Source organism: Lycium ferocissimum, chromosome 10, assembly GCF_029784015.1.
Source record: "Lycium ferocissimum isolate CSIRO_LF1 chromosome 10, AGI_CSIRO_Lferr_CH_V1, whole genome shotgun sequence".
Lineage (NCBI taxonomy): Eukaryota > Viridiplantae > Streptophyta > Magnoliopsida > Solanales > Solanaceae > Lycium > Lycium ferocissimum.
In genome coordinates this window covers 43,725,539-43,797,627 of record NC_081351.1, presented here as the reverse complement: position 1 = coordinate 43,797,627, position 72,089 = coordinate 43,725,539, and the positions used below count along the sequence as shown (strand labels likewise).

The following is a 72,089-nucleotide window of genomic DNA, read 5'->3' as shown; positions in this document are numbered from 1 at the left end:
TAGAAGGTCTACTAGACAGCATGTTCCTTCTTCCCGTTATTCACCTAATGAGTATGTATTACTCACTGATGGGGGAGAACCTGAATGTTATGAGGAGGCCATGGAAGATGAGCACAAGGATCAATGGATCGAAGCCATGCAAGATGAGATGAAATCGCATGAGAACCATACTTATGAGTTGGTGAAATTGCCTAAGGGCATGAGAGCTTTGAAGAACAAATGGGTGTTCAAAGTTAAAGCGAAGAACACAGCTTGAAGCCCAAGACACAAAGCTAGATTGGTTGTTAAGGGATTTGGTCAAAGGAAAGGTATTGACTTTTGACGAAATATTTTCTCTGTCGTGAAAATGTCCTCCATTCGGACAGCTTCTTGGTTTGACTGCTAGTCTTGATTTGGAGATTGAAAGGCATGGATGAAGACCTTTCTTCACGGTGACTTAGAAGAGGAGATTTATATGGAACAACTTTGAGGGCTTCGGGGCAAAAGGTAAAGAAAATTTTGTATGCAAACTTAAGAAGAGTCTATATGGATTGAAGCAAGCTCCCGGACAAGGTACAAGAAGTTTGAGTTCGTGATGGGGAGCAAGGCTACAAAGACTTCTTGTATCAACGTGTGTTTGTACAAAGATTTTCGATGATGACTTTATCATCCTTCGCTATATGTGGATGATATGTTGATTGTAGGCAAGAATGCTTCCGAGATCGACGAGTTGAAGAAACGAGTTGAATAAGTCTTTTGCCATGAAAGACTTGGGTCATGCTAAGCGATTTTGGGCATGAATATTACTCGTTCAAGAGATGAAAAGAAGCTTTATTTGTCACGTAAAAAGTACATAGAACGTGTCCGGAGCGCTGAACATGAAGAATGCTAAGAGGGTTAGCACACCTCTTCCTGGTCATTTGAAATTGAGCAAAAAGATGTGTCCTACAACAACAGAGGAAAAAGAGAGAATGGCCAAGATTCCTTATTCCTCTGCCGTCGGAAGTTTAATGTATGCAATGGTATGCACTCGACCAGATATTGCTCGTACGGTCGGTGTTGTTAGCGGTATTTCTCGAAAATCCGGAAAGAGCATTGGGAAGTCGTTTGAAGTGATACTCGTGTATCTAAGAGGAAGCTCGGACAATGCTTGTGTTTTGGAGGATCAAATCCAATTTTGAAGGGCTATCACGTATTCATATATGTGTGTGACCTTGATGTAAAATCCACTACGGATATTTGTTTACTTTTTCGGGGGGAGCTATATCATGGCGATCGAAGTTGCAGAAGTGTGTTGCCTACAATCGAAGCGGAGTATATTGCGGCTACGGGGTAAAGAGATGATATGGCTCAAGAGATTTCTTTAGGACCTTAGATTGTAGCAGAATAAGTATGTGGGCTATTGTGACAGTCAGAGTGCAATAGACTTGAGCAAGAACTCCATGTACCATGCGAGAACAAAACACATCGACGTCAGATATCATTGGATTCGTGATCAGGTAGAGAACGAATTGTTCCAGGTCAAGAAGATTCACACGAGTGAAAATCCTGCAGATATGTTGACCAAGGTGGTATCGAGAGACAAGTTCGAACTGTGCAAAGAACTTGTCGGCATGCACTCAAATTAGAAGCCAGTATACCCTCCTTCAGGTGAATGGGACTGGAGGGGGAGATTTGTGGGGTCCAGTCCCCAATTTTCTTTTGTTCACATACGTGATGTAAGCGCTTACCTCATCATAGTTGTGATGTAAGCGCTTACCTCATCATAGGAAATTCATTCCTATAAATAGGCAGCTTATGGTTCATTTGAAAGACACACCAAACACCAAAATCATTTGCTATACACCAAAGTGAGAGCAAAGTGAGGTATTCCATAGTGACCGAAAGAAAAAAGTCGTCAAGAAAAATAGAGTGTGAGCATCAGTAAGGTGGGAAAATCAAAAGAGTGTTTTCTTTTGTGGGTGTAGTGGTCTTAGGAGTATTTATACTCGTTACTACATTAATGGTAAAATTCTTACTATAGTGATATCGGTCTTTCCTCTTGGCCGTGGTTTTTCCCTTATTCAAGGGTTTCCACGTAAAATCTTGGTGTCATTATTCTTGCATTTTATTCTTGTTGATTTAACCATAACTTAGTGTTCCGCGTTTATCACTAATACCGTGAATATTATTTTGCGGGTCTATTATATTCCCAACAGTATGCAATGCTGTGACGCCACCCTCTAGCATGTTACATGCCCTTAATCCATTAGTCTTCTTTCCTATTTTTTTTTGACCTCCTCGTCATCCCTCGGTGCCTCCACAAAGCAAGCATCCGCTCCAGCCTATATCGTACATTCAATGCCATGGGAAAGTGGTAAGAAGAATCAGGCTGTATTCCATAATGGTAATTATTCGTGCATCTTCACTTTTAGCTTATTAGTACTCTTTGCAATTGAGCCAATTCGTAATGCAATTTCGAAACCCAAATCCTAAAAAATAAAAATGATCTTTTTTTTTTTTTTTTACCATGGATAGACTACATCTGCACGTGCAGTAAAAATCCTAGGTGCCAATTTCAAGAATTATTGTACCAAACTATTGATTGTACATATTGTATTTAAGCAAGCTTTATATACACCTATGTTTAAGCCCGGCAAAAAATGTGCAAGCAAAATAGTAAGTAATTGAAATAATAGATACAAAAGCAACATGTAAATATAACTAAAAATGATCAAAACAGAGAAAAGTAAAGAATTAATAAATGAGAATATTGCCGGTCCTGTAGGCTAATTCAAGAAAGGTAATATTTGGGCTAAAAGTCTCAAGTGACTTTGCAGGTGTAGTTAGGTCATTCTTATTAGCAGCAATTGTTGAAACCTTCGGGTATCAACGACTCAACATAACTTTCGAAAACCTCAAGGACCCTTTCGATGAAATTACATCTCATTTACCATCATAACTTTCAAGAAATAACTCACATTACATATTAAACATTATAGTTCTGGTTTTGTAATGCTCCTCTGCCCTGCAAGCTGAAACATTTTTTCAGCTTTCTTATCACTTTTCAGTAAAGTACATTGATTTTCTGCAAACTCTCATGCATTCTCCCGTGATCTCAAATACTCTAAAGAAATTTTGCACTCATTTCTACTTCATCCAACATTGATAACACAGATTTTCAAGATAACCTGCTACTGAGCAAAAACCTAAGTTGCTCGGACTCGGATGCGGGTATCCGAGACGGGTACTGATCTGAGTGTCGGATTCGGCAAAATCTAAATTTTAAGATTCGGGGGTGCGGATCGGGGTGCAGGGATTCAGCTAAGAAAATTCAAAATTATAAAAAGTAGAGCTATAAATGTTGAGAGAAAAACACGAATCAGCAAAAAAGAGACAAAAGTACTATAATATTGAAGGTATGTCATTTCCCTTATCTTAAATCTGTTTTATCTTTAATTTTGAGAAATCAAAATCTCAATTTTCCCCCAAATTTGTCGATAGACTCCGGTCAAAGTATCCGAACTTGGTTGACCGTATCACGGACGTATCTCGCTCCCGACCCGTGTCGAGATTGGATCGGCACCAAAAAGGAGAGTCCACGCAACTTAGGCAAAAACTAATGCTAGATTATCAAATATAATAGAAAGGAATATAGTTGAATAGCTTCACTTATACATCTCTCAAGAATAGTTGCAGTTGCTATTGGTTTTATCGTACATTAGTTTGCCATGAGATATCTACTGCAAGAGATCGAGCTGGTTGAAGATTACACCAGGCCCAATTATGAATAAATAAATAATTGAAATTGTCAACAGCTGTAACAATCCAAGCCATTTCTTGTGTTAAACTGTTAAAGCACTTAGAAAATAATTATATTAGTTAGCTTTTGTTTCCATGTTTTGATATCTTTTAAAAGGACAAGTGGTTTTGGAAAACTGGAGTACCATGGTAAAACAAGTTCATAGGCAGGAGCTGCTCACAAGCGCTACGGCAAAAGGTCATTAGAAGTTCTTAAAATCCTCTGTATTATATTTGTTGCAAGACAGAGAAAGTATGAGGTATAGGAGTTTTCTAATGCTTCGTTTGCTCAAATTTCACCAATAAACCAAAAGAACGTGGTTGTTACTTCCTCATAAATACAACTGAGTCTTCATATTTTCTAAAAGCCTACTCTGACCATGAAAGTAAACAGGATTTTTTTGTGGCAAACAAAAATAATTTGATAAACTTAAGTTATTGTTTGATGATGTGCCACATTTTTCTCAGTAGGGGCAAAAAAATAAAGAAAAAGAGAAGGAGAAATAAGCATCCATGTAGATTTGAAGTACCTAGAAAAATAAAATTGAATATGATAAGACAATCTTACTATTCCGTGATATGATTCAAGCAAAATATTCATTTTACTTCAATCTTATGTTTTTTCTAATTGTGAAAAGATTTAACATGAATACCCAATGTCAGCAAGGTAACACAGCGTGCAACCCATACCTCCATGTAAAGACTAACACAAGAAATGGCTTCTGAGAGACCATATTTTGCTGAGGTAGCACGTGCATCAGTCCTAGCGACAAGAAAAAAGTCGGAATCACCAGTAGCATCCCTTGCAGATGCTATTTTTGCAGCATGCTCCTCTGCAGGTATAACCTGAAAGAGACATGAAACAAGACAGAGTTCCTAAGAGAATTGACATAAAAGATGAACAAAAAGCACATCTGGAAAAAAGAAATTAACAGAGACAAATGTACAGTTTGGCTGTAGACATAGTAACTGATTAAAAAAAGGAGAGCAAGAAGGACTACCTGTTTGCCTCGCATGTGTCCTAAATAAAGAGACAGAAAAGATGGACAGTAAGTTCAATGCTATTGAAGCCAAGACATGTAAATTATATTTCCTCAGCTCAGAACAAAAAACATCTCAAGCAGAAGCAGTATTACCACACTTCTTCGGCCATGCTTGATCCTGGAACGAAAACAGAACACATGAACTAGTCCTTTAACGTCTAAGGTTTTAATGTCTTCTGCCAATTTAAGATCATACCTCTAAGAAGCCGCCAGCGGCACCAGCAGCAATTAAATCCTTGATAGTTCTTTGAACATTGAGAGCACTGCCACCGCCTGTATCTGCAAGGTGAAATAATCGAAAGCTGAAGGACTTGGTAATTATATAAACCACATGTTGTGCCAATTCTGATTGAATGGCCCTATGGAGAATAAGAGCTTTGGAAATAATATATATGAGACATTTGGGTTGTAGTTCCTCTGCGAAACTTTTTCCATTTTCAAAATTCTAGAGTCTTGTTTTGTCTTTTCAATTCCAGTTTTCACTTAGACAGGACTTATTCACTGTCTGAAACATAAATCCGTTTGCAACGAGTGAATCCAAATGATAAAAGATCCCCAATACAGTGCACGAACAAACAAACAGAGGTAGTTATGGAATAAACCAATCCAGGATGAAACTAATTGAAGGGTTCAGTGAATCTAGATAAGAAGAATCATAGACAACAGAGATCCACCAGTAGCAAAATAGTGAATAAAATAAGGATTTCCAAAAGTATGAGAAATTGGTACATGCAGCATTGATTTGGTTGAGTTCTCTGAAATAACTCATGCCATTGAGCTCAAGGGAGAAAGAGGAATGTTATCAATAAAGACCATATGAAAGACGCAGTTAGGACTGGGCATATTGTTTAAAAGTTCTAGAAATATAACAGCTACTCAAAAACTGGCCAAATTAATCTATTCTAGAGCAGTAATTAGTTTATCAATTTAGTACGCAAAGTACACTAAATATTGCTTTGATCTTTTCACATGGAGTATTGAGAATAAATGGTAAATCAATAGTAGCTTTTGCAACTCTTTTGTTCTTAATTGCACCCTCGGTCAGTTCTTTGAAGCAGCCCTATGTATCCTATGATAAACTTTAATAAAAGGCTCAACAATACAAATCTATCGAGTTATGACTATATATTAAGTCTGCAAACAAGGCTAGTTTGATAAATCATTTCCTCAAGTCACGTTACTGAATCGTGAAATTTAAGTTGAAGATGGATAATGTATTTCCCCGGACCCCACTTGTGGGAATACACTGGGTATGTTGTTGTTTATGGATGATGATGTATTACTCATATGGCTTTTGAGTTAATTCACAATTGTATTCTTGTGTTGTCTTAGCCTCATTTGGCCAACTTAACTTGTTGAAACTGCATTTCCAGAACATTTTTATTCACCTTTGATTAAATGCTCAAATGACCTGAATTTTATGTAATTGTATCCAACATTTATCAAGCAAAGCCAAATAAATGATACACTAAATCATGGCCAAGATTGCTTACGTGTTCCCGGTACAAAATATCATTTTCACAGCTCTAAGTGCAATTTCTCTATCGGCAACTTAAGCGAAACTGCATTAAATACTTGTCAAGAAATAACAAGCTCAAAAACGGGGAAATATGTTAACTTTTGAAAAGGGAATTAAACAGGGTATACCTGCATCAGCAATGATTGGAATCAATGGAGCAGCACATACTGAACGTCCTGTTTCTGCCATTTCAGGCGGTTTGCAATATGAAATCATGTGCTCAAATTTATCAATTAATTTCCCAACAATCCAAATCTTAAGATAATTAAGTCTCACATTAATCCAGTAAATTAAAAGAAGGATAAGATACTAACGTTCAGAACAAGCTCCAAATAGTACACAGGAAAAATCACCGAAAAATGGTATTCCCTGTCCCTAAATGCTTTTATATACTCCCTCTGTCCCAATTTATGTTATACAGTTCGCATTTTGAGAGTGAGACTGAGTGAAAATCCGAACTGTATCACATAAAGTGAGACTGAGGGAGTATTGCTTTCCAAGAGTCAAATTCAGTAAAATTTGACCTCAAATTTCTAAAATATTTGGAACGAAACATTTTCAACTCAGTTCATATTAATGATGCTAAGACTAGTTTGTGTGGAGTAAACTAATCCAATGGATATCTGCTAACTCTTTCTATATATCTTCTAAGGATATAATCTCTTCAAAGCATGAATTACATGAATTATCTACAACTGGTCATTGTTTCTCTGGGAAATTAAAGTGATGAATGATATGTTAAAAGGTACTAACGCGAGCAAGGTGATTAGTTATCGACGGATTAGTTATGCAGAGTTTAATTATTTCATCTCCCATCCTGTATAAAATAATAAAAAAATTACTCATAACTTATACCTATTTCACTAATAATGTGAAATTATAAAAATGATAGTCAAATGTCGTATTTGGTGTGCTGAATTTTATACAAAGCAACTATACCAAACATTAGCTATATTTTTTTTCCTGAGCAGCAACCAAGAAATAGTTTTTGACGTAAATCAATATCCCTTGTTCATCAATCAAACGGTGGATGCGCGTCTGCGTTTTTATCCCCATCATCGTGGCCCTCCGATTAACTGACTTGCAATGCAAAGTACGTGAACTAAACGACGTCGTAATTGGGAACTGTGGATGCAAAGAAATAGTTTGTTGACGTCATCATCACTAGTGGCGGATTCAGGATTTTCACTCAGAGTGTTCGGAAAAATAATTGAACCTAAATATACATTGTAATATATGTTCAGGGTGTTCAAAAGTTAATATATGTATATAAACACATAAAATTTACCCTAAATATATACTGTAATACATCCGCCCCTGGTCATCACCGCCATTTTTAGGATTTATTTGATTGTGAAAATTACTACGATGAATGTAAGAGGTTTTTCCGAGTTTATATACGAGTATGGGATGTGATACAAACGCTCTTGTTTAGAGCGTGGGATTTATGCTGGGTAATCTCTTTTGTTGCTTCGGCGTTTGCGAATTTTAGTCCTTATCTTTAAGACCTTATTTGAGATAGAATATTGTATATTATTTACTCAATTAAAGAAAATAATAGTAATTCGACAGACTGTGACACTTGGGGGTCGTTTGGCAAAGTTAGTTTATTCATGCATTAAATTTAGCATAAAGTATATCATGTTTGGTAGCTGGTTAGGAGGTAAGTTATTTATATACTCCTTCCGTTTCAATTTATGTGAATTTATTTGATTGGACACGGAGTTTAAGAAAATAGAGAAGACTTTTAAACTTATGGTGTTAGATGAATCACATATATTTTGTGTGGTTATAAATCATTGCATAAAGGTTAATTGTTTCCAAATATAGAAAGAGGTCATTCTTTTTTACACGGACTAATAAAGAAATGGGTTCACATAAATTGAAACAGAGGCAGTATAAAATTAATATAGTGTTTGGTTTATAATTTGGAAACCCGTATAACTAATATATTTATAAGTTCTGAAAAAATTTATGTATTACTTTATGCGGGGTAGAAAGAAGAATAACTAAACCCTGCATAAAATAATATATAAATTCTCTCATAACTAATTCATATATTATTAATGCTTGCATAACTCTAACCAGCTACCAAATAACAGACAAGCATGCATGAAAGAAAACAAATTACGGTGATTTTTTCTTTAAAACACGTGAAATAACTAGAAAAAATTCAGAAATTTGTCTCAACCAAATCTCATGGACGCAAAGTTTTTTTGTTTTTTTTCTAAATTGATTACTCCAGAGGTGTTAATTCAAATTTTCTAAGACTGAACTTCTTTTCTTAGAAATGATATTTGGTCGAAAACTAAATTAATTTCCCAACACTTTACTACTATATATAAGGGACAATAAAAGAGCTTTTGTAGTCCTTATAAAACTTTTCCAAAAATTATCAAACTTTTCAATTAATTACTTCTAGGTCCTGATCTTATTTTTTAAAGTCAAATTTATTTTTTATTCTTATGGTCTACTTTTTAAAAGTTGTCGAATAGTCTGCCTTATTTACCTGTTTTCTATCTAGTATCTGGTACCCGCATTAGAGCTCGCCTAATCCAGATTTGCGTCGCATAGGGCCCAATCGGAGGAAGCGCTCCCTACCAAGGATTTTTTCATACCCAAGCTCAAACCCGAGACCCCTGGTTAAGGGAGGGACAACCCCATCCGCTGCACTTTATTTTCCCTGTTGCTCTCTTCTATTCATCTTATCTATTAACATAAAAAATAGTCATTTTTTCGCTAGATATTCTTGCTTCTTGTTGCTCTTTGTTTTCTTCTTTTTCATTTGTTGCTTATTATAGATTTTTACATGTAAGCATTTCTTTTGCTTTATATTTGTATTATGAAATTTGAGAATTTCTGAAAATTCTTTTACTCATATGTAGGCATTTCTTTTACTTTATATTTATAATACTTTAATAAGCTCATATGGGTTTACCAAGAATAGTACAAAAATGATTTTCAGATAGTTTTAAAAATTATTAAATGATGCCATATAATGTTGAAAATGAAGAAAATATTACCAGTCAAGATCGGGTTGTCTTTAAAATCTCTGGTTATCTTTAAAATCTCTAGTTTGGTTAACTAAAATTAATCTTTTAAACACAAAATGAGTTTGACGTAGGGTGAAATTAGAGTGTCAGCTACCGATTCGATCGGATTCAGTAGCACTTTGGTTCAAATTCTGTATTTGTCTTAAAAGTTCATGAAATATGTATAAATTATTAATTTAAAACTAAATAACTTAAAAAATTAGGATTCGAAACTCATATATTTCAAATTATGGCTCCGCATTTAATTTGAAGTAAATAATTTCATCAAAATGATAATTAAGGTACTAAAGGAGCGAAATGAAATTTTTGCTTTTATATTTTGAAAATATACTTATTTGAAGTTTAATTATTACCAACATAAATTATATTTCTTTAATTAAAATATTACTTTTTATATTTGGAGTTGGGCCCGGACTTAGCACAGGCCTCGTGAAACTAGTTTTAGAAACAAAGAACACAGTAATTTCTGAGAGATTTCTTAAGCCAGAGAATTATGCGCTAAATGATATAAATATTAGAAGTCTATTTTCAACTAAGAAAAGGAAATAGAACAGTGGCACCCCTTTCAAAAATTCATTAGTCTAAAAGAATATGTTTTGGAAAACAAGTAAACGGTTTATTTGCTGTGATTTGGCTCTCAAAATGGTCTTAGAATAATAATAATTTGGAGTTGTCACCCAATTAGAAAAATATGACATTTTGAGTAAATATGTTAGCTACACAATTGCAATCCCTCTTTTGACTATACAGAGTGGATTAAACAAAAAAACTCTTTTGAAAATACAGAGTGGGTTAAGAAAATACTTTTGAAAATCTTAGACTCCAAAGTATGTGCGAACGTGAAATTGGTTTTGGTGATTCCATCTATTGAGAGGAAGGTGTGAGATACTACCCAAATTATACATGAAATGCAATTACTCCTCCAACTTTGATGATTATATAAATTATAATTTACATATGATAAAGTACGGAAAACGAAAATTGATTAATATTCACTATAATGTAGCCTTTCAAACTACATAGGACAAAAAAAAGTATATATCTTGTACTGACTTTGCATTTTGTAAATTGTTTATATGCTCAAATGATCCGAATTTTGGTGCACTGAAAGAAACAAGCATGATGAACGATTAACGTATAATCATCATATTGACAATTAACACAAGTATTGTTATTTGAAACCTAATTAAATATCCATGTTTTATCTTAGTTATAACTTATATGACCCATTTTTTTAACATTTGCACGCCAACAGCAGAGAGGTTCGATTTCCGCTATATATACATGATGTACTGCAAAACAATTGATTTAAACATTCCCCCAAAAAAAATTAAAAAATTAGGCAACTTCTATTGAAATACTTAACATTAATCCCGTTTGACACGATTATCGTACAAAATAGTGCAGTTGTCCGCGCTTCGTTCAGGGATGAAGAAACATCATCATTGATATGATATTTTTAAATTTTATTTATTGAAAAAGGACGATGAAAATTTTCATGTAACCTCGATCGATGTTTTACTAATTTGAATTATTATTTTCCTTTTCTCTTTTGAGTTATAAGTTTGACTTCCCTGTACATTATATCCAAGTTTATGATGAGTAATAAAAAAAAGTAAGTAAACGATAAACATTACTTGATCACATTCTATATGACATAACAAGTTGGACGGCTTGTATATATTTCTTCATAAAACTCTTTCTTCAAGAGACTAAATAGTCTTGTCCATGTGTATCATATATTCCTATCGATATTAAGTTCACATCATTCTCTAGTTTACTTCGTTTCTTTTCCTCTTTTCTCTTTCCCTTTCAATTGAAGGTACGAAAACATTTTCAAACTACTTATAATGTAGATATCTTGTCAAGAAGAAATAGTACAATTGGATTACGTACTATACACACTTTTTCTTTATTATATGATTTAGTTGTATAATTTGCAAGCTAGTATATAAATTATCTGTGAGATGAAGAAGAATGAAGGAAGAAGCTAGGAACAAATTAAAGAGAAAAGGAGAGATGTATTTAGAGGTAATGTAGATGAAACAATGGTAAATTTGTTCATACAATGACAATTATATATAGAAAAAAGTTTAACAAATCATCATTGGTGTAGAAGTTTTATTGTATAATGGTATTATATATGTGTTTGAATAAGAAAAACGTCGAGTGTGATATAACAAAATTGTATTATAGGGATGTTAGCATAATTTAATTTACCAAAATAATAAATAAATACCTGATAAGATAGCTAGGTTGTCAAAGCAATACTGAAAATTCGTTTTAATAACTTTGAAAGATACTAATATGTATATTAGGAATTAATCTTACGGCATTTGCTTATTTCCATCAGTTTACATTTATGCAACATATATTATTAGAAAAGAAGGAATTAAGTTAGGGTTTTGTGTGACATCATTATTATATAAAATGAACTCGAGAAAAATCCCTTGTTCGTAAAATACCTCAGGCCTCAGGGTGATTTTGATTGGTAAACAAGTTATACTTCTCAATTGTAATATGAGAGTTATAACACAAGAACTAAATAATGACGAGATTATTTAATAGATATAATTTCTTGATAAATATTTGGTTCATTGCACCTAAAACGAGATATAAAGGGAGATAATATAAAACACATATTTGACTTACACATGATAAACTCAAATAATTTTATTCTCAATTTTTAACATATGTTTTCGAGAAGTACTTTGGAGAAGGACATTTTTGTATTTCAAAATTGTTATTCCATAACTAGAGAGGTATCAGGATTCTTTGTACCGAAATAAAGTTTAATCAAATAAAGGGCAGCCGGGTGCACTAAATTTCCGCTATGCACAGGATCCAGGGAAGGGCCGTACGAAGAGTTTATTATACGCGACTTTTACCTGCGTTTTACGCAAGAGGTTTGTTGTCACGACTTGAACACCGTGACTTCACAGTCACGTGGCATCAACTTTCACTGATTCTTTCAAAAAAACTTCTAAAGTTTAATTGATTACGGGATAACATAATTTTACATTTTATTCGAGGATTATTATTCCCTATTCTCGTAATTAACAAAACGACCCCTTAGAGCACATAGTTTAGTGGTCTGGTAAACAGAAATCTCCGTAGAAATTGAGAAAATCCTGCCATCAGCACACATAATTAAAGTGAATAAACAAACGAAAAAGGTAGTTAGATGACTTAACTTTCATTAGTCTCAATTAAATAAATCTGATTAAGAATCAACTCTATTCAAAGCACAGGACGAGAAAGTAAGACATATATCCCAAATCTTAAAATTGGAGTGCACCTAAGATACATGGGTTTGTCGTCGTTAGTTTGCCTGTAAACATTCGTTAATGAATCATTATCTCCTTTATTTGAATACGGTTCCGATTTCCTACGTAGAAATACATGTAACAAATAGTCCTCTATCAAACTAGTATGTTGTAACTTTCAGGGCCTGTTCCAAATAGCTATCAATAATATATTTATGTAGCTGCTCCTTAAATGTTGCGATTTTAACATCTGCTTGACACTGATATACAATATCCTTAGCACATATCTCACATCAAATTAGTTTCCCTCTTTTTTACTTAAGAGATTAGCAACCGATTCTTACCTGCACGAAATTGATACTTGCACTTTCTACAGAAAAGGAAAAAATAAGAAAATTTGAAGAGAAAGAAACGCAAAGATAATCTTTCCATGTCACGTAACAAATGGGAAAAAGAAAAGCAATACATTGACAAAATTAAGAAATATTACTATGACTCCCTTTTTTTAGGAAGAAAGAGTTTAAGTTCTATGTATTGATTTTGTAAAAAAATATCTGTACTATTAGGTCATTTATTGGTAATTAAAGGTAAATTTCTTGATAAGCATTAACAGCTAATCTCATAAAATTAATAACTTACCTCTCATCACAAGTTAAAATTCACTAATACTATAAACAGTTCTTACACTATCCGTGTATATTACTTAAATCCTCAAAAAGAATATATACAGATGTAACATGCATGCATAAACCAAAGGTCTTTCAACATAATAGTATATTATATTCATATCAAAGTTTATTACATATATTATGCTACAAGTGTTCAAAATCCATCTCCCTAAGAAATTAGGATGATTAAGTAAAACCTAAGAGTACTTTTTTACCTTAGAGGTTAAAGAAACAGCTAGCTAATTAAGCTATCACTTGAACAACAACTATAGGCAGTGACTAACATGATAAGGAAATTAACTAGGAAGCATATCGAATACTTATATTTTAATTGAAGATGAAACTTATCAAAAAGAATTGTTAAAACATTAAACAAAGAATAAGGGAAAAAAAGATAATCAAGAAGAAATCCCCACACCAAGAAAATCTATGAAGGGAATATCCTTCTTTTCCCTTGCTTCTTCTACATATTGTTGTTGTTGTCGTCGTTGTTGTTCAATGCTTGCCCTGAACATATTCCCGAATGAAAATGTACTATCGCTAATATTCACTACTCTCTCCGTTATGTCATCAGATCCATTTCTATCAGCATAACTAAAAGGGTTTTGAATTATACTCCCTTTATAAGTATTAGCTCCTCCTCCATGGCTTGAAAAGCTTAAATTATCTTGACATAAAGATTTTTGGTCTAGTGAGCTTTCTCTAAACAAATGGTTCCTATTTCTTCCACAAAATTCAGGTGTAGATGAATATGTGGACATTGAGAAAACCCTATCTTTGTTGGGGTTTTGAAATTCAAAGAAGTTGATTTTGGAGCCATAATTACCTTCTCGTGTTTTCGGATTATCATTATTATTGTTGCAGATGTTGTTGTAGTTCTTTCTTCGAAAACCATAGGAGAGTGATTTAGAATCACTTAGAAAGTTATCATGATGTTGCTGTTGATATAGGCTTCTTTTGCCACAAATCTTGGATTGTTCCCTTTGCTTTCTTGCCATTAGGACATGCCAATGATTCTTCACAGCATTGTCAGTTCTACCAGGAAATAATCTTGAAATTAATGCCCATTTGTTGCCATGTATTCTATGAGCTGCAACTAGTCTTTGTTCTTCATCTTCTGTAAATGGCCTTCTATTAATTCTTGGATCAAGTTGGTTGAACCATCTCAATCTACAACTTTTCCCTACAGATTTAAGAGAAAAAAAGAATTGATTTTTCTTAGTAACTGATGATTTTCAGAAAGAAAAAAGAACCAAATTAAATGTGTGACTTAAAGACTTATAGAACAAGATCGTTTAATTTGCATTTAATATGCTTTTAAAACAGTTGAGAAGATACTATCAATGGAAGCTGATAAGACTTCATGTGTGTATGCATGATGCCAAAAGTTTCCATTTTAGCCAAGTTTAAATTTTAATTAAGTTATAAGATAAACAGCAATAAAGGTTATCCATCTATAAAAATAGTTTGTGAAGTAGTTCATAAGCCATCTTTAAACAAACAAATGAAGAGCAAAATAATAGCAACACCAATAAATGAAAATCTTTACTAACTTTTAATGGACTTGAGAAGTATTTGATGCTAAATATCGCATATTAGCCAACTTTTGACAATAAAGAAAATTCTCAAAATGTTCTTTAATTTTTTGAAAGAAAAGGGGGTGATATCAAAGTTCAAATTATGCTTCCCTTCTTTCAACAAAAATTAACCCTAATTTTGAAACTGTAGCACCATAATAATCAAAACATCTCTTTTTCAGATTCTTTTTTTTTTTTTTCTTACTTCATGATACTCAAATTTAGATCATTAAAATCAAAATTCTTACTAATTACGATTCGAGCAAAGAAAAAGTAAGCCTATTTATTTCAGATGGTCGAGTCAACACATTATTTTTCGCTTCTATATATGTTTATAATCCAAACTCAATAAGTAAATAAATAATATTTCATAGATGGATATAAACCTGATCTTCCTTGAAGTTTTTCAGCAATAGAGTTCCAATTTTGAGGACCATATTGTTCTACAAGCTGCCGTAGCCTTTCATCTTCGGCCGGTCGCCAGTGGCCACGTGGACAGCTACTTCTTGTATCATCACCTGAACCACCACCTTCCGCCATGTATTTGGTTGAACAAGCTGCTGGAAAAGTTGTTGCTAGCAAAATTAGTAACCTTGATCAAATTAAAGAAAATTAATGGAATAAAAGTATAAAGATGTTATATATATAGTTATAGTTATATGTCAAAGAAAGAGTAAAAGAAAGTGGGTTGGTTTAGAGATATATAGATGACTGATGGGCAGTCACTTTTGTTGGTTTTACACGACAAATTGGGAAGTGAGGGGAGAGAAAAACTTTTGTATACTTGTTGAAAAATACGTATTCCTTTTTTTCTATTGGTCCTTCATCATCTTAATTCAAATTCTCACACGTTTTAGATTCATAGATTTCTAGTTTTTTACCTCAACAAGGAAGTGACTCTGAATATATTGTCTGGCACTATATCTCTGATGACCGGCTCAATCTCACTTATTATGTTTATTATGATTATGATAGTCTCAAAAATTTCACGAAATAGGGAAAATAATAAATTTTAATAGAGAGAGAGTGAGAAAATCCTTTTTTGGAACATATAAGCTATAATTCATAAATGAGATATAAGCATACTGAGACAGATCTTAATGTTAGAAGGGCGGGGTAAGGAACTTCTGGAAATGGAATTAATTAATTAGTAAGTTATTTTGGTTGTGGAATATTAAATTCTTTTCAAGTACAAAAGAATTTATTTCCGGAAACCATCTCTCTACTTCCAAAGTAGTGGTAAGGTCCATGTACTTCTATCTTCTGCAGACCACACTTTGTGGGATTAAACTGGGTATGTTGTTGTAGAAAAGAAGTTATTTAGTTAAAGAATTTTAATTGTATATATCGATGATACAAAAAATATTTACACAATTATGTCACTTATTAGTACGTAATTAATTTGTTGCCACAGGTTAAAATCCACTGACAGTGTAAAACTTACTTTTTAGAGCTCTGGTGTATATAAATTAATTAATCCTTAGTCAAATTGGTTTTACTCTTGTTTGCTAATGAAGAGTTTAGTATGCATTAAATGCCTTGCTATTTCATTAGTTTGTACACAAACAAAAAGGGGGAAAGGATTTAATAAAAAATGAAGAAAAAGGAAAGTTGGGGAGTCGGTTATGGAGGTTGTTGAGGGGTGTAAATTCATTTCATTTGCGTTAAAGATACAATTATATTAGTCCTTTCAAATAGAGAATGGCAATAATGACTACCGTTAAGAATTTAAAATTTTCCGTTAATAAAGATTTTAGCTAGGTATGATTAGGCTTTGCTCCACTAATTGGGTTTTCAATATTTCGGTATGTTGCTTGTACTTATTAATTAGATCGATGTGATATAAGAGACTGACCTTAGTAATCGGCTATTATTAGATCAATTAGTAAATAATTGTGATAAAACTATAACATTAACAATAATAATAATAATAATAATAATAATAATAATAATAAATATTACTATTAAATAAAATAAAGGGCTATTTTTAAGCAGGAAGAAACCAGATAGAGAAAAGAAAAAAAAATAGCAAAGTGGTCACGTTATCACTCTACAGTACTGGATTAAGTATTTTAATAAATTTCACAAAAATATGTTATATATTTGTCAATGACAAGTTTTTTAAAGAGACAACATTGTGAGGATGGGTTCAAGTATTGAAGATAAATATTGGGAACACATACAGAGAATATTTTAATGATCGCAGATTACCCATTTATACTTATGTTTATTATAGTCCATGTAATACTGATTTATAGAAAAACAAGATGTAACGTGTTGGTGGCAATTCATAGTTGATTATATACTAAGATGAAGAAACTATAGACAAAATATTTGAATGAAATAAATCTTTAACAGTAATATACGATATAGGCAAAGTTAATTTGTGTGAAATAGGTATATATAAGAAACAATTTCTTATTCTTTTTTATAATCATTCAACAGTAAAAAAAAGGGTCTATCCATGAAATTTCGTTTACGCAGTATCGTTAAAGTATAACAATAGTAGTTACAACGTCAATTGCATGTCAAGCTATTACAATATTTCAAAAATAAAATCAACTTATCAAGATAAATAAAATTAAAGAACGAGTTTATGTTATTGCCACCCCTAGTGTTTAAGTAAAGATTAAGTCATAAAACAATACTAAAAATAAGAATTAGCGATGGACAAATTATGTAACTAAACAACAAAATCCGAATCCATCGCTAATCTTATTTAGCGACAGATTATCAAAAGTTTCTGTTAGTTACGAGCCATTTCATGATGGATTAGCGACGAAGTTCATAACTAATTCTAGCTTCTTTTGTAGTGAAAGTTTATTGCTTATATGCTTAACCACAATATTACGTTGTCTTCATATTGTACTAATTTATATGTCCAAAAACATGTATTAATAATGAAACAATAATCTTCGCGCGCGTAAGCTACATAATATTTCAAATCTATGCATAAAACTAAGGAGTATATGTTTATCATATCAAAGTTCATAATTCATTTCTTAAGAAACAACTCTAGGAATTACTTTGTTAGGAAAATATATAGTTCAAACATTCTGATGTTTAAGAAAGACTAGCAGTTGAGAAAAGACATAATTTAATTTACTCACCCACCCAAATAGGCAAAATATAAATTGGACTTCTACTACATGTCTTCCAATCCATGCAAATGGAATCACAAAGTTGAAAGCTTTTTAATCAATCAATTAATTAAAAAATTGATTTCTTAACTGACTCATTAATCTATACCCCACGAAACTAAACACTTCTCTTTGGAGTCAATTAAATTAATTAAATAGCGTATCCATTCACATCGAAAGTTTATCAATCAAACAAGACATCTCCAACGGTGGGTGTTAAATCAATATCTAAAACCTTGGTCCTTAATACGCATGTCTATCAACAACAACAAAATCCAATCATGTCTAACTTTTTGGATTTTTAAATAACTAAGTTAAATTCTGTTTGGTTAATTAGTTGATTGTTGGAATTATATATGGATATAGCAGGTCTTTCGACTTCCATTTTTCCTTATCAGTCTACAACGGCTGCCCTGTACTCCCTCCGTTCCAACTTATGTGATATAGTTTAACTAGACACGAAACTTAAGAAAGAAATGAACACTTTTGAAACTTGTGGTCTAAAACAAGTCATAAATATTTGTGTTGCTGTAAATTATTTCATTAAGCGTAAAAGGAGAAGTTCTAATTATTTCTAAATATAGAAATGTATCATTCTTTTTTGACAGACTAAAAAGAAAAGTGTATCACTTAAATCGGAACAGAGTTTATTTATCTTCTTTCTCCTCATATATTGTCACAGCCCAAATATGTATGGTCAAGATTGACACATTATGTGGCTAGTTTTACGGATAGAGTAACCTCATTTTTCATCTTGAAGTGTTTATAGTATACTGAATTTTTTTCCTTACGAACATTTCGTGCGGGAATAGACTAGTAATTGGAGGTCTATGGCCGATTAATATTGTCACTCACTATCTATAGCAACTCTTTATGCCATTTTGACTTGATGGATTATGGGGTTCTGGATGACCCTTCTTTTCTTTGGATTTCCTCTGCACCCTCCCATGACATTGTAATTACTCCATCACGACGCCCTTCTCTCGAGGTTGACTACATAAATGGTCATCAAAATATCAAAGTGATATGACTTCTATTTCCCCCAATACACTAGTCTGGCATCAAGAAAAGATGTAGAGTGTTACTTATGGATTCATTCGAACACAACAGTTAACTCATTCTCGTACGTGGTAAAAAGTTTACAAAATAAGTACAATTTTTTTTTTCAACCTAGAAAATTAAATGAGTTATGATAGAATTTCGAACTCGGACACATAAAGTTCAAATTTTGAATCTGCACGACATCGTGATACCACGGATATATTGTAGACAACATAATTAAATAAGGGAAACTTATACAAATGACTACACTTTTTTTTTTTTTAGGCATAACTACACTTTTGCTAATTACATTTCGTAGCTACAGTAACATGTATTCAAATTCGGTTGTATTTCGTTGTATTCCAATTCCAATTCGGTTGTATTTACACTGTATTCAAGTTATCGTATTTAAATTCGATTGTATTCAAACAACATAAATGAAAAAAATAGGGATATTCATCTGTAGTCAAATTCATTGTATATAAAAAGAATTCAGATGTATTCAATTCGGCTGTATTCATTCATAACTACTTTTACATTGTATTCAACTTATTGTATTTAAATTTGGTTGTATTCATACAACATAAATGCAAGAAAATACAAGGATATTCAGCTGTATTCAAAATTTACTGTATTCATTTGTATACAAAAAAATCTCTCCTTCGAAATACAGGAGAAAAATACATAAGAAACATTTTATGGTACACTAGATCTCTGACACTTTAGATCTCTGACGAACAATACAAAATACACTAATGTATACAACAATACAGTGTATTTTTCGGTCAAATCTGGAAAACACAGTGTATTTTACGTCAGATCTAGGCCACCGACCTACTCATCTTCCGGTCAGTGTGGCGGCAGCGGTTAGAACTCGCCCGAAAAGATGGAGAGGTAGATGACGACTCTGCCATTGATGAAGAAGATGACGTCATTTCCATTTAAATCAACAAAGATCCATACAAAAATCAAACGAACTGTTAACAATCCAAAAACTTAGGGTTAGATTTGACGGTAATGGCGGCGGCGGTGGTTAGACTCGCTGGAGAAGATGGAGAGGAAGACTGAACTAGACGTTAGAGAGAGAGAGAGAGAGAGAGAGAGAGAGAGAGAGGGGGGAGAGAGAGTTGCGGACGTTAGAGAGAGGAGGAGGAGAGAGTTATGTATTTCACCTTAATAGCTAATTAATGTCATTAACATACAACTTTTAGTTATGGGGAGTAATTAATGCAAACTATAGCTACTAAATATAATTATCTACTACTAGTTTGCCACGCCATGTAGATTGCCCTAATAAAATAAACTGGACCGGGTCCTTGTCAATTGGAGCCCAGGATCAGCCAAGCCCAGTTCTCCATCAGCCCAACTAAAGGATTCGAGCCAGTTTATTTAATTTTCTTTTTCACTTATTTTGTATATTGGAGTTGTAAATAAAGCGGATATTGAAATCAGTTTCTCATTTTATTTTTTTTTCATTTTCATCGACTCTATCCCTTTCTCTATTCTCTCTCGGAATTAGGGTTGTCCATGAATGGTACCTTCATTTCTGCTTGATTTCTAATGTTTACACGTGTTTTTAATATTGATGATAATGTTAATTTTGAGTGTCAATAGATAAAATAAAAAAGGGCAAGGCACAACATAAGAAAATACTAATACTGGTAGAAGATTAGTGGACTCTGTTTACATAGTTCACATTTGTTTGAATTGCAAATAATTCCACACGACCAAACAGATTAGTTATGCTTTCTATTAATTGGTGTCTTCTATGTGACTTATTTAATTCGTTAAGAGCACTACTTCATTGACATATGTTTGCGACCTCATTAGCAATTTTCATACTTTAATTAATTAATTCCATACTCATTAATGTTTGTATGTGTAATTAATTTTCATGTATGTTTTGGTAGAGTTGTGCGGAAGCCATGAAAGGAAAGGTTTAAAATAGCTTTCAATCAATAAGTTTAAAGCATTTCAGTTACTTGTGCAAATAAATAAAAAATGATTACCTCTTCCCAAAATGTCTTTATAATGAAAACCATAATATAGCTTTTTCCATACCTTCTCAAGAAACCCCATATTAGCTACATATCAACCAACCCTGAAACTCCTCAACCATACCAACTTTGACTATTACTGTTCAACCTTTTCCCTCTCTCATTATATTCTACTAAGTATTAGAGAGTGTATTAGAGAGTCATAATTAAATTATACTGACGATATAATAAAATTCTTAAATCATTAATGCAATTTAACTTATTATAATTATATACTAGGTTAGTTGATTACTATTTATTTCACTGTACTAACCAATAATGTTATATAAAGTAAATATTTCATATACCAGCATGCATGTAACTTGAATTTTAGAACAATAGGTAGCGTGCCTCTATTTCTTTTTGTAATTAATGTTCACGTATGCATATATTATAATCCTTCTACGACATGCTTTAATTTTATCAATCGTATCACTTCGATTAAATGCAATTTGTTACAGGGTGGTTGTTTATGATGTTAGCTTCATTAAATTCGCTGTTTTGGTCTTACAATATATGGGTACTCAAGCCCCTCCCCCCCTACAACAATCACATTTGCAGGCCCTACCCACAAAAGAAGAAAATTAAAAAGAAATAACTGTGCCTGTTAATTAGTCTAATCTTCTGGAGCAGATCGATAAATATCTTGGTAACTTCTAGAATCATTATGCTGTTCAAATTTTTTTGTCATTCGTCTTAAATTTTACACAAGAATCTCAGACGAGTTAGTTGACCGATAGTGTATATATATAGACTGAAATATACTTGCAGCCTAAAAGAACAAATATCTTCTGTTGAAAATTGTTTCTATGATAGTATTTATTTAATGATGCTTCCATACTTGAAAAAAACCTGAGGTAACTTGTGTTTCTTCCTCACACCTTTATTTATGCTATTTCTAAGGGTTTAACTTATATATGCTAGGAAACGTAAAAGATTTTTTATACTATATATCAAGTCGTCTAAAAGATAATTACATGTAACTATACATAATAAGTGAGATATACGCGAAAATAAAATAGATAATTTGCTACAACAAGTTCAAATACACCGACAATGTAAAATATTCTGGTCTCCGATATCCAACTTGGGGCCCAACTAATCCGAATTCGCATCAAAAAGTCTCACTCGGGGTGGGGAGGGAAGGGGGGGGGGTGTAGGGGAGTTGTAGTAAAGCACTCCCTAACAAAGGCGACTCGACACTGCAACTCGAACCTATCCTTTTGGTGAAGAATGGAGGAGTATTTACCATTTCACCACAACATGTAGTTATAATCATATTTTATCTTTATGCTAGTGTATATAAGTTAAATATTAATTATTTCTGTAAGTTCTCTTTACCAACTGGATTGAGTAAGAACATTAAGTTTTACCACCAATGTTGTGGCAGAATGGATAGGATATCTCCATGCTTAATCAGAATTATCGGCCGGTTTGATCGAGGGATTGAAAAAATCATGTCATGCTCCCTTCCCCTTTAATGAGCCTTACAATGCGTGAACCCGGATTAATCGAGATCCAAAACAGGTATATATATATATATATATCGGACACCGAGTATAAAACGAAAAATAGTTAAAAGAAAAGGACGTTAAGCTTCTGTTTCACAAACAAATGTGTCAATGCAGTAAGTAGTCTCAAAAGCAAAAATAAAACGCTTTGGAAGCCAATCTTAGGATTATAATAGCGTGTCATTGGACACGATCTTTGAAGTGAAGTGACGGATAAGAATGTGTATATATAGTAGGCCTTTTCTTGTTTCATTTCGTTCTGGTCAAATAATTAAAACTAACCCTAATTAATCCCTTCTTAATTATTGTATTCCAAATTCGGGGCAAGTACAGGTAGTTCAATGGTTTCGTAATTCAAGACTTTGATTACTTCTCACTTTCAACTAAATAAAAATAAGAAACTTTAACGAGTTAGCCCACTTCTCCAAATTGAGGCATATATAAAGCAAAGTGGAACAAGAAAATGATACTTCAGCTGCCAATGGTTTCCAATAAAAGGAGTCATAATCATTCTTTGAATAACGCCCTTAATATGCATGATCTCATGTCATCTAAAAGAGAAAAAGATGATTAATTTATTCCACCAAGCTACTTTAAGTTGACAAGAAAGAACATAATAATAATCTTGGGAATTATGTTATAACCACCAATAATGGTCTTATCTTAAACCAACTTAATTTATGTAGCTTTGACTAGCTTAACCGTGTGCTTCATTCGTTATGCTAATAAAAGGAAACAATTCTTATAATCACAGCCGGATTCAAGAGTTGAATATTATGGGTTCGGGTACGGAATTCCACCACAACCATTTGAATTATTACTGGGTTCAAACTCTATTATTTTTACTTAGCTAGTAAATTTTTTAATACATATGCAGAGTCTGAGGGCCAAAGCTATTGGCTTCAGATGAACCCATACGTCCTTTTGACTACCTCTGTCCCCTCTTATAATCAATAGATTTTAGGGAAATCAGTGTCATTGTTTAACGCTAGCTACCTGAAAAGTTTGTTTACGGATTAGAAAACTTCTATCTCAGTGAAAAAAGCTGTTACATACCACATTTTCAAATTTCATCACACGACTTAACGCGCTACCACCATGTTTCCATGGCTTAAAGTTTTCTATAGATATTTGGAATAGAGGAGATTTGTTATTTCTAATAGTCGAAGCCAAATATTGATATGGTAAGTTAATTATCACGCCTTTGAAACGTGAGAACGTGGGGTAATTTAAAATATTTGTTAGGTTGGTGTATTATGTTATTCATAAACTTAAAAATGAATGTAAATTTAATTTTGGATACTGGTGAAAGGTAAACAACAAATTGTTAAATTATGCAAAGTGGTGTTTAGATTGTCATACTGTGAATCACATTGTACGCAAAGCAAACTGGCCCAACTAAAACAGGCTTAAAATAGGAAATTAATGGGCCGGATCCATTTAATCTGATAATCAGTCGGACGTGAGCTAGACCATGGGCCTTTTGGTGTGATTCTCTAAACTATTTCCGATAGTATTGAAATAAGATGTGTTAGGCTGTTAGCAATTGAAAATTGTGGGCATTTGTATTAGAATGTTGTTGCATATCAAATTTGGCGTTGATTTGGACCGATTATGAAGCAAAAACACATTGGTAAGTTTTACACAGCAAGTTATGGCGACATATTAGAATTTGTAGTCAATCCAAATCAGGATTTATAGTCATGATTCTGGCGATCCGTCAGGTTTGACCGTAAATCCTGGTGATCCGTCAGGATTTGTGGTAAGGCAAGTTTTGCCATCAATTTGAAATTCGTCAAAATTTGTGGCGAAATTCAAGCGATTCGTCACAATTAGCCATAAATCCTAAATCCATGGCTATTCATTAGAATTTTGCTACTTAATGTTGGCTGCTATTAATTTATTTTTGCAGATTTTTTTCTTAATGAGGTCAAAATTTAAATGATCGCACTAAAGATCCTATTTGTGCAAATCACCTATCATCGTGGGTACACTATAAGTCTATAAGGTCACCTCTCACGAACCGTATCACACTGACCCAAAATTTAATGGGCTAAAATAGTATCGACTTGTTGCAAAGGTGTCCAAAAAATATGTGGGTTTCTATTTAACAAAATTGTCACTTCGGGAGGGAGGGGGCATGAAATTACACACAATGACCTTGAAAAAAGTGGTCTTGAACTTTTAATTCTCATTTATTTCATGGGCAAACTTTCACGGTCAAAAGTTAAAATTTTATTCACGAGGGAAATAGGATCAAAAGTTCAAGATCACCCAGAATAAAGTAAGGCACATACTAGCTTACTCTAGCAACTTTTTTTGTCCTCACAAAGCTTCTTCTGTATAGATATACTTGTATTCGGTTTCTCAAATGAGCTATTTTTATTTTCTCCATCTGAAGCAAAGTCGCTGATTTTTAGCATTACCGAATTAGTGAAAAAAAAAAAATTTAATACCTTTAGTGCAATAAAATAATTGAGTGACTTGAAATTAATCCAGAGAATCAGTTCATGAAAAAAATCGTGAGGGTCAGCTCTTCCTTGTCAGAAGCACTCCAAGAATATTAGTGGTTTCAAAATATGTTGTATCCATCGTCCAAATGTGTAGATGATTTATCAATTCAATCGGTCACTAATGCTATAGTTAGCCATTATCTAATCCCCTTCTATACGATGTTGTCTCACTTATTATTTATTTTAACCCGTTTTACTCGAATATAACACTATGCTATCATCTCGAGAGGAAAAATTTACGTACAAGTAATATACACTTTGTATAATTTCTTGCATAGTTAATTGAAAAAAGGTTAACCATCTCCACGTAAGATGAATCATGATAATATCAGACTTTTTTCTTTAAATCATGCGGTAGGTTTGGACTTGTCCCTCGTTATACGAAGAATGTCAATTTGACGTTAGTCTCCCCACCTTTTATTTTAAACTTATGACATTTGTTCAATCATATTTGATTAGGCCATTCATGAACAATTACCAAAACATAAAATATGCTTATGAATGGAAAATTACGGAGGTTTAATTAACCGTTGGAATATAATTGCCGCAAAATGATTGTGACGATTCTTTAAAAATAGCCTCGTGAGAGCATATTACAAGGGTTAACAATCGTCGCAATTTATAATTATAACCTCATAATTTATTTTTTTATAACGATCGAATTAGGTAGACCTGCTCGAAATTTGGTCATTATAATTTGATGCATATTTCTTATTATAAATTAATAATCTGTTACGCCACTAGTCAAAAGGATAAGTATTAAAAGTAGACTCAAAATCATTCGAAAAATAAGTCATAATAGATATTCCTAAAATATGAATGGTTGACCAATTATATACATCCAAAGCGTAGAGTTTTAACCTCCCTATAATGGCTATTGTAGGAGGAAGCCGTGTATACTGCAATATTTGATTAGGAGAATGAGTCTCAACCACCCCACTTGGGTTGTTGAGTGGTTCAGAGAACATCTATTAATCATTTGATGCATGAAAGTGACTTTCTAAATTTGGTTATACTTTTTGACCAAAACTTTGGAAAATTAAACACCTACGTACAGAAGAGGAAATGGTAGGTATCCCCCACGTTAATTTGCAGTGACTTTTTTGAAAATTTTAGCAAAAAGTCGCATCCTCCTATAACATTTAACATCTTAAAATCTAAATAGATATATTTCTCTTGTTGGATCTTTTTCAAAATAGTAGTTAAACTTTTGTAGTCGTGAAAATCCGTTATTGCTGCAATTGTGGTAGTGTAGCAATTAACGGCTTCACATATAAGGTTCAGCTCTCTCATATTTTGTCGTGAGAAAATGTTTAGAATGTACATCTGAGTAATTTAACTTCAAGTTTATAAATTAAAGTAAAGTAACAAGATATATCACTTAACTATGATTAAGTGATTAACCCTTACATAACATACAAATGTCTAGTATTCGAATGCAGGTAAGTTTTTTTCACCGGTGAATCCTCTTTTTCATCTAATCTAACAGTTGCATTACATTTTCTTTTTATAGTGGTCAAATATATCATGAATTCGATACGTGGACAACTCAGAAGATGATGCTTGGCAGATCAAGTCTAGTCAGAACTAGCTCAGCAAAGTTAGTTCTGGTCAGGGTTTAAGATTATGCATGGGTGACATCCTCCGGACATGTTCCTAGTCTATTGTAAGCCCAGTGCACCAGGGACGATTTGTCTTGCCTCGGAGTAAGGCGAACGATAAATCTTTGATGACCGGTCATGATAAGATGCACATATTATATATTAATCGATTTCGCATTATTCTGGATCCACTTCGGCAGTTATGTATCCACGTACATAACGGACTCAATGAGCAAATAGTGATCATTAATTATGAGCAACTGAACAGGGAAAAAAACGTTACTTAGGGTTAGATTATAAATACACCTATTTCCCCTACTTGAAACCCATCTCATTTTCATCATCTCCACTGTATAAACATATAATTTGTAGCAACAAGCAAGTCCTTACTTTTCCGATTAATTTGTCTGACAGTTCCGCCGGAGATAAACTCAATAAGATCTTTTCTTACTCTTTTGCTCATTACTTTAATTTACAATTCCTTATTATTTACCTGTTATATTACCTTCACAAGAAAGTTCCTAGCATCAAGAAGTTAGTATTTTATCACTATAATCTACGTGCCCTTGACCTCCAAATATAAATTCGATTGTTATTCTAAGTCACAGATTTACGGATAAACACTTTTTAATTTCAGAATTCCTCAATTCATATAACATGTTGTAACTGTTGGGTTTAAGTGTTAAGGTGAATGGTAAATGGAGGGATGGAAAAATGGAGGGAAATGAAATTGAATTAAAAAAAAAAAAAAAATTGCAAGTAAACTTTGTCCCTCATTAGCGGGGGAAAGCAAAACTTGTGTGCACTTTAATTATATTCTATGTGTGCTTTCTGCCGCATGTTGTGTTTGTCATTCATCGGGGTTTGTTGTATCGCTATATAAGTGAGTTTAATTTGTTCTATTCTGGGAGGATATATTTCGTAACCTCGGGTACATTGAGCGGAATAGTTTCATTAAGGACACACGGTGAATTCCGTGGGCTCCAAATTATTTTTCATTCTTTCCAAATTCTGTTTCAAATTATTTTTCGAATACAAATTAATAACAGTAACTTTGTACTATTCTTTTTTGCAACAGAAAACAGAATTATTCATGAGAATGAAAGACTCATTTAATTGATTCGTGTTTTTAATTCATCCTAATTGTTCCAACAACCAATTAAGAAGTTAAAACAAAAATCAACTAAGTATAAATATTGATCATCAACTCAAGTCTTGATTCTAAAATCCTGTGGCATGGATTATTTTCTAATATTTACTCACATGATAGTGGTACAGGTACTAACTCTTTTAATTGTTGTATTCGAACAATATTGTTTTCTTTTATACCCAAGTTGATCTCACCAGTCAAGTTGTAAAGGTAGACCAATTGTAAGAAAACTAATATATTCATAGGTGGCTATGCTTGTCGAGGTACATATAATTCCTGTACTAGCAAGATTCACTAATAAAAGTGTAAAGAAACCTTCCATGCTTAGTAATGGAAGTTCATGCAAAACATAAATGTAGAGTAGCAGTTATTCAAAGAAGGAGAAGATAGAATTTTATATTGAACTTGTGATTGTAATCAACATATTACAATGTATATATAGTGTATACACACTCAACTAGAAGGATCATTAATCCCTTAACCGTGTAGATCAATAACTAACTTGACACTAACTAACCATCTAACTACTTAACTGCATTTAACTAACTTTGATAGCTGGAAATGAGTGAGCTGCCCATGTGCAGTATTTGTTTTCCTTCAACACTCCCCCTAAAGTTAGGTGAGGTGAAAAATGTCAAGCACACCTAACTTGGACTTCCAATACTCATGTTGAACCTTAGGTAATCCTTTAATTAATATGTCTGCAGGTTGTTCTGTTGTAGAAATGTACTGAGGTGAAACAAGAACTTGTTAAAATTTTCTCTTATGAAATGACAATCAATCTCTATGTGATTGGTTCTCTCATGAAAAACTGGATTTGCTGCAATTTGTAGTGCAGATTTACTGTCACTAAAGATGGATACTGGTTGAGATATTTCTATACCAATTTCTTTTAGTAATCCACGTAGCCAAGTTAACTTTGCTACTCTAATGGCAAGACTCCTATACTCAGATTCTGCAGAACTCCTTGATACTACAGTTTGTTTCTTAGACTTCTATGATAAAGTGAATTGCCATACTTAACCATGAAGCCTGTTACTGATTCCTGGTAATGGGACAGGCTGCCCAGTCTGCATCACAAAATGCAGTGATCTCACTCTTTGACTGACTAGATAGTAGTAATCCTTGCCCTGGTTGGTTCTTGAAATACTTCACCACTCTTAAGGCAGCTTCCACATGAGACTTCTTAGGTGTTTGCACAAAATTGACTCAGTGTTTGGACTCCAAATGATATATCTAGCCTAGTCACTGTTAAGTACAATAGTTTCCCTATAAGTCTTTGGTATGCACACTGATCTGCTGGATGATCTTCTTCTTGGTTGCATTTGCCTTGCATATCTTCACTCTTGTCCTTTATGCTGTCATCATACAGTTTTGATGTTAGTTTACATTGACATCTAGTTTTACATTGACATCAATTGGTGTAACCACCGGTTTAGCAGCAGCAGCTAAGCCTGCTTCAGAAATTAACTCCATGGCACATTTCTTCTGATGCATAGTAATCCCTTGGCTTGATCTTGCAAATTCAATTCCTAGAAATTATTTTAACTCTCCTAAATTCTTCATTTTGAAAGCATTTTGAAGAGCAGTCTTAGTTTCTTGTATCAGTTCTCAGCTATTTCCAATGATAAGCATGTCATCTACATACACAAGAATGAGAATGGTTCCTTGTTTTGAGTTTCTGATGAAGAGAGAGTGATCATGCTGACTTTGCTTGAATTGAAACTTAATGAGAGCTTCTGATAACTTAGCATTCCACTGCCTAGGGGCCTGCTTCAATCCATACAAAGATTTTATCAGTCTGCATACTAATATCTCCCCTCTGACTGGTAAATCCTTGTAGCATATCCATGTAGATTTCATCATGTAAGTCTCCTTGTAGAAATACATTGTACACATCCATTTGATGGATATGCCAATTCTTTACAACAGCTAGTGGCAAAATAGTTCTAACTGTCACCATTTTCACCACAGGTGAGAAAGTTTTGTGGATGTCAATCCTTTCTTTTTTACTGTATCCCTTTTCTATTAGTCTAGCTTTGTATCTTTCTATTTCTCTATTTGCCTTGTACTTTATCTTATATATCCACTTGAAACCAATAAGTGTTTTCCCTATATGTAATGGCACCACTTCCCATGTTCGTTATTTTCTAGAGCAGCAATTTCCTCCTTCATTGCTTGAATCCACTTAGGATCCTTGTTGGCTTCACTATAAGTTGCAGGTTCTGTTATTGCTGAGACTGCAGCTGTGTAAGCTTTATACTTAGAAGAAAGCTTATCATAACTGATTTACTGGTTCATATTGTATGGAACTTCCTTGTGAATATTTAGTGAAACAAAATCTCTCATCCAAATTGGTGGTTGTTTTGTCCTTGCAGATTGTCTAGTTGGAGTTGGTACCGGTGCTTGTTGTACAGGTATTTCCTCTAGTTGCTGATCTGCTAGTTGATTTTCTATATGTTGTTGTATTGGTGGTTGTTGAATGTATATTTGTTCTAGTTGCTGATATTCTATTGAGTTGTCTGTATTTTGAGATGGTAATCCTTCAGGTTCAGGAGTTTGAGTGTATTTGTTGGTACATGGACTTGTGAATTCAACTGACTAGTTGGTTGCATTAACCAATCTACATTAATCCGATCATTTGTATCGTGTAGGAACAACACAAGCGCATCTTATCAATCCTATTTTAAAATGCGAAGACCTCTTCTTTGAAGATCACATCCCTGCTCACAAAATAAGAATTATCAGCCAAGTCATACGAAATGTACCCCCTTCTGCACTTCTGAATAGCCCATGTGTACAATAGATTTTGCTCTTGACATTAGCCTATCAGTCTGAGTTAGGTCCTTAGCAAAGCATAGACAACCTAGAACTCTTAAGTGTTTTATTGAAGGTGGCTTATTATATAGTTTCTCATATGGAGATTTGTTATGCAAAATATGACTAGGCAATTTATTTATTATATAAACTGCAGCAAGTATGCAGTGTCCCCAAAATTTTATAGGAATATCAGATTGGAGTCTAATAACTCTTGTGACCTCTAAGATATATGTCTGTGTTTCCTCTCAGCAACACCATTTTGCTGAAGGGTGTACACACAAGTCCTTTGATGGATTATCCCCATTTGTTTGAATATGTTATTGCAGATATTATTCAGGAAGACTGTGCCATTATCAGTCCTTATTATCTTTATTGACTTGTTGAACTGATTCTTAACATAAGCAAAGAAATGTTGTAATGAGATAAATACATCAGTCTTTTGTTTGAGTAAGAATATCCAAGTAATTCTTGAAAAATCATCTACTATTGTGAGAAAATATCTGTTTCCATCAAAAGTACAAGTCTTATAAGGACCCCAAAGATCTATATGTATCAGATCAAAGCAGCTATTACTTCTAATAGTACTATGCTGAAAAGGAACTCTAGTTTGCTTAGCACATGGACAAACTGAACATTTATTCAAATTTTCTCTAATTTGTTGTAAACTACAGAAAATAGTCTGTTTAACACTGTAGAGGAACTGTGTCCTAGTCTCATATGCCAAAGATTGATGTTACCCAAATGGTTTTCCTGGTCATTCTTCTGAACAACAAAGCATGCATTCTTCTCCAATTTATTCCATTGATGTAACAAGAAGTACAAACCATCTTCTATCTTACCAATCTCCTTCACTTTTCCAGTGAAGAGATCCTGAAAAACACAAAAGTCAGGAAAGAAGGAAGCATAACACTGCAATTTCGTTGTTAGTTTAGACACAGAAAGTAAATTGAATTTAAACTTTGGTACATGAAACACATTTGATACGGTGCTTCTGTCTGAAATTGAGCTTTTCCCTACATAAGTGACTAATGAAAGATCACCAGTAGGGAGTTGCACCTTTTTTGGAAATTGAGGCACTTTTATAGAATCTTTGTTTAATAAGCCAAGATCTGAAGCCATGTGATTTGTGGCTCCAGTATTTATAATCCAATATGTATTACTAGAATCTAAAGAATTTAAGCATTTTTCCAAATCTGCAGAATAGTCATTGGATTCTAATAAACTTAAACATTGGTCCAAACCTGTAGAATTACCATTAGCATTTGCAGAGAATGAGTTGTTATTGTTTGAAGTAGAAGGACCACTGATTTGTTGCATATTTGTTTGATTCAGCACCTGAACAATTTGTTCATACTAGTTTCTAGTAAAAGGAACTTGTTATCCTCCTTGCACTTGTAAGCCATTATATCCAAGATTAGTTTGACCACCACAACCAAACTGATTTTGTACCATCTCATCAGTATTTTGCCCATATGTAAAGTTAGGTTGATTGTTGCACTTTTGTATGATTAGCATATTTTGATTCTCATCTTCATGGCCAACCTCACCAAGTACATTATATGCAGCACCATGACCTTTGTATCCACCACCTGACACACCTTTCTTTCTTGACTTAAAATCAATAGGATAGCCTACTAGTTTATAGCAAGCGTCTTTAGTGTGTCCTTTACACTTACAGAAATAACACACTAGAGTAAAGTTCTGATTATTATTTTGATGATAGGACTGATTTTCACCTTGATTATTAGCTTTCTTGAACCTGTACTAGTTGCTAGGACCAAAGACCATTGTTTCTAGGATATAAGGCAACTTCATAATTTGCATTAGTAGCAGAATTTGCTCCTAACACACCTGTATTATTTACTCCTAACACACCTACATTAGCAGCAACTTTCTTTTGACTTTCATCACTAATTACCATGGAATAAGCTTTGTTCACAGAGGGTAAAGGGCAAATCATCAAGATTTGGCTCCTAGATTGACTATAAGAATCATTCAACCCCATCAAAAATTGAAATAGTTTCAACTTCTGTAAATGTAAGACAAACTCCCTAGACTTATCACAGTTACATCCAGGAGCAGGTACCAAGGCCTCTAACTCCTCCCATAGATCCTTAAGTCTTAATAAATATCTGACAGATACTGACGAGCAGACACGCCTTGAGTCAAAGTGGCAATCTCTTTGTGCAGATTGAAAGTTCTTGGTCCATCCACCTTGCTAAACCTTTCAGCCAGATATTGCCAAATTGTTTGTGCTCTTGTTGCATACATGATACCCCCTAGCAAGTTCTTGGAAACTGAATTCATTACCCAAGATAAAGCAATTGCATTAACACTCTCCCAATGGTTCCCCATTTATTCAGGAAAATTTTCTTTACTACAAGAACCATCAACTAAGCCTAATTTGTTTCTTCCAAGAAGAGCAATTCTCATGGACCTTAGCCAGATAGAGTAATTTTCCATACCAGTTAATTGAGAGGATATGATCTGAATACCACTTACATCAGATGGATTCAAGAATAAAGGATGGTTATAGTCAATTCTAACAGCTTGATTTCCATTATTCTGATTCTGGTTTGGAACTTGATTCCCTACTGCGGGATTTGCATTGTTGTTTGGCACATTGTTGTTTTGAATCCCACTATCTACTTGAATTCCATTGCCTTGAATATTAACATTGTTGTTCATCATTGTTCTTGGTTGAACACTCACAGAATCTTGACTTTGATATTAGCAGAAGCAAAACAGAAATAAACTTTTGAATGCAATTGAGATCTGGGTATCCAGAACTTCTTTTTGATTGTGATTGACTCAAGATCATATAGGAAAAACGTCCTGCTCTGATACCATGTTGTGAAATGAAGATCAAAGTGTAAAGAAACCTTCCATGCTTAGTAATGGAAGTTCATGCAAAACGGAAATCTGGAGTAGCAGTTATTCAAAGAAGGAGAAGATAGAATTTTATATTCAACTCGTGATTGTGATCAGCTCATAACAATGTATATATAGTGTATACACACTCAACTAGAAGGATCATTAACCCCTTAACCGTGTAGATCAATAACTAACTTTACACTAACTATCTAACTACTTAACTGCCTTTAACTAACTTTGACAGCTGGAAATGAGTGAGCTGTCCATATGCAGTATTTCTTTTCCTTCAACAATATTATTAAAGCATAACCATATCATCAGTCATTTCTTGGACAATATTATTACTTCACTTAAGCATCATAGTTTATGTTTATAGCCTAGGACATGCTGATATATATGAGTAATTAATAAATTGTGGTTGGCAAAAAGAGACAAATATACGAGATTGAAGAATAATATCTTGGTTTTTCTTGTCTAGCTAGGTAGGATATTAGACTAAGATTAATACCGCAATCCTTACATCTCAAAAGGTATTATACATGTTCTTAATCTCTGTGGTCGCTAGTTAAAGTTTTATGGTAAATTAAAGTTATGCAATGGTCTTCGTTAACTTGTATTGTTGATAACTTAAAAATGTTATTTAGATGTTTTGAGCTATATGTCCCATATATAAAATTTAACTTAAATATACTTGGCCTTATAGTGACGGGAAACAAAATTTCATTTTACTTGCTTAAGCTTACTAATTTGTTGGTGTTAAGGTCGAAGGATTAGGAATTTGTCCGAATCTCTTACAAACTATTGACGACAATAACAAAGATAATAAAAAAAAATCTAGTACTAACAACAAAGAAAGAGATAGAAAAACTTATGGTGAGAAATTTGACCATAGAGCCAACCAAAAATATGCAGAACAAGATAATTAAAGATTTGTAGAGAAGTCTTGGATGATTTAGAGTTGGAGTTTCTATAGAGCATGTCGAGGAAGTTCAACCAATTGATGATTATGTAAAGGATTACAGAAAATTCAAATCAAGATAGAGAAGTATTTTCTTTTTCTTATTTACAATCGAGAAATGTTTTGGCACAACAGAAGAAGGAAATTGTAGTTCAAATTTGCTGTGGGGCATAACTATAGTAACAAGAAACTATGGGCGTTCACTATCTATCACATAAAATAGCAGCATCATTAATCCAATACAATCCATATATCGCTTGAGAAAATGTTTGCTCACATTTGATATTTGTACGAAATTATATTAACTCATCATGATTAACTGATAAAATGAACAAATAACTATAATTAATTTGTAAAAATTTATGTGTAAACCCATAATATATAATTATATGTTTATTGATTTTATACATTGAATACGGATTTTTCTGTTATTATAATACTTAAACTATTTTTGCTCCCTAACATCATGTTTCATCCCTTTGACAAGATATCATTTTGATATCCTATTTCTGGAAGAGTCACTATTTGACTCGTTATCCAAAATTGCTGAGTAATCAAGTTTTATCCGAGTGCGACATTTGCTTCGATATCCATTATCAGAATCACACGTATAAGTAAAATAACTTTGTTACTTTCTCTGATTAATAATATGTCAATTTGCACTTTGAAAACCTACTTTGTGGATAAGGTAAGGTAAATGGATGACCATGACTTCTAATGCTTTAAAATTAGAATGTTCTTGTGGGGTAAAATACCACAAAAGATTCGTTTCACACTTTGGTTCAAACACTACTTATGAGGGTAACATTGTCAATTTCTTGAGAAAGGGAAATTTCCTTCAAGCTTAATGCATCAACAGTTTGCATTTGGTCCCTACCATGTTTAACCACTTCCTTCCTAAGTCCATCAAATGTCTATTTTGCCCTTTTTAGTTTCTCTTTGAGGGTAATATTGTCCCCACACCAAGAATAAAAATAAACAATATATCCCCCGTTCTAAAAGATAATAATACAAATACTTCTGTTGTCTCATTTTTAATGATGATAATTAGAACATAAGATGTTACTTTAAATTATATAGTATTAGATATGAGAGTACTTGAGTCTGCATCTGTTTTTTTTTTTTTTTTTTAAAATCCTATCCGATTGTCCATTATCACGGAATTTCATTAATTCGGATTTGTCTTGCATAAGTACCATTCTAAAAAAGCGCTTCTAATCAAATATTTTTCCATGCCTAGGACTCAAAACTGAAACCTCTGATTAAAGGAGAAGCAACCCCACCTACTGCACCACATTCTTTGGAGAGTCTGCATCTGTTGTTGGTAACTGTTGTTATTTATTTGCTTGTATAAAATTCTGGTTCGTTGCTGACTTGAAGTATTCTTACTTAGAAAAGTTTGATTGAAGTATCACAAACAAGTTTAAAATTTCAATGGTTACAAGAATTATTTTTTAAAATTAAATAGATTAACATGAAATACGTTATTGATAAAATTGTATAAAAATATTAAGATCGCCTTAAAATGGGACAAAATGCTTATTTTACTGTTTATTTACACCAAATTAAGTTGATGACTGGATAATATTTAATGAAAATTAAATTTAAAAATTGAAGTAAAAGCTGAAAAATGATATCTACCATTTAACTTTAAAATTTACAGAGCATATATCACTAAATTTAACTATGCGACAAAAATCAATATATTAGCACTACCTCCGGTTCAAATAAGTGTTTACTTAGCTTTTTATAATTACGAAAATACTAACTCCTAAGCAAAAATATATAATATGACTAAACTACTCTTATAGTTTTTTATTACATAAAAACTTGCTTATCTGATTCTTTCTTAATTATGTTAGTGAATACTTATTTTGAACCAATCTAAAAAGACTAAGTGGACACTTATTTGAACAGGAGGAAATAATTGATAATTTCTCTATTCCAATTTATGTGACACTCTTTCCTTTTTAGTCTGTCTCAAACAGAATGTCATATTTCTATATTTAGAAATAATTTAACATTAAAGTTACCCTTAATAATAAGATGATTTACAATCAAACAAATACCGAAGTTTTATTTTGAACCATAAATTTTAAAAAAAAATATTTTTTTCTTAAATATTATGCCCAACTAAATTGTGCCACGTAAATTGAGACGGAAGGAGTATGTCTTGAATTCGTCAATTCGCAGTAAACATGACATGCATTCAAACGTCACCAACCACAATGAAAACGATAATGAAACAAAAAGAAGAAAAAGAAAAAAATGAAAACATCATCTCGTACACGCGTTCACTATGCTTATCTCACATGTAACAATGAAATATAGTCCCTTAGATTTTCATTCAATGGTGATGATTAATTTGTCGTGTGGGGACAAATTGAAAAACAGGCATGGATCACACTGACAGTTTACCCATTGTATTTAACACACACACACACAATCAACTTGTTCTTGTAGATAGTCAGACAAGTTGGTATTTTACATGCAGACAAAGAAAAATATTAATACTACTATAGTAGAAAGCAAGAGGAACCAGAAAAAGTAAAAGGGTTTGAATTTCTTGGTATTTTTGGAAGCTTCTCTACAAGTATATAAAATAATTAAAAGGGTGTAAGTGTTCTCATTCCTTTTTCTTGAATTCCAATAGTTTCAATTCTCTTTAAAGTCTTGAAAGTTTGATCTTTTCATAAAGGTTGAATTTTTAGCACCAAAGATTAAATTGTTTTTGGTTTTTAGTTGAAAGTTTCTTCTATGTATCTCATGGAAATTGTTTAATCTTTGTGCTTGCTGGATTTGTACCTACTCAAGATATTTTTATTGGTAATATACCATAAAAGGGTATTTATCTGTTCACTTGCTCTTTTTGTTTATTTCTTCTCTCTACCATAGTCAAAGTCTTAAAGGGTTTGCTTTTCTTTTACTCTAAGCCAAATCTGAAAATTCATCTTTGTCTGTTCACATATGAAATTTGCAGATTGCTGTTGTTGATTTTTCTCTCTAAAGCCAATAATTTAAGTTCAACTAGACAGGTAAATTTGGCTTGGTTTCTTTGAATTATACTGTTTTGGTGTTTCTCTTGTTTTCTGATGTTTGCTTAGTTTTTTGTTCTGAATTTGGTAGCTGGAATCTGAATATTTTCTTGATATAAGTTTCTTTTAAAGTGAATTTCCTTATCTTTTAACAAACTTTGTAGAACCATCTGAATATTTTCTTGATATAAGTTTCTTTTAAAGTGAATTTCCTTATCTGTTAACAAACTGTGTAGAACAATCTGTTTATGGATCATGTTGCTGTCCTTAATTGCTCTTCAGAAGTTAGAGTTCACACTTCTCCAGTATGTTTTTTTGTGATTACCATATTCATTCTCAGGACTAAGGAGGAGGATAGATCTGTAGAAATCAAAGTGTTTTGGAATATTTATTTTATTCTTGTTGAGGTATTATGTTCTTTTTGGTATTTTGTTGATTCTCTAATAGGCTAAAGCCCTTCTTGCTTCCAATTTTTTAATATATACCTTGTCTCAAAAGCAAGAACTGGTTATATTAAATTTCCTCTTCTTCGTCTTTTCAAGTGTTGAAGGAGCATGAGTGGTAAATAAGGAAAACTCCCAACTACACACAAGTAAGACCTAAATTTTGCAGGAGTCTCGCACAAAATATAGTAGTATGCTCCATTTTGGATGATTGAAAGTCCTAGACTGTTGCATAGATAGCAGTGGTATTTCTTCAGAATTCTTTTTAAGCTTGAAACGTTTTAGTGATTTTAGGAGTTGATACTGTTTGTCACAGAGACGACTTGCTATCATTGATGAGTAGCTTTTAATTCCATTGGTCTCATAGATATGGTTCCTGAAACTAAAAAGCTCGAAGTATTTTGAATAGTTGTGGAGAGGAGAGTACATTTTCTTTAACTAAAATCATTTTATGCTGCTGAATCTTCTGTTTCCTGCTGCATTCTATCTCATATGCTGGATCATTTGTCCCCTGAGTTGATATTCAGTGCAATAAGGGATCATATAAGCAACAATGCATATATCTTCTATTATTTCACCACCTAACTATATTCAGATTCTCCCATTAGTTGTCTTTTAATATTGTCTTCTTTTACATTACTGGTTTGTTTTGTCTAATCGGACTGTGTGTCTATTTGATGTTTCAGAAGCAGAGAGAATATTTACGGGGATCACGCACCAGTTTCTGGTTGAATCGAGTAGCAGTTTTTGTAAGGAAAAACTTCAAGCAGCTTTGTTTTGAGAATAAGTATAATAAGTGAACCATGTCTTTAGTTAGATCTGTAAGATCAATTGGAAACGGGAAGCTCTATTTTCCAAATGGTCACAACGATAACTCTGGCTTGTCAACATCCTCCATGTACACCAAAAATGCACGTGGGATTATGTGTGCAACCGAGTCTAGCAGCACAGACAGTTATGATCCTAAGTATCTGCTCGACTCTCCTTCACCTTCGGAAGAACTTGTAAACACATCAAGAGATTACAATGTGTGTCAGGTTAGTTATGATTCTGGAGACTTTGTCAATCGAAGTCCAGATTCGTTACAGTATGATGATGGAAGGGTGGCAATGAAGCTTCAAGAACTTGAGAGGGTACTTTTTGATGATAAGGAAGTTGAAGGAGATGATGTATTTGCTCGTATGGACATAGATGGTGAATGGTTTAGCCAACTTAATGACTCTCCCAAGGAATCAACATCTGCAGATTCTAATATCAGTAGCAGTAGTAGCTACAAGGAAATATCCGTCACTGCTCCTCAAACTCCAAAGCAGATGCTTTTTAGTTGTGCTGCTGCTATTCAAGACGGGAACATTGAACAAGCGTCATTTATGATTAATGAGCTCAGGCAGATGGTTTCCATCCAGGGAGATCCTCTTGAAAGAACTGCAGCTTATCTGGTAGAAGCTCTTGCAGCTCGAATGGCGACATCTGGCAAAGGTCTTTATAAAGCTCTAAAATGCAAAGAAGCCCCGTCTTCCGAAAGACTCTCTGCTATGCAAGTCCTCTTTGAAGTATGTCCATACTTTAGGTTTGGTTTTATGGCAGCAAACGGTGCGATCCTAGAGGCTTTTAAAGATGAGAAAAGAGTTCACATCGTAGATTTTGACATTAACCAAGGAAGTCAATATTACACTTTATTGCAGACATTGGCTAGTATGCCCGGTAAGCCACCTCATTTGAGGTTAACTGGGGTAGATGACCCTGAATCTGTCCAGCGTGCTATTGGAGGCCTTGACGTTATCGGTCTAAGGCTTGCTGAGCTAGCAAAAGATTTTAACATCTCTTTTGAATTCCAAGCAGTGCCTTCGAACACTGCATTAGTCACCCCGGAAATGTTAAATCGCCGACCTGGCGAAGCTGTTATAGTGAACTTTGCCTTCCAGCTTCATCACATGCCCGATGAAAGTGTATCAACAGTAAACCAAAGAGACCAACTTCTTCGGATGGTGAAGAGCTTAAAACCTAAGCTGGTAACAGTGGTTGAGCAAGACATGAACACTAACACCGCACCGTTTCTACAAAGGTTTGCAGAAGTCTACAACTACTATTCTGCTGTATTTGAGTCTCTCGATGCTACTCTTTCAAGGGATAGCCAAGAGAGGGTTAACGTGGAACGGCAATGTCTTGCACGTGATATCATAAACATTGTTGCATGTGAGGGATTGGAGCGAATAGAGCGTTATGAAGTTGCAGGAAAGTGGAGAGCTAGGATGATGATGGCTGGTTTCACTCCATGCCCAATTAGCCGAAATGTCTACGAATCGATCCAGGATCTTATCAAGCAATATAGTGATAGGTACAAAGTAAAGGAGGAGGCTGCTGCACTCCATTTCGGGTGGGAAGACAAGACCTTGACTGTTGCTTCGGCTTGGAAATAGTAACAAACAAGCTGTGCATTGGATCAACTTGTAGCGAAATCCGACTTTGTGATAATATTTCAGTGTTTATGATCAGAATGCATGACATTGTATACTTTGATGCTATTGAAGATACAAATTAACTTATGTGCTAACATAGGTTGATGCGAATTTAGGAGATAAAACTGTTCTTTTTTTTTGTCTTTCCTTATGTCATTTTCAATTTCAGCTTGCTGTTCCTGGCTCTTCATTTTTATTTTTCTGTCCAGACAATTTAGCAGGATCTTAGTAAGTCCAATAGTTGCAGCAATTTTCTTCCTTTTCACCTTTTTATTTATTGGCATCTATATAGTTATCACTATTTTCTTTATCTTTATATATTTGATTTACTTTTCACTTCTATTTTATTTTGGTGTGATGATGACATAATTTGGGTTTAAATGGAAAAGTGCGGATTATATACCCGATTTCAACTTATTTGGGATTGAGGGCGCAGTTTGTTGCACAAAGTTGGTGTATGAAGATTCTGTTAATCAGGAGCAATTTCTCGTGATTGCTTAAGCAGCATAAACATTCAAAAGCTTTTGAGCCAGTAAATGTTTAAAGGTCGAGCTTGTTTAGTTGAAGCTAATGCTATGTTAATACCTTGTTCAAGAGAAATTGAGGACTTCCTTTTAGTTAGTGGCTCGGTTAAGCTGAAACTAATACTATGTTATTAGTTCCTAGTCAGGACAAACTGACATTCTATTAGGTACCTGGCTCCACGAAGGTATTTGTAACTTTATTTGTTTGGATCAAAGTATGAAGGGCTCAATTGGTGTCTAAGATATCTGCTTATGGCTATACAGCGTGCGCGTTAAATTAGTTAAAGTGCGTACAAACTTTATCAGAGCACACTGTAGGATAAACAGTTACCAGTTCAAATATGAACCTAGTAGCTCTTTTTCTTCTTTCCCTAGTATCAATTTGAGTCGAGACTTTAGCAGCACTTCTTGGTGAAGCACTACTTATGTCTTCACCTCAATCATCAATTAGCCGTCCATAAGAGAAAACCCAAACAGTAACAATAAAAAATGAGTCAAGTTCTAAAATATTTGCATATATAGCCTAGAAATAGTCAAGTGACATAAAAAAGTATAATAAGTTGGCCATACAAATCACACAGAAAAGTGTAATAACTTGGCCATACAACTCTAATATGTGGTTGTTCCTCGTTAACGGCCACAGGGACAATGAAAGGCAACAAGACACCTTACATATACACTTTTACACATTATGAACTAACTTTACATAAAGAAAATTCCCCTCATAGGAAAATATCTCATTTTGCAGATTCCTATTCTATTTCTACACTGATAAACCGGGCTATAAAGGTGCTTGCAATAAGAGTTAATATAAATAGTCTGATAGTTAAAAAAAATAAAAAAAAATCAGTGTTTGACACCTACAAAGCACAAACCAACTTCAGCTTGCGCCTGCAACTCTTCCAAGACTTTAACAATTTTCTCACGGGACATCGAGGCATCAGTCTGCTCCGACAAGATCTTCCTCACTCTGCATGCACAAAAAGGAAAAAGGATATAGTTGGCAAATTATGCTAAGCAATAACATATTATCAGCGTACTTCGATTTCTTTTACTATATGTTGTTTCTTGCACTTCGGTTATTGTATTATTTAGCTGTTGTTACTGTTCCTTTCTTTCATAATGCTATGTAGTGCTTTCCTAATTATGTCAGGGCTTCTTCACTTTCGTATTTTTTTGTGTCCAAACTGCTTTGAAATAATTTCCTTTTCTTTACTTGAACCGAGGGTCTATCGGAAACAACCTCTACCTCCACAAGGTAGTATAAAGTCTACGTACACACTACCCTCCCAAGACCCCTTGTGGGATTACACTGCGTTCATTGTTGTTGTTGTAATAACATATTATCAGCCAAAAACTACACAAAGACTGGCAACTAGAAGACAGGAAATCAGATACTTCCTGGATCTCCATGAGACTGGCAGCAACTTATTCAAGAATCTAATGTAAAATTTGAATCACTCGGAATTAGACTGGACAAACTTCCAACCTCCTCAAATACCAATAGACGATCAGTAGCGAAAAGCACTAATAGAAGGGCATGCTGAGGAACACTTATTTATAGATACACTTTAACTATACATGGTCACTGGTAGAACTAACAGGTTTAATACTTCAAAACTTTATTAAAAAAAATAACAGCTTTAAGTACCATAAGGGATTCTAAAAGAGTAAAAATTTGTTTCCAATAATAATAATCTTGGCATATGTAAAAACTTTATCCAATCCAGCATTGGTCTTTATATCGGGTTAAAAAAATAATGAAAGGACTACAATTAAAAACTAAATAAAGATTTTCATTTCTCAAAAAACCAAAAATTTCACAGGAAAGTTGAATGAAGTAATACTTAAAATATGAGATAAATAATAAGTCCTGCATTCTATTTCAACCATGAAAATTGTATTTAAAATTTTTCAAATATTTTTTAACAATTACGCTATCTAATACATGTATGCAGTATGCAGTATGCAGTATGCAGTAACTACTAAATATTGAAAGCCTGCTAAAGACATGGAATATGACCTTGTGTTCATGAAATCAGCAAAGTGAATAAAACGAAGCAATTTTTCACATGAGTTGATGCCAAACTACGATAAGCTAACTCCTATACTGCTATACGTAAATCACTCTCAATTTTTGTCAATAAATATCATTTAGCCATCAGATATTATGAGGGATGTTCCAAAATTTAGACAAGACCAACCATCACGAAGGCCAATGATATAGAGGCTAAAGCTAATCTTGACCCTAAAACCCAGTAAATGACTACCATTAGGTTTAGTTCAAATTCAGAGAGAGGACCAGGAGTTTGTGCATTTATTATTCCTTGGAAACAAACAATCCAGCTTAAAAAAGATTTTACCTTTGAACTATTGCAGTGTCTCCATGGCCAGTGCAAATAATAAGCATAGTATTTACAGGAAGATTGGAGTAAATGCTCTTGACTCTGCGATTCATACGGCTTAAGATATCCTTCAGTTCAGGAGTGACATCAAATTTGATGCTTTTTCTGTTATTAGACTGTTTCTCACACGTCAGCAATGCTATCATTTCCGCTAACTTCTTATTTAGCTTCTCAGAGTCATCTGCTTGCTTCCTCAAATATGCATATAGCTCTGCAAATTGCGTCCAGATAAACTGAACTTTATCATTTCTGACCTATCAAGACAAGCAATCCAGTATAGTGAGCTGTCGGATTCTTAATCAGTCTGCTTTTTAACAATGCAAATTAGATTCTTTTGACTCACCTCTTTAATGGCTTTTGAAAGAGCTTCATCATCAGATGATACTGGAATTGTATGGGACAATTCACCACCATATCTCCTCACTACGGATATATTATCAATTATTGAGGATCCTTTGCCAGAGTCACTCAGAACTGAAAGAAGCTTCCGCCGCAATAATTGTTGAGATGGAGGTATGCCAAAATCAGGCCCTAGTTCAGGAAGTTACAGCCCAATGAAGTCTAGGATGCATTGATCCAAAAGCAAAAAGGAAAAGATTTGGTGATGGGCTGTCTGAAGCAACATAAATAGCATAAAAAGAGCTCCATTTCGACAACAAAAGAAAAAAAAAGAAAATGAAGGTAAACACAGATTGGAAAAAGGAAGCACAAGAATGGCTTGCTTGTATATCTGCCTTTTATAATGTACTCACAAAGTTCAAACTATGTGTTAACCTCCAATTTACATAGAAGCCTCATTTTTTATATCATTGGGTGCAATTAGTCTAAGAGCACTAACTATTATGCTAACTGTCGACTGATATGCTGGGGGACCATTTAGGTCACAAATGTATTTAGCATGCATCAATGCATCCACGTTATAGCGAGGCTTAGGGCAGCATTAAGTTTCTATATCCAAGATGCAATATAGGTACTACCAATTAGTTCAGATTATGTTTTAGGGCTACATACTTTCCCCCCAAACTTGCACCAATTTCCCATTTACAAACCCTATAAACTGATATCTCTTTATAAACCAAACTCGAAAATTCCGTAGCTAATAACCCTCCCCCCAAAATTTTTAGACATGGCAAGCGCATTTTTTCCCAACATTTCTAATGCGTGAAGAGGTTAAATTTTTTATTTTTTTATTTTTTTTTTTTTGAAAAAAAGTGAGACAAATTGGACAGTCAGATTTAATCAAATGATCTAACATTTTTCATCTTATTTTTTATTCATTTTCTTTCGTTCCCTTAATTTAGTTTTCCTTTTTTACCAGCCAACATCCACCCCTCCTACTCTACCGCCGCCGCCGCAGCCGCCGCCCCCCCATGAGAAAACACATCCTCCTCTCTCCCCATTTTTCTCTAAAGAACACCAATTGAAAAATACACAGGATTCTGCTATCTTCTCTCTTGTCCTTGAAGCCATGGATTGTGTTATGACAGAAATTCTTTATGTTTATATCAAGATTCACGATGGAAAGAGGAAAGAGGAGTCCTAGGGCTTGGAAGGTTGACCCGCTAGCACTGATGTGGGTTATTTGGAAAGAGCGAAATAGGAGAGAGTTCGAAGGCGTGGAACTAGATATTGTAAAGTTGCAAAATAGTCTTTTGTATCTAGTTTGCTTTTGGTGTTCCCATGAGACTCCTGTTTGTATAGAAGATTGGGTCTCCTCTTTTGAGAATCATGTTTTGATGTAGGTTCTCTCTTTTTGGTATACGGCTTGTATACGGGGTCTTTTTCCCCAATTGTTAATAAAATTATTACCTTATCAAAAAAACAAAAAAAAAAAAAAAAAAAAAAAAAAGATTCACGATGGAATTGCTCAGGTTTAATTAAGGATTAATTTAGTTGGGAAGGTTGAAGCCGGCCAGCCACTATGGCTCTTAAAATCAATATCCAATCTGAAGAGTTCTCTAAATTTCGAGTACTGTAGAGATAATAGGGGTGAGGAATGCAGAGGTTTGTTCAATAGTGGAGTAAATTCCAGATGAAGATATCACAGAACTTGAGGACATCATCAATGGGTATTTGATAAATCCCAAAAGGGCAACACCCATGAATGAGACTAGAGCCATTTTGATGCATGAGAGTCTCGGAGAAAAGAGGGACTCTAAAAGCAAGTTAAGGACAATAATTACTGTTCGCTGGGCGACTTCTCATTAAGACCTGGTGCAGAAGGAAGAAAACGGTGGTTCTTCTGCTGCAGTACAATCTGCACCGAGAAATAATCCTTTTGCAACTTCAGTGGTGCGAGCTAGTGATGGGGCTGTTGTAGGAGATCAAAGAGAAGGGAGTTTTGGGATCCGTAATGGTGGTCAAATAATGGTCCAGCAGTGGGATGGCAACTTGGAGCCGGGTGGAGGATGAAGAGATGACCAGAAAAGAGGTGGGCTTTTTTGGCGAATTTATACCGCTAGACACATTGAATATAAAAATCCTCAACAGGGATAAGTACAACCAAAGGGGTCTAGGCGTTCCTTAGTAAGCCTAATGAGGTCATGAACCGCTACTAATTAACAAGCATGAAGAAAATAAGAGCTAGAGAGAACTAGTTATTCTATGATCATCACAAAGCTTATAATTCACTCTATGATGATATTATAAATGAGGATGCTAAAGTAATTCAAAATTATAAAAGCTAACTCAACCTCAAGCTTCCTTCTACAAATGTATGAACTAAAAATGATAGTTTCCCTTCTAAAGTATTTTCCTCTTGTTGGCTTCTTCAAATCTGTCCAACACTTGAGAGTTCATAACTTCTGCTTAGATTTATTGGATCTTGTTGAAGTTGTTGACACTTACATATGATTCTGCTTTTTCAGTCTCATCGGTAGGTGCTTGGGTACAAACTTCTCAGTCACCTTACCATCCCAACTATTCTTTCTTTCATGCTTCTAATTTTATTTGCGTTGTTCTCTAGGAGAAATATTTGCATCCCTACTTGTATTTGCAGAATAATGATCCAACATATCCTCTTTCTCACCTTGCACAAAGATGTCCTCAATCTTGTAGGTTAGCAAATGTCTTTGGGGGGACAATACTACTACCACCAACGTGTAGTTGTTTGTTAGTAGTAATAGTTGTAAGAGAAGTCAACTTTTCAACATTAGAACTCACCAAAGCTCCTTGTCACTAACGGAAAAATTTTCACCATTAGAACCTGTTGTCGTCCAAGATGTAATGGAGTTGAAGCACTGGCAATGCCACTATGCTAAGACACAAAAGCTAGTGCTTTGGGGCTCAATTTGCTATGAGGTGTGACATGCTCATCCTCTTCTTCCACCATGTTGGCCCATCGACTCTCAATTGTAACAACTTTTTGCCCGCTAGAAGAGTTACCTGTTTGAGAAGGACTTTCTTGGACAGAAGTATTTAAAGAGACTAGAGGGTTTGGAATGTGGTTCACCATTCCAACAATTTCACTTGTAAATGGACTATAAATACCACTTCCCTTATTTAAGAGATTAAGAATCAATTCTTTCCCTTCTTGCAAGTTAGGAGTGGTAGACATTCCAGGAATTTGACCAATGAGTCCATATTAACTAATACCGAACTCTCACTTTGAGTCAATGGATTCTTACCCTTAGTTTGTATCCCATCTTCCACCATGTCAACAACTCGAAAGGATTGTATGTCAAGATTTGTTGAGAATCTACCGATTCAATAATTTTCATTCCAGATGATTTTCGATGTGTAACTAATGACCAACCTTTGTCGACTAACTCACCATCCTTCGATGCATTACACTGAGTTGACATCTGCATAATATTTTGATGTTGTCCAACAGTAGCACTATCTTGCGGCGCAACAACCACAGCTTTTGGATCAGCTCTATTATTTTCTGATTCAACTCTTAACACGATCATCAACCATAGACAAAGTTTGCTCAATATCACCACTTTTAGAGCACTACCGAGATTTTTCCTCACGCACCGCACCTACCTTCTCAGATTTCTCAGTCGCAACATTAGCCACGCCCATGTCGTTACAGGCTGCTGCTACATTATTTTTGGTAGCTGTAGCAGGACTTCACTCTTCCATAACACCTTTGTTATCATTTGTCAGTTGTTGCGCATTATTGACATGTAACGTGTCGATCAAATTAGTTGCCTCAACTCGATCATGACCACTAGTAGATACAACCAATGCATTAACACCAGCAGGAATAAATTCATCTAATCCTTTCCCTACCAGAGCAGCCGCTTTTTGTAATCCTTTTTCATCTAATATTGCCCTCAAATCACCTTGAAAATTTTCACCACTTTTGGCTTCATCTTCCACTCAACTATCATCTTCCCTCCTAGTTTTCTTTGCCATCAACAACAAGTAGCTTTATCTTTTTTTTTTTTTGGTAAAGAACAGCAAGTAGCTTTATCATGTCCTTGACGTTTACAAAAGGTGCAATACAGAGGAAGATTATAAAAAACAAGTTATTGGTAATGCAGACTTTCATTAAATATAGTCTTATGGGTTTAGAATGTTTGTCGAGGAGATCAAGAATGACTTTTACCCTAGCTGTACTAGGTCTTGTCTTGTCTTCTGTTTCTTTATCTATGGCAATTGGTTTACCTACTGCTGAAGCAATTGACAATAAAGGTTTCTTAGCAAACAGATTTGCTGGCAAATGCTCGTGAGGTTTCTTCCTTCAGATAGAAGCTTTGTGTCCATAGGAAAAGTGCGAAACTGATGTTGTTCTCCATTATGCAGCAAATATTCAACTTGTTTTGATAAAACATGCACGAACTCTTCATATGAATCCAAGCGAATCAAAAGATGTAGAGTAGCTAGCGAACCGATCAACCATCTTCCTTTGATCGTAAGTTGTTTAGGGATCAAATCTTTAAAAGGTTCTAATGTTCAAAAAAAAAAAATGTTAGTGACAAGGAGATTCTTGATGCATTGGTGAGTTCTAATGTTGAGACGTTGACTTCTCTTACAGTTATTAACACTAACAAACAACTACAAGCTGGTGGTAGTAGTACAGGCCCCCCAAATACATTTGCTAACCTACAAGATGAGGACATCTTGAGGAAGGTGAGGAAGAGGATATGTTGGATCATTGTTTTGCAAATGCAGCTAGAGATACAGATATTTCTCCTAGGCAACAATTCAACAACAAAAAGAAGCATGGAAGAAAGAATAGTTGGGATGGTAAGGTGACTGAGGAGTTTGTTAAGGTGACCGAGGAGTTTGTTCCCAGGCACCTACTGATGCGACTGGCAAAGCAGAATCATTTGACAGTGTCAGTAACTTCAACAAGATCCAATAAATCCAAGAAGAAGTGATGAATTATCAGGTGTTGTAGGACAGATTTGAAGAAGACGAGGAAAATACTTCAGGTTACTTTAGAAGGGCAATCTATCCTTTTTAGTTCATACAGTTGTGAAAAAGGAAGTTTGAGGTTGATAATTCAACTTTCTTCTTGGCTTTTAAAATTTTGCATTACTTAAATATCCTCATTTGTAATATCATCATAGAGTGTATCATAAACAATATGATGATCATAGAATATCTAGTTCTCTCAGCTCTTATATTCTTCATCCTTGTTAATTAGTAGAGGTTCGTATTGGTAAGGTAAGGCCAAGCACCCCTTGCTTGTACTTATCCCTGTTGAGGATTTTCTATTTTTATTATTAATAAATGACCGCTAAAAATTCGGCAAAAAAAGAATAAAGCAAGTTGAGGAAATTATATATTAAACTATGTTTTAGTCATGTTAATAGGTTTTCTTGAGGTCCTCTGTTTTCCAGGAGTCTTAGTCTTGTCAAGAGACTTTTATATCTTAGAAGGTTATCTGCTACTCCCTCCGTCCCAAAAAGATTATCTTCCTTTCCTTTTTAGTCTATCCCAAAAAAATTGTCACCTTTCTATATTTAGAAACAATTTAACTTTATGAGATGATTTACAGCCACACAAATATCTAAGGCTTGTTTTGGACCACACATTTCAAAAGTCTTCCTTTATTTCTTAAAATCTGTGTCAAATCAAACTAAGACAATCTTTTTGGGACGGAGGGAGTAGTAGAAAATGTCAAGAACTTCTAGTAATTTTGTTTTTATTTTGTATAATATTGGGTTGAGATGAGCTTGAATGGAGTGAAATGATTGGTCAATATTCATATGATAGACCCCAACATGCTTGGAATTGAGGCATAGTGGTTGTATTTCATTACAATAATGCCAACTAGAGGACGTGGCCTAACATTGAGTGACGAAAACACCCTTCGCTGCATGGATAAGACATTAAAAATTACTATAAAAATTGTTTTGTATGATCACCTATTACACAGAGAGATTTATTTGAGTGCCATATATATATATATGAAACATATAATGTGTGTACGTGAAGCGTGTATATATGTATTTGTTTGCGTGTGTGTGTGTGTGTGTACGTACGTATGCTATGTGTGTGTAAATATATATTTATATTTACGTATATGTATGCATGTACATGTACATTAAACTAGGCATGATAAAAGGCAATAAACAAGGAAGTGTTCGTTACTTTAGAGAGAGAAGTTCCCCCTTCTCTCTAACCTGCATTTATAAGATACATTTTGTGTCGCTTACCCACGAACTCAGTGGGACTTCGACTTATCTAGTAATTTAAGCCTATTCTATAGCACAGTGAAGTAAAAACTGGATCAAAATTTGAATTGCTGTTAAAAAATAAAAATAAAAAGTTTCAACAAGAATGTCCTATAGAGATGCTGCAATCTGGGTATCATCGTCCTTGAGGGAGAATGTCATCTTACAGCATAGATAATATGGAAGGCCTCAATAATATGATTAAAACAGCTAGCTTAAATGGGTGGATTCAAGGTTTTGAAGTGGCTACAGCTGATAGGGGCAGCATGGAAGTGACACATCTCCAGCATACTGATGACACTCATTTTTTGTGATGCACAAGAAGATCAGTTGAGATTCTTGAGGGTGATCTTAGTCTTATTTGAAGGTGTTTCTGGTTTACACTTAACTGGAGGAAAAGCCTTTTATTCCCCATCAATGAGGTCACAGAGATGGCACAACTAAATGCAATTCTAGGTGGAGAAGTTGGTGCTTTACCAACTACTTATCTAGGAATGCCACTGGGAGCAAAATCTAAATCCATAGGAATTTGGGACAGTGTTACTGAAAAATGTGAGAAGAATGGAAGACTCAATACTTATCTTTGGGGGCCTGGGGTTAGGTTGACGCTCATTCACTCAGTCTTAGATGCTCTTCCTACCTATATGATGTCTTTGTTTCTAATCCCAGCTGGGGTCATTAAAAGGCTGGACAGAATCAGGAGATCATTCCTATGGCAAGTTAACAAAGAAAAGAAAGGGTATCAGCTAGTCAAATGGGAAGCTCTTGCTTTTGGAAAGAAATATGGAGGTCTGGGAATCAGGAATTTGAAGATTCACAATAAAGCACTGAAGATGAAATGGTTGTGGGAGACTTACCAATGGAGAATCAGACTCTATGGGGTAAAGTTATAAATGCAAAAATGAGAAGGAAGACAAATGGATGACCAAGGAGGTTGATACACCATATGGGGGTTAGTTTATGGAGGTCCATCAGGCCCTTGGAGTGAGCTGAAAAAGCAAAACCAAAGATCAAAGTCTTAGATGGTAACAAAACCAGCTTCTGGGAGGAAAACTGGGCATGACATAGGGATTCTTAAAGTACACTTCCTCACATATTCAATCTTGTGCCTACCAACAGACGACTATAGCAGAAATGTGGACACCTCAAGGTTGGGATATAACTTTCAGGAAGATTACCATAAATGATTGGGAGATGATTAGTGTAACTGAATTTTACAGCATCCTTGCACAATTCAGGTGCAGGCAGGTGAAGACGTATTGAGTGGCAAGGTAACAACAGTGTGGTGATTTCCTGGGGTGTATGCAGTATATAGGTTGATGAATCTGTCTAATCAGCAGATTGATAATTGCCTTGGAAACATATTTAAGAACTAACATCCTGGGCACACAAGTAGCTTGTTTTGTGTGGTTTCTCGCAAAGGAAGCTGTCCTCACCAAGGAAAATTTAATGAAAAGACAGATAAGATTGTGTCCCAGATGTTTTTTGTGTGGAGATAAAGCAGAGATAGTTACCCATCTATTCCTACATTGCAAAGTGACTGAACAGCTGTGGAGAATTGTCTTTAACCTTAAAGGCATATCCTGGATCATGCCTGGAAAGACTGCAGAAGCTTTACAGAGTTGGGAGGAAGCAGGGTCTATGGCAAAGAACAGAAGTAGATGGAGAATTGTCCCTGCTTGCATCTGGTGGACAATCTGGAAGGAGAGGAATTCAAGATGTTCTGAAAATATAGAGAATAGTATGCAGAAGATCAAACTGAATAGTCGTTTGCTATTATGTTTTTGGAGTAAACAGATATTTTCAGATGATACTGCTACCATAATTGATGGGCTAGATTCAATATGAGGTAGATCAGTTTAGCTTCTGAAGTACAATTGTAAATATACAAAAGTTACCAGTTTCAAAAAAAAAAAAAAAAAAAAAAGAGGTGAAGTCAAGAGGAGGTTGGAATTCCTTGATACCCGCCTAGTTGGTCAAACCAATTGAGGGACGGCGTCGACCGAAGTGATCTCAACAGGGCTGCTCGGAAATCAGGAAGCAGGAGAGCAACAGCCCGCCTGAAAGTTTCTACGTTTGGAGATGTTTCATTGCTCTTCAGAAGCTGAAACAGATCATGATCTAAAAAGGTCACATGTGGAAGCGGGATTCCTTTTTGTATATTCACTGCAGAATGAAGATGTGGGTCGAGTCGTCAACAGGAGTAAGTGATGCCCGAGATGGCACCAGACACCAAGTCTTGGACTCTCCAAAACAGAAGAATTGAAGGACCTTTCAAATTTTAAAATTCAAGCTGAAGAAATAGGGCTAACGTGGTGTCGTGGTCTGCCATGCGCCAGAGCATTTATAGGTCCAACTTAATGAGGTCAGACCAAGAGGAACCAACTAAAGGGGCTGTAACAGTTTAGAATGCACAATATTTAGTGGTGCATTAGCATGTGTAGAAAAGGAAATAGCTTACCATTGTTTATTTTTAGTAGTGCTAGTTCCAATGTAGCTTTTGCATCTTCAACGCTATCATGCCCATTGCCTGAGTCCTGTATCTCCCTGCCAAGAAACTTTCTGCTCAGAACGCGAAGAGCAGCTTTGTAGGTTCCTCTTGGGTGCTTGTACAACACAGCGGTATCAATTACCAAATTATGACTGATCTTCAGGGCTAACAGATCATTTTCCAAGGAATGCCCAACTAGAGTGGTCTCCTTGTGAACCAGTTTCAAGAACTCCTCCTGAAGAAAGAAAAGACAGCTAACTAAAACAAAATAGGACATGTATAGCAAAATCAGTCTACTAAGCAAATGCAAGAAATCTACAAGAAACTATTAATGCTAATTGCTTCTTTTCCAATTACAAAAATGGGACAAAGAGGTTAGCAGAAAAAAGGCTCTAGTGATGAACCTGGATATCTTTAAGAGTGGTAGTCACATCTTCCAACATCTGACAGGTAATTCCACTATACCTGCAAAAGTTCAGATGGCTCAACATAAAGCAAGACTATCACTTAATGAAAAGAGAGGAAGAATAAATATTTAAACTGCAAACTACCTAAGTCCTTTCAAGTTAAAGACTCACGTACAGAGTTCTTCTGGATGTGTTTCCATCCCATCCAAAAGAAAAAAAGAAAAAAAAAAAAGAAAAAAAAAAAGATAGATAACTAACTGAAGGACTAAGAATTTCAAGAAAGAGAAGACAACTCCCTGGGTTTCTTTATTAGATTTGTCTTCCTCTTTTTCTGGACAAATATTTTTTCTTCATCATTAAGTATTTTCATGCTTAACAACTATTTTAGCTTATAAAGGAAGAAATTTTATTTCGCCTACGTCAGAACACAACTGGCGCCATACAGCAAGTTGAACTCCTGCTGTGTCAGCCTCCCCTCTTGGCACCCCCCACCCAAAAACAAACCCTCACCTTTCTTTCCGACTTCAGAAATGGATCTTTAAAAATGAACTTACGAATATAAAATCAGAAACTATTCTTTCTGTGAGAAATTGATAGCAACACCAAGAGGCAATCAGAAAGTGAGAAGGAAAGAGCTATCTTGCCCGGTTGCCCCTAAACGTTCCTAAAGTTGAGTTGTGTATTCTTAAACATCAGTTTGCTTCTTAATCATCCTTTCAGTTCAATTTCCAAATTGCTCCTCACTAAGCTGAAAATGGAATTACACTTTCTCTACCCCATAACAATATAAAATGGAAAAACACAGAGAAAGATAAAAATTATAGCCCCCACACACACTGATTTTACCACCCACATAGCCCTTCCCCTGCCATTCTTTGCGTGCCTTGCTTGGAAAGTGATGTTTGAGGAGACATGACTTGATTCTAATGGAGGTTTAGAACTTCGAGAATATTAACCATAGGAGAAAAGCCTGGCGGAGATATTAAGAGAAAAAGGAGAGAGACAATAGAAATAGAAAGAGAGAGAAGTAGAATGGTTTTAAAGGCAAATGAAGAATCGGAAATATTAAGAACAAAAGAAATTAAAAGGAAAAAGTTTTCTCCCGCAAAAATTAATAGAACAGAAGAAATTGAAAAGGGGAAACTGCGGAGAGAGATCAAATCCTGGTTGGGAAGCTCGATTCTTTAGTTGTGTCTTTTTCTTGGTTCCCTTTTCTTATTCTTTTATCTTTCTTTCTTTCTTTCTTTCTTTTTTTTTTTTTCCTTTCTTTTTTTGATAAGGTAATATAAAAAAATCTTATATACCTTTTTCCCCTCCTTGATTCCTTTCGTCTTACAAGACACTTTTCTATTGAGGCAATGAGAGATTGGATTGGAAATTGTGGAAAACTTAACAGATAATAGAGAAAGAAAGAACAGACAAAGGGTGCGGTACAGTCATCAATGAAGTGGGTGCAAACCTTAGGGACCAGGGTTCAAATCCCAACAGAGAGAAAAAAAAAGATTTGGTGATCTTTCAATCTGCCTAAGCTTTGGAGAACAGAGTTACCCACTATGTGACCTAGTTGGAGGTAGCAAATACCCTGTGGAATAGTCAAGTGCGCACACACTGGCCCAGACACCATTACTATAATATAAGGGGAAAAAAAAAAAGAGAGAGAGAGAGACATAGATGAAGCAAAAAGAAACTATTCCCAGACTTATCTCGGCTTGGTTCCCTTATCAAAGAAGGGTATATCGTGTCAGTACCCTTTTCCGTGGACTATACTTGGTAGTTCTTAATATTACCTGAAGCTTCAAATTTTTGCGCTCAAGAAACTACTAAATACACAATAGATTTTATCGAATTAACCGAATTTATATGACTTCCTCAAAATCAATAGGGTAAAAGTAGTCAACTCTTGCTAAACCAAGCATGAAAATTTGACAGGCGAGACATTCTTTTGATTGATAAAGATCAAATAAGACTATAAGAGTCCAAGAAGCAATAAATCCAACTCCGATGGTATTAAAGTCTAGGCCATCTGAGTTGAAGATTGGTTTCAGGTATACTAAACCACAAGACCCTTTTGAGTTACAACAGGCATTCCAGCCTAAAACTGAACTCCTTTGAAACAATGGGGGAAGCATATTAGCAAACTTTAACTTTCAGCTCATAAAATAGGACAAATTTTTATTAGCCCCAACTTTAACTTTTAAAAGATACTTTAACTTTTATAATGCCTTCGCATGGATATACCATTTGAATACCACTGAAAAGCAAATTCCATAGATAAGAAACACAACAAAAATCATTTGAAAGTTGATAAAAAAACACAAACTTCAAAAACAATATGGTCGCTGATTATCTAATCTGCTACTCCATCCATTCCAATTTATCTTGACGTAGTTTGACTCGGGTACGGAGCTTAAGAAAAAGGGGAAGACTTTAAACTTGTGAACTTAAACATGAAATTACATCTGAGTGGCTATAATACTTTTGAAACTTGAGGTTCTAAATGTGTCATAACATTTGTTTGGCTGTAACAGCTTCTCATTAAGAGTAAAATGTGAAGTTTAAAATTAAATTATTTCCCAATTTAGAAATGAGTCATTCTTTTTAAAACGGACAAATAAGGAAATAGTCTCACATAAAATGGAACAAAGGGGTATATATTTTAGCATGTGTGGTCAAAATGTAAATTTAGAAGTTATCAGACATAAGAAGTACCTTACCTAGTATTGTAGTCAACAATGTCATTTGATGGTTTGACCAATTTATCCAGCATAACCTGCAAATGGTTGATGATATTAGCCCCCAGCAACAGAAAAAGAAGCAGCCTATTAATATCATCTGAACGACCATGAGACAATTATTAATACATCAAAATCTCTCGTAACAGGCCAGGGAGGTACATTTGAGATCAAGTTGAGACTTCCAATGAACATACAGGAGGATAAAAGAAGAAAAATGAACCTGAAAGACCATCTAATTCGCCCACACACATGCGAAGGAATAATATACCTTAACACATGGTGCATGGACCAAAGGGCAATGCATATGTCCTAACTTCTTACATCTGTTCAAAAATATGCCTGCATAACTACAGGGTTCAACTATACAAACCAATAATCCCAACATACATGCAGGTTGATTCATTTTAAAGTAATAGGCCCAAATAGTGCATTGAAGGATATATAGACAACCCATATAGTAGATCCTAACTAGTTTAATATTGAGGTGTAGTTGATTGTTAATTGTATGATAATGGCAGTATATATGTGTGCTGGATGCTTGAATCATGACAGTGGTCAACTATACAAATAAATAATGCCAACATCTATGCCAGCTGGATCATGTTAAAATAAAAGTTTTTTGACAAGGCCGGTTCATATAAACTAATTAAGGACCACCCCTCGGAACGCAAAAAAAACAATGAAACATCAAAAAGATCAGGTAAATGGCCTTTTTACATAGAAAAACAACTAGCTATGGAACAAAATACATGATGGGGAAACAGGTTTGAACAAAATGGAACTATTAAAGCAAAAAATAGATTACCCCATTGTCATGCAAGTGAGGGACGAAAAGTAGAGTGAGAAAAGAAATAAGATGAATTATACCTGTCCTTTAACATCCACTAATGTCACTCTGGTAAGCTCAAAGCCTTCCTTTGTAATACACTACAAAAACATATATTTGTACCAAAATGAAATGAGATTTGTTTGCAAAGCTTCCAATTTAAAGAACAATGATAAACAAGTATTCCCCTGCCCCACCCCGAAAAGGTTAACTATGTAAGATAAATTAGGAACAGCAAGCATAATAAAGCTGTCTGCCTGTCAAAAGAAGATACATTAAAAGCTATTGTTTTGGTATAAAATGTACATGCAGTGGCAAACAGCGGAAGAGCCTTTCTGCCATTGAATAGCAAAGATAAGACAAACCACATTTGAGGTTCAAAACAACTGCTATTTGCTGTGGGAACACACTGATAGTAAAGGATGTATATACTTCTCGTACCATCTTCAGACGCTAAGTCCAACTAGTCTGAACACAACTTTTAGTACCATTACCTCAGAACTAATATTTTATACATTATATACATCACTATTGAATCACACAAACCAATGTCTCCTCCCATCACCAACCTTGTCAAAGAAATCTAGATGCAGTAAATAGTTAAGCTACCGTAAATCATATCTCATCCAAAAATATGATTACCCGTCATAATTAAAATGCTCCCATCTTCTCCAATATTTATATCTAAGGAGTAAGGAAGTGAAGATAAGCATCGATTTTGCAATATAGGTACGTTAGAAATACTAACTCATAACATTTTGATGAACAGATAAAGTTAAACAAATTGCTGTTAAGTTACCATCTCGCAGTCAAGGGCCAAAACTTCATGTGGAGGTGTTCCTGAAGGAGCAGGGAGCGTTGAAAGAAATTCTACATGGGTAATGAAATACCAAGGTGAACTGTCAATAATCTTAACCAAGTAACTCAATAAATTTCAAGTTCTTGGAATGCATGTCACCTGTTTTCTCATAACAGTATCCATTTTCTTCTAGTTCCTTATCCGTAAGTGTGTAATAACTAATCGGAAATGGTATATCCTTCTTGAGCTCAACAAAAGACAGAGTCTCCTCATTGGGAGCCTCAGCACCTGCATGAATAAGAGGATGATTAAGATGTGCTTGGCAAAATGGGTATTACCGAAAAACAACATAAGAGAGTGGTAGACAGAAGGAAGTTACTTTTTCAATTTATTCCTTCAACAATCCATCAATCAAGCATGCATCAATCCCTTAAGTTACCAGTTTCAAAACAAAAAAAAAAAAAAAAAAAAAATGCACCAATCCCATATTATCAGGGTCGTTATTTTTCTTTCTAATTTTTTGGATCAGTTGGTTGGGGTCGGTCATATGATCCTCTTTATTCATTCAAATCAATTTCATTCTGCCTTTTAGCTGAACCTCAGACTAACCCGCACAAACAAGTTAATTCCAACTAGTTAGTAGGTTGATCATTTGTTATGATGTCTATATTCTTAGCTAAACACACATCAATTATGAGAGATTTTAGATCTTCCGAAATAACTTCCTTCCGTGAATTTTAAGGTCTACGTCATCCTCTTTTATCACCTTCAACAAGCATAGTCATAGTGCCATACCTAGGCTTTGGTGCATCCACAAGTTTGTATACATCACAAATCATCTCAGGTGAATTACTCTAATTTTATCCTCTATGTATGCTACTTATCGTGTTTGTCAGATCACATATGTCATCATTTCTAATGCAAGTAAGATGTGATCATTTCTATGCAAGTAAGATGTGATCATTTCTAATCACATCCAGTTTTGTGTGGCACATCCATCTTTAACATCCCGCACTCGGGAATATATATTGACCTTAGAGGCTCGGCATTCACTCTCATAAAACATTACTAGTCTCACAACTGCTATGGAACTTGTCTATCATCTTATTAGGTATCTTCCTATCGCATGACACTCAAAGTAGCGCTCTTTCATCCCAACCATCTTACTTTAATGCTAAATGTTACATCTTCATGTATCACGCCATTCTCATATAAGGCGAAGCCTATATATCTATTCAACAGTTAGACGTCACAATTTTGTCTTAATCATATTTCACCTCCATTCCTCTCATGAAGCTAAGCTTACAGTGCATATGTACTCCCTTACTCTACTTATTCTAAAACCCCTACTTTCTTGAGTGCTTCAACGTATCCAACTTTTGGTTTACTCCATCACATTGATTAGTACAGTATCATCTGCAAATAGCATAAAACATGGAATCTCATCCTGGATATTGCTGGTTAGTTCCCTCCATAACTAGGACAAACAAGTAAATGCTCAAAGCAAATTCCTAGTGTAAACCCAGTGTTATAGAAAATTTATCTATATATCCTCTAATAATGATCATGTTTATGGCCGCTCCTTCGTACATATCAGTTGTGGTAGTGCCAGCACCCAACCTCCCCTAAAAATATCCTCTTTTCAAACAAAACCTATTTCGAAAAGTCTCCATGATTTACAATTCAAACATTTGCGATATAACTTAATGAAATATAATAGTTCCAAATGTTATCTTCTTGTTACTTGTCAGATCTCTTCACATAGAATCTTACAGTATATAAGAACCAGCACATCATTATTAAGTTCATATTGCAAAAAGGGTCGCATTTGGTTTTTCATGGAAGGGACAAGGATTCAACACTTTACTCATATTTACTACAGCTGCTAGTAAAGTAATTCCATCCTTCATGCTTTGACCTTTAAACATGTTGAGATGGGGAAACAAAAGGTCAAAAACTTAAAACTCCTGCTCTTGGATTTGCATATCTGGAGAAGACCCAAGGGTTTTGCTGCGGCTCCAAACAGGATGGCTGCTCAAACCAGTCACCGAGAGCATCTTTTCAATTACTAGGGTTGCTGATAAATAACCAGTGGAGTTACGAATAAATGATGTATTAGAAGATAAACTTTGCACCACCACTCGGCCACTTGCTATGTCACAAGACACAAGAAACCGTAGTCAAATATCAGACCATAACCAAAGCACAAAGAGCTCAATTGAGATCTCTCCGGAAGAATCGTTTTTTTTTTTTTAATAACCGTGGTGTTGAGGCCAGCTTGCGCGCATCTCGATTAATTCCACGGGGTAACTGCTACCCCTCCCTGTACAGGTACCGGTAACTCTGTCCACCAAGGCTTGAACAATTGGGAAGAAATCACCTAGTGTTTTTTGTCTCCAATGGGATTTGACCACTAAGCCACACCCTCGCACGCGATCTCTTTGGAAGAATCTTTAACGGTAAAATTCGGTCTTCAGGGTTGTCAACAGTGCTCGATGTTAGCTATGTCTCATATTGAAACAGGTGAAGAAAGACGAGCAAAATCTAACCATTCTAGCAGGAACCATCCATGATGTTTTTCCAAAACTTTTAGGGGGCAAAATCATAAACAGATCTTAGACAGGTGCAGACAAACTTATAAAGTACAAGGTAGACCATAGCAATCCTGCTGATATATAGTTGAGGAGACTGTGCCTGCATTACAGGCATGTCATTTCTAGACCTCCTTCCGCAAGAAAATGAACCTCTAATTAACCGTAAATGAAATCAAAAATAGCATAGACTTGCAACAAAGACTTCTGGAAAGTTTTTCTTGGATCAGACTCGGACCTTGTTCAGATGACTGGGTGATTTTCGGAGAAATGAGCTCAGCTGCTTTCCTTTTCCTCTTTGATTTGCACGTGAGAAGTGCATCTATTGTCTGATTTCCATCTGATACACAACTGCCATGAAACAAAAACTAATCATCATAAGAAAACATAATTCCACTTACATAAGAATGACCAAAAAAAATTAAGATAAGTACCAGAAGAGTAATAAGATACTGATTATTCAAACATTAAGCTATTATCCACCTGAGAGCTAAAACTGGCCTCGGAACACCACAGCATTCTTTGAAACCTTTGAGCACTTTAGATTGTGATAGATATAGAGAAGCATCAAGGCCAGGGACATACAGCATTACCACTTTAGGGATCAAAGGCTTATTCTGCATGCAAAAAGAAAGAGGTACGGAAGAAACTGTGTTCAGCCTCTAAGCAAGATATTATTCACTAGAAAATTGATCCATCCAAAAGGCAAACAAACACATCCATTAACTAAATTCTATCTCCCTGTACGTCAAATAAAAAATGTGCGGTATATCAATAATTCAGGATATATAACACACAGAATCGCATATGACTTTAGAGCCAATAGCAAGTAAAACCATAACCATTTCCTGAGTATTATCAATATTTCATTGATAATGTTTCAAAGAGAGCTCAAACTCAAGTAAGAAAATCTTTGCAACTAACTCGGTCTCCTAATGACTCGCACGACGTATAAGATAACGCAGCAATGTATTTTGCTGGTACAATCTGCATACTCATCACACCGACTTACTAGTAAAGTAGGAACTACATCAATTGCTTAGGAAATAAAGTGTAAAGCTGAGCCTAAGACTGCACATTATTAAATGAACGGAAGTATGCAAATGTACTTTTGTAAGTTCATATAGGTTATTGCTATACATACTGACAAGTGAATAGCTAAGATGGGAAATGAGTCTAAAATTGATTTTAATTTCTTTTTTCCCTTTTTTTGATAGGTCAATAATTTCTATAACATAAACACCGAGTCCGTGTCAGAAGATATTTACAAGTTGTCAATGTGAGTTAACTGTGTCATCCACATTCATCCATCACATTTGTTCAACTATCTAAACAGCATAATGTTTTTTACATTGTTCTCGCTATTGTTAGCAATCTTCCATTTCTTCATTCAATATGTCAAGAAGAGACATAAAGGAGACATGATTTGATTCTTTTCGGGCAGTGGATCAGAAAGTGAATCTAACAACATAAAATTTCACAATATCAGATACTCAATTTTGATTTAAATCACTATCTCCAGACTTAGATTTCAATTATGGATGTCTAATGACATAATGTACCTTACTAGCAAAATCTACATCACCTATCTAGTACGGAGATGCAAATGAGCAGTTAAAATCAACATTCTTCAGTATAATCTAGATCACCTAGCAAAGAATCATTACTGGCTAGGTTATTTATACATCTGTATCAAAAATATAAATAATCCAGTAAGCAATGAATCCTTGAAATGGGACAGCTCAACCTGTCCTCACCAGATTTTCTTCAATGTATTCCGAAAAAAGTGAGATGTTTGTGCATCTGATACAGATATTCAGACATATGTGCAAAACATGCGAAGAAAGGAATGAAATACATTACTTTGATAAAAGCCCATGATGGCATGAACCCATCAGCAAGCACCCAGGTGATAAGCCCTTGCACGTCCTGTGTTATCACATTAAGCATGATAAATCAAGTTCTAACGTCTTGTAAAATAAGAAGAAATGACCTCGATCAGTAGGTTATCAAACATACTTGAAAGTTTAAGGTTGAGTTGGCTTCCGGTTTGTTGAAAACAATATCTGCTCTTGCCTGCACCACAATCGAAACTCGATTACCATCACACAAACTTTAGTAGTTTCTCTTGCGCAATGACATATAATAATGGATCAGACACAATTATTCAAAAATTAACAACATAACCATTGTCTCCGGAACAAAAATAACTAGCAACCGCCACATGGAAAATGATGCTGACAACAGGAATAGTATGTCACCATGGTGTTCCATATTTTCAACAAATCTTAATTTCCTAATAGCAATCCTCTTCTTCAAGTGAGCAAGTTAAAAGGTCTAGACAGTAGACAATAAAACCCACTAAAATGAACTCAATCTGCAAATCACAAAAGACATTTCTCTTTTTTTTTAAAAAGGGCATCCCGGTGCACAAAGCATCCCGCATTAGCAGAGTCCGGGTATGGGCCGCACCCCAAGTAGTGTGATGTAGACAGCCTGACCTAATCCAAGCATTAGTGGCTGCTTCCACGGCTCGATCACGTGACAAAAAACATTTCTTTTATCAGTTAAAAAAGGATAGATACTTTCTTTTCCCTCTTTTTTAGTCTTGTCTCTTTTCTACACTTTGGGTTTGTACCTGCACTGTTCTCTTTTCAAAATTAATGCCTTTATAACAAACTTCCACTGAACCCACAATCAAAACCATATGTCCTCATGGAATTAAAATTTTCATTAGCAAAAAAAATCTCCATTCCTATTTCTTCAAGTTAACCAATTAAAACTCCAGTCACTACAATCCCATTAAATTAACTCAACCCACAAGTTCTAAGAAAATAATCTTCCCCTTTTATATTTTTTCTCCTCTTTTCTCCCTTCTCTGGGTATCTACAATACATAAAAGTTGTTTTAACTATTTTAGAGAGGAGCAATTCAATTTATAACTCATAATATAAGCCAAATGAATTGACATTCATGATATATAATAATAGTAGAAAGTTTGTACTACATTAACGAAGTTTTTTCTATAAATAAACAAGACATGTGTTATACATAACAAAAACAGGAAAGAAGAGAGAACCTGAGGGCCGTAAACGTCAAAGAAGGGTTTGGTAGTATTCTGTTCGTCGGGAATTTCAGTTTTAGAGTTGTCGGAACTCATGTTACTCACTCCCCCACACGGAATGCAAACTTCATTAGGGTCGGATCCTTTTTATACTTTTTTCCTTACTTTTCTTTTTTATTTTTCCTCTCATAATAATAAAGGTTTCAAAATATTTTCCTTTTTTCATTTCAATATTTTAAAATGTTTTTAACAAATGTGTAGAGCAAAATTGCTATGATTTTCTTTTTTCTTAAAATGTTTGAAGATTTAAAAAAAAAAAAAAAATTAATGACAATATAATCTTAATGTTTTTCTAGGAGAGTGTAGGTCAGTCAAGAACGCCTACGTTCAGAATATGAGCATAGCGGAGATGAGGATGATCGGATGGATGTGTGGCATAGACGAAGGTACACAAGGCAAGGTGGAAGTGGCCTCAGTGGCGGACAAGATGGGAGAAGCGAGAGGCGAGATGGTTCGGACTGTGAATGGGAGGTGTGTGGATGCTGTCCAAATTTATGATCAACCTTTCCTTCAGTAATCTTACAACTAGAGCTGTAAAAATGGGTTTGGCCCGCAAGGCCAGCCCAATCCAGCCTTTTATTTAAGTAAGGTTGGGTTAAGCTTTGTTTAGCCCATTTAGAAGTAAGGCTCAATAGCACATCCTCTCTTGCCTCGCCAGCCTTTCATGCCAAGAAAAAACAGTAAATTAGTTTATTTTAAAAATTTATGAGTAAATTAAACAAAAGATAGAAATTAATGACAAAAGAAAGAAAGTACTAACTACTAAGCAGTAAATTAGAAATTAGAGTTATATTTTTTTTTTGTCGAAAAAATCATATTATGTTTAATTTTTTTTTGTACACGACTTGGATTAGTGAACAAAGATAGTAATTTATATTTGTTTCTGTAATGTGAGCTCGTGCAAGAACAATATGGTAGAAAACTCTATTTCATATTGCAAAATTTTCCTATTCATATGGTACAAAAATCACTTAGAGAATGCTATTTTGAAAAGAAAAAAAAAAAAGCTAAAAGGGTTGCCCTGCCTAGCTCGCGGCCTGCGTATGGCTGGGTTGGGCTGCCATTTTAGGGGCCCTTTAGTAAAAAAGGTCAGCCCGTCCTAGCTCATTTAACTCTCTGGCCCCTTGGGGCTGGGTTGGGTTGGACTGAACCAGCTCGTTTTGACACCTCTAGTTACAACGAACAAGAGTTTTTCCTGGATGCTCTATAGGAATCCATCATTATTCCTTTCCTCCACTGATAAAGGTTCATCCCGAGTTACAAGAGCAATCTCTTTTTTTTTTGAATTTTTTTTCCGGGAATAGTCTTCCTAAAAAAAAAGAGCCTTCATTTGAAAAAATAGAGTTTTCATTTGGCTCTGCTTCCTTAGATAACCAAATCAAGTTTCAAGCAGGTATGCGCCGGTAAGAAGGTACGTGAGGTTGGCTATAACGGGAGTTAGAGGTAGAGGTAGGCCGAAAAAAAGTTGGGGGTGATTAGGCAACACATGACACAACTTCAGCTTACTGAGTACATGACCCTAGATAGAAAGGTGTGGAGATCGATGATTAGGCTATAAGGTTAGTAGGTAGACAAGTGGTCTCCTTATTATTAGTATTAGTTACTAATCGTATAGTTTATTTTCTTCAATGTGCATTACTATCTATTGCCTCATTTGCTTTTTATCTTGCTATTTTGTTGTCATATTTTCTTGATACCATACTTCACATTCTTGTCTTTTCGTTCAAGCAGAGGGTTTATCGGAAACAGCTTCTCTACCCCGCAAAGATAGGGATAAAGTTTGCGTACATCCTATCTTTTCCCGACTCCACTTGTGAAACTACACTGGATATGTTGTTGTTGTTGCTTTTCTAGGGTGGATCCTGAATTGAATAATATGGGTTCGAGTTCAGGATTCTACCGAACAAAGTTACCTTCTGAAAAGGCGTATTTAGAAATTGAACTTGAAAATAAAATAAAAAAATGTATATTTATACTATCGAATTCCTTGTCATTGTTGTATTCTAACACTTTTTTACCCCTTACTCGAATTTTGCCCTGTGAATTATTTTACCACAAACTCGTTTGATTTACTTGAGTCGAAATCTATTGTATACACTTATGTATTTTGAATAATTTGATGCATTTATAAATTCAAGTTAAGTTTATTGGATTTCGATGAATTTATAAGTCACTTCATACATCCTCATGCTTTTTTAAAATCTTCATAATTAATTAAAAAAAAATCATGAGTTTTTGCATCATGACGCTTAACACAATCATTGGCTTTTTTTGTTGGCTTAACACCGTCATTAGTTTTTGAATTATATTGGGAATTAAATAGCATCAAAGGTAATACGTAGTGTGTAGGGGCGGGCATAAAGAACGAAAACCGAAAAATCGGACTGAACCAAATTAATTCGGTTTTTCGATGTTTAGTTTTTTTTTTTTTTTTTTTTTTTATAACAAATCCGGTGTTTCGGTTCGGGGTCAACGGTTCTTCGGTATTTCGATTTAACCGAAGATTTCCTTTCTTTCTTTCTTTTTTTTTTTTTTTTTGGAAGATTTACTACATGAATAAATAATACAAAAGATTACATCACGGGTTCAAATTTTTCAGTATTCATTCTTAAATGTGATGTCTGTCCTGAAAATAGCTAATATTGGCACATCTTCAGTTGTTTGGTTTATGTATATCAGAAGTTCAGAACCTTTGGTAGCTGTTCTTCGCGTAGTAAATCTTCGTGTAGTAAATCTTCAAAATTAGCGGAAAAAGAGATTACTGCCAGAATTTTTACTCTCACCGTCCTTTGATAGGCTCTGTTCATGATCAATCTTCAAAATTAGCGGAAAAAGAGATTACTGCCAAAATTTTTACTCTCACCATCCTTTGATAGGCTCTATTCATGATCCATTTTCTTGTTGCTTCTTAGCTGCTTAATATTATTTTCTGTATGATATCAACTTCTATGTCCTCTTATGTGTTTTAAGTTATGTAACAAAACAATATGGTATTGGAAGTTAACATAAAAGTCAATATTTTGGTGATGATGTGGTATTGGAAGCATCTCATTTTGAAACAATCAATAAGCATTCAATAATCAGTACTTTGCAGTCTGCGCAAAGCCACCAAATTAAATTGACCTTGCTCGATAAAATGATTATTAACTGATAAAAACGCCCACTCCTAATTTTACAAGCAGAAATGAGCCCATTTCAGGCCCATGATGAAAAAAACCGAATTAGAAAAACCGAAACCAAACCGAACCGAACTAATTCGGTTCGGTGTCCACTTTCAAAAAACCAAAATCGAACCGAACTTTGAAAAAATCGAACCGAAGAACCGAATGCACACCCCTAGTAGTGTGTGCTCAAATTGAGTATACGATCAAGGCTAAAAGAGAGTGACCAAATCCACAGAGTAGCATAGAGCGAAAAAGAAAAGAGTATAACCCACTAATGCTTTCAAGTCATATTTTGTAAACATGTTTTTAACCTATTACAAGTTAGAAATATAAATTTTCCCCTCGCACAAAGTGTGTTTTGAAAATCAACTCCCCTCCAACTTTCAACAAAATATCTTCCTCCCCTTCTACCAACATCCGACAACTAACCGGTAATTTTAAAATAATTGATCGATCATTAGAAGGGTAAAATTGTAATTTCATTTGCTTCTTAATTAATGGGATGCCCTAATTAATTAGTACAGTCTTTCAAATTTTCTAATGGCACTTTTTTTTTTTTTTTAATCATTATTCATTGAAAACACATGATCAATAACCAATTACTCTCATCATCACTCTTGCAAAGTTGTGAGGGTGAACGATCAAAAAACAAGAATTTCAAATTGGCACCACTGCCTCCAACTTTGTCACTGTAAAATTTGATTATTTGTGTAAAAAAAAAAAAAAAAAAACTTAAACAAAATATTTGTTGCAGCTCAGAAGGTATAAGTGGTCACTGCAACTCAGCTCATTGTAATCGCAAGAACACAAAAAATATGAATTTAATAGAGGACTTGGCGTTGCGCACTCACTGTGCTCTTAGATTGCATGTTGTTGGTTATCGAGAACCTTCATTCCAATGCCATTGAATATCGTAATGACAAGCATTACTCTTTTTCAGTTGAACGAAAAATAATTCTAACCTTGTTGGATCGTTGTAAATTCAAGAAAATGCAATTTATCTAGTTGATGAGCACCCTATATAAACATATCATAATCCAACTAGCCACACGGTCGAATGATGTGTGATTTAATTGTTTGTGTGGCATCTTAACATTAATCGGGGAGGGGGTATAATCAAATAGTATTCCTAGATCCTAAGGAATTTTCGTTTAGAAGTAGTTAGTGGATTAGTCGAAATATCAATATTTATGGATAGTTAGAGCAACCAAGCTAATAAAGAGAAAAGTTTGATGACAACTTGAGGAATCACCCATCCTATTAAAGTTACTCTCGATTCTTCATCCATCTTCAACTTCATTAAGCTAAGACATAATTAAAAAGGTAATGGAATTTAGTTAGATTAAATCATAAGTTAATTAATTATAATAAGAGGAACGCATATTTAATCCGCCGGGTAATAGCTTGTTAAGAAAATCGGTGAGAACAGACTTTTAAATGTATTAATCTCATACATATTTACTGATTTATCTAGACATAGGCTTTCACGAACAGTGTATCATATTCACATGATTTCGCTTATCACTAATAATATCATCTCATCTCGATCGAGTTGGCAGTGGATTTGTAAATGGAAGACAAACCAGCTAAGGATCATCAATATAATCAGCAAATTAAAACACAAGCATGAACAACAAAAGAAGATATCAGAAAATGAGAAGTACCAAAAGTGGATGTCACCTCAAAAATGGCATCTTTTTGAGAAGTCATACACTTGTAAAGAATAAATAGTGATAAACTGTAGTGTAAATGTGTAATAGTAGAGTAATAATAGAAAAATAAGGCCTATAAATATCATCTTAATTATCTCGAGTTGACAATCGAGTTGTAAATCTAGAGTATAACATCCTACTCTATCTACAACTGATCTACACAAATTACTTTAGAGAGAATAAGCAATTTTACGTCTTTTGAACCTAAAAATAATAGAATAGGCAAAGAAAAATGATACACTATTTAGGCTTTGAATTTAGGCTTTGAGATATTCTCCTATATAAGAAGTGAGCGACAGCCTCCTGAAACAGGCAGGACTTCGTTGACATCCCTGCTTAGCAGGGGGCATTTTGGGTATTTTAGGAATTTTGTGTTTTAAAAATGAACAAGAAAGGAAGACACAATGGAGAACAGTGGGTGTTGATATATACATGATAACTGTAACTCCTTATACATAAGTTGTAAAATTGTGGTAAAGAAAAAGTCTTCATGGCCTACATAAAATTATTAAAAATTAAATACAAGCTTAATAAGCTCATAGACGTAAATCATATACCCATTTTAAGCAATTTAAGAGACCGTGGATAAGGTAGAGGAGGAAGAGGGGCATGGAGTAGTAGTAGGGGAATTTGTGTAAATAAGAAAATTTTGATATTTTAAAATGAATTGTCATCAACGCTAACTAAAAGAGAGTCCTTCATATCCATTTCTCAAGTCTTTTTTGGTTTATCATAAGTAAGGTGAAATTTTATAAATTTATCAGCATAAGTAGTATGGTGGTATGCCTGAACAATTGTGTGGCATAAAAATAATTCTAAAAAATTACGCAGAGAACTAATAAAAGTTGCCCATGGCCACTAGGTTATAACAATAGGTACATTTCCAATTAGTGAGATTCTATCTCTTACTTGGGAAATTGTGGTCAAGCCCTTCTCTTATTCCGCCGAATCGAGCAGCATCAAGAATTAGAATCAATCATTATAACATATGTTCTCATGTTGTCAACATTCTAGGAGCAAATCCCATCAAGATAGATTGAATCGACGACCTGTACTTCAACTAAAGGCAGAAGAGTGTAGCGAGCACAGAACAGAGAAAATGCACATGAGTATCCATTTGCCATGTTTATCCAAAAAAAAAAAAAAAAAAAAATGAAAAAACACAATTAAACTTATGACTAAATACATTCTCCTTCTTGTCTTTCGAAATTCTTGAGTTTCTCTTTTCCACTAGTATTACATATCAAAATCTTGAATGCATACTCTTCGGACCTTTTCTTTGCCAACCTTTTAGAAGTTCCAATATGTTGACTCTTAAGACTTAGAGCCTGTTTGGCCTAGCGGTTTTGAGGCCAAAATCGTTTTTTTTTTTTTGGAGAAAAAAATATTTTTTTGGGATATTTGAGGTGTTTGGTCAATTAGTAAAACTGCTTTTAAGTAGAAGCAGAAGCAGTTTTTCTGCGGTTGGGGAGAAGCAGAAAATTTCTGCTTTTTGAAAAAAGCAGAAGCAGAAAATTATTTTTTTCAAGACAAAAATATCCCTACCATAAATACATATTACCAAGTATATCCCTCATTACTCCATTAATTTTTATTTAATAATCTTTTTTATTTTATTTTACATAGTATCAAGTTAGCTTTCACGTATGTAATAGACTTTTATAATTTGTGGAATGATTTTGAATTTTATTTTGGTTGTAGATTTTTAGTATACTTAAATCACCGTGTTGATATTATATCAATATTTAATATTTTTTTGATTTATGTATGTATTATATTAATTGATAATTTTAATATGTACTTTTAAATTTTAATTTTAATTAAATAAAAGTAAAAACTTAATTAAAATCTTTCATAACAAATATTTAAAATAATTTCTCTCTTTAATAAAATCTTGATAGTAAACGTTCAGTGATAATTGTCCTTTTTCGTAATTTCATACTCAAAAAAGCACTTTTTTAACAAGATTATTCAGACACAATTTACTTATTAAAAGCAGTCAAAATCACTTTTCAAATGAATTAGCCAAACAAAAACTGCTTCTCACCAAAAGTGCTTTTAAAAAAAGCACTTTTAAAAAAAAAACACTTCTCAAAATAAACAGTTTTTAGCCGCTAGGCCAGGCAGGCTCTTAGAGTTTTTGAAACTTTTAGGTTGATTCGAAGTTGAAATTGGATATGTAATTTGGATTTTTAAGTTTCATTCTTCTTGTAAAAATAAAAACCCCACAATTTGTGAAAACTATCAACACTTTTCCAACTCTTATACAATCTTAAATGAGCAAAACATAGTTCATATATAGGTACCAAAATATCCTAAGGTAGCGCATTAATAAATCTCAAATCTCCATATTCCTTTGATAAATAAATGCTTTCAATTACATGGTATTACAAACTTTCGAATATAAATAATTAGACAAAGATCCACTAGTGCAAATAATCAACAATAGTAGTAACTAGTTATTCTTTATTTAATATAAATCTTTCACATGATATGAACAATTTCTTCATGTCATTCAAGCATGAGTTCTTTTTTCTTTCTTTTATTAGCTCTTTCTTAATTGCTTAAACATATCTTTTTTCCCCTTTTTAATGGAGTATAAAACGAGGTGATCATTAATTTCATGTTGCATCAAACAAGAAATAGCAAATAAAGAAAAAGTATAAACTATTTTTAATGAGACTGAACCTATAACTATTTATATTTAAATAATTCAAACTATATATGTTGGCAAATAATAAACTCGAAATCTTAACAATTTTAGAATGCAATTATTGCTTCTCTACCTCTGTCGACACCACTGTAATTCGTAGGCTAATCAAGGAAACTATAAGTTTATTTTAAATTAAGTTCCCTTTACAAACTTTTTCAATTTCACACATAATAAATAGATCAAAATGTTAGTACTATATATGGGTATGATGGTCTGATTCATTAATTAGTTTTTGAATATTTAATATATTTCTGTATACGATATAACTTAGATGTGTATGTAAGAAAAATAATTATATGTTATTATCCATATTATTAATAGCTTGTCATTGTCCAAAACTCTAAATAGAAACAAAATATTGTATTTGTATATATGACTGCTCTCTAGTTTTAGAAACTGTATGAAGTCTTCATATTTATCCTAAATCTGCTATGCAAACTTCCCTTTTGTATTCTTTATTTAATAAATTAAAACAAATGTGAACAAAAATTAATCGCATGCAACTTTAAACAGTCGCGTCCCTTGTGAAACAACACTTACAAAAACTATATATAAGGACACAAGTTGTTGTATCGTTGCATCATATAACTCTTCATCCACACCTTCTTTGAAAAGCACCCAAAAATAATACCTAAACAATTATGGCAGAAGAAATGGAGTATCAGTGTGGAGTTACTTCAATATTGATAATGCTAGCGGTGTTGATTTGTATTCTGGTTCTACCTTTATTTATGGGTCCGCTTCAACCACCTTCTCTATTTGTCGTCCTCCTTGTTCCCATTGTGATGGCCGCTACTTGGATTTATCTATCTTATGCCTCCAAATGATCTGAATAACAAGTTACCGCCGGATTGAAAATTTGAAAAGACATTATGAAAGGCAAGAGAGATTAGGAAAAGAAACTACCAGCACATGTTAGTTTTGTTTCATTTTAGTTTTAGTTCTTTTATACACTTTAAAGTGTCACAGTCATGTTATTTGATCCTATATGAAGAAAGAAAGCAATGTATTAAAAATTCGAATGGTCGATGTTGTAAAAGGCAAGTAAAACTAATATATATGTTTTGTTCATTTACATGTATTCTATCATAATTTTGCCCGTTGCAATTGGTGTTTTTATAATGCTATTCGATATCCTGACTTTTTTGTGAATAATGATCCATTTTATACTCTTTGTTAGATGTTAATGATATTTTTGGATTTAAAGCGAGAGACTTCATCTCTGCCTGCGTGTAATGTGAAAGATGGGTGACTTGTCATGCAAACGGCGTCTCAAAAAATTTACTGTCCTTGCTCCCCTACTCTCGTACCTATAATTACACTAGTCATATTAGGGAAAACAATTCTAAGCAATATAAACATAGGAATACGAATGTTCATACTTATTACTCCCTCTGTTTTAATTTATGTGGTATAATTTAATTGAATAAGGAGTTTTAGATTTTTTATTTTTTTTTGAAATTTGTAATTTTAAATATGCCAAAGATCTTTTGTAGCTAT

At 34.2% G+C, this 72,089-nt stretch overlaps 4 protein-coding genes across 8 annotated transcripts in view; 1 reads left to right on the top strand and 3 right to left on the bottom strand.

Annotated features, from left to right (window-relative positions):
* LOC132035484 (carboxyvinyl-carboxyphosphonate phosphorylmutase, chloroplastic-like) overlaps window positions 1-6,642 on the bottom strand; it is a 10,075-nt gene extending 3,433 nt beyond the window's left edge. Inside the window, 7 exon segments of the mRNA XM_059425767.1 lie at window positions 2,181-2,250; window positions 2,253-2,303; window positions 4,450-4,605; window positions 4,761-4,780; window positions 4,896-4,920; window positions 4,999-5,081; window positions 6,450-6,642. Coding sequence (XP_059281750.1) covers window positions 2,181-2,250; window positions 2,253-2,303; window positions 4,450-4,605; window positions 4,761-4,780; window positions 4,896-4,920; window positions 4,999-5,081; window positions 6,450-6,537 — 493 coding nt within the window. The 5' untranslated portion in view covers window positions 6,538-6,642.
* A 6,757-nt stretch (window positions 6,643-13,399) lies between these two features.
* Window positions 13,400-15,639, bottom strand: LOC132035483 (transcription factor MYB64-like). The gene is made up of 2 exons (XM_059425766.1): window positions 15,272-15,639; window positions 13,400-14,491 (listed from the first exon to the last, which is right to left on the bottom strand). The coding sequence occupies exons 1-2, from the start codon at window positions 15,423-15,425 to the stop codon at window positions 13,707-13,709; spliced, it is 939 nt and encodes a 312-aa protein (XP_059281749.1). The 5' UTR covers window positions 15,426-15,639; the 3' UTR covers window positions 13,400-13,706.
* Window positions 15,640-36,984: 21,345 nt separating this feature from the next.
* LOC132033994 (scarecrow-like protein 1) lies at window positions 36,985-40,725 on the top strand. 4 transcript variants are annotated; one of them, XM_059424195.1, is made up of 3 exons: window positions 36,985-37,145; window positions 37,510-37,564; window positions 38,694-40,725. In XM_059424195.1, the coding sequence occupies exon 3, from the start codon at window positions 38,811-38,813 to the stop codon at window positions 40,425-40,427; it is 1,617 nt and encodes a 538-aa protein (XP_059280178.1). In that variant the 5' UTR covers window positions 36,985-37,145; window positions 37,510-37,564; window positions 38,694-38,810; the 3' UTR covers window positions 40,428-40,725. The 4 variants fall into 4 exon arrangements, with proteins under 4 accessions (XP_059280178.1, XP_059280181.1, XP_059280180.1 ...); XM_059424197.1 differs by lacking the exon at window positions 36,985-37,145 and adding an exon at window positions 37,158-37,355; XM_059424196.1 differs by lacking the exon at window positions 36,985-37,145 and adding an exon at window positions 37,158-37,373.
* A 784-nt stretch (window positions 40,726-41,509) lies between these two features.
* Window positions 41,510-63,109, bottom strand: LOC132033993 (small RNA degrading nuclease 5). Of its 2 annotated transcripts, XM_059424193.1 has the most exons (14): window positions 62,956-63,109; window positions 61,896-61,952; window positions 61,740-61,805; window positions 60,360-60,493; window positions 60,115-60,227; window positions 57,445-57,573; window positions 57,286-57,356; window positions 56,528-56,587; window positions 55,640-55,695; window positions 52,923-52,983; window positions 52,489-52,753; window positions 43,739-43,926; window positions 43,354-43,649; window positions 41,510-41,960 (listed from the first exon to the last, which is right to left on the bottom strand). In XM_059424193.1, exons 1-14 carry the CDS (start codon window positions 63,034-63,036, stop codon window positions 41,837-41,839), a joined length of 1,701 nt encoding a protein of 566 aa, XP_059280176.1. In that variant the 5' UTR covers window positions 63,037-63,109; the 3' UTR covers window positions 41,510-41,836. The 2 variants fall into 2 exon arrangements, with proteins under 2 accessions (XP_059280176.1, XP_059280177.1); XM_059424194.1 differs by lacking the exon at window positions 41,510-41,960 and having other exon boundaries at window positions 43,506-43,644.
* Between the last annotated feature and the right edge of the window lie 8,980 nt (window positions 63,110-72,089).

Coding starts and splice junctions, on each gene's coding strand:
- LOC132033993 (XM_059424193.1), bottom strand. CDS start 63,036: ATGAGTTCCGACAACTCTAAAACTGAAATTCCCGACGAACAGAATACT. Junction 57,574..60,114: donor CACCCAGTCATCTGAACAAG/GTCCGAGTCTGA, acceptor TTATTCATGCAG/GTGCTGAGGCTCCCAATGAG. Junction 43,927..52,488: donor ACTACTAAAAATAAACAATG/GTAAGCTATTTC, acceptor TTCCTGAACTAG/GGCCTGATTTTGGCATACCT.
- LOC132033994 (XM_059424195.1), top strand. CDS start 38,811: ATGTCTTTAGTTAGATCTGTAAGATCAATTGGAAACGGGAAGCTCTAT.
- LOC132035483 (XM_059425766.1), bottom strand. CDS start 15,425: ATGGCGGAAGGTGGTGGTTCAGGTGATGATACAAGAAGTAGCTGTCCA. Junction 14,492..15,271: donor AAAACTTCAAGGAAGATCAG/GTTTATATCCAT, acceptor TTAAATCTGTAG/GGAAAAGTTGTAGATTGAGA.